The sequence below is a fragment of the Tiliqua scincoides genome, chromosome 1 (genome assembly GCF_035046505.1).
Source record: "Tiliqua scincoides isolate rTilSci1 chromosome 1, rTilSci1.hap2, whole genome shotgun sequence".
Classification (NCBI taxonomy): Eukaryota; Metazoa; Chordata; class Lepidosauria; order Squamata; family Scincidae; genus Tiliqua; species Tiliqua scincoides.
The window spans coordinates 297021812-297093900 of NC_089821.1; the positions used below are offsets into that span (position 1 = coordinate 297021812).

Genomic DNA, 72089 nt, shown 5'->3' on the forward strand with positions numbered 1-72089 from the left:
CCGCCACCAGACCATGTTACACACAATACCACAAACATTATTTTTCAACAGAGGCAACTCACTGGAGCTAATATGAAATGTTCCACATATTCAAATGGTTAGAAATTTAGAACTTAGATTTAAATTTTTGAATTCTGAATATTTTTTCCCCATTTCTGCTTTTGGAATTCAACTGTGAATAGTCCAACTAAACACCCACTATAAAATCAAACTTACTGCAAGCCTAGAGCTGATGCCACACAGTTCCTATTCGGATTTCCGGATTTCTTATTTGGAGCTCCTATTCAGATTTAATGGTGCACTTAAACCCACAACCCACACCGACCAACCCACAATATCCCAGAACCGATCCTGAGACGAGGCAACTGAGAGACCAACCCACTTGTCCTTGATTGCTCATCAAGTCCACTGACCCCTGCAGCCATAAAAGTCCCAGACCAGGGCAGAGGTGGCAGCCTTACTGAGAGGAGCTTCTTCACGGTTTATTCTCAGCTCCTGAAGGGACTGCCAGGCCATGGCACTGAAGAGATGGGCAAACTGCTGGGGAGACATGCTGGCCCAATCCCCAAGAGCCGCTTGGAGCCAACCTCGCCCAGGAGCTCCAGTTCGCCTTCCCTGGAAGCTCACCTGGGGAGATAGCCCTGCCAGTACTGCCTCCCCCCCACCCCCGTCGGAGCCATGCCTAGACTAAGCTGGACTGGCTAGGTGATGTTGATATTGGTGCCCTGCCAGTGAGGTCTCCAGAGCCCCCCACAACTTTATCAAGCCTGGGTGGCCTTAGCTGTTTTGTTCTGGGACTGCCATACCCAGTAACTTAACCAGGCAAAGGGTCCCTTTACATAACATAACATAAGAACATAAGAACAGCCCCACTGGATCAGGCCACAGGCCCATCTAGTCCAGCTTCCTGTATCTCACAGCGGCCCACCAAATGCCCCAGGGAGCACACCAGATAACAAGAGACCTCATCCTGGTGCCCTCCCCTGCATCTGGCATTCTGACATAACTCATTTCTAAAATCAGGAGGTTGCGCATACAATCATGGCTTGTACCCCATAATGGATTTTTCCTCCAGAAACTTGTCCAATCCCTTTTTAAAGGCGTCTAGGCTAGACGCCAGCACCACATCCTGTGGCAAGGAGTTCCACAGACCGACCATGCGCTGAGTAAAGAAATATTTTCTTTTGTCTGTTCTAACCCGCCCAACACTCAATTTTAGTGGATGTCCCCTGGTTCTGGTATTATGTGAGAGTGTAAAGAGCATCTCCCTATCCACTCTGTCCATTCCCTGCATAATTTTGTATGTCTCAATCATGTCCCCCCTCAAGCGTCTCTTTTCTAGGCTGAAGAGGCCCAAACGCCATAGCCTTTCCTCATAAGGAAGGTGCCCCAGTCCCGTAATCATCTTAGTCGCTCTCTTTTGCACCTTTTCCATTTCCACTATGTCTTTTTTGAGATGCGGCGACCAGAACTGGACACAATACTCCAGGTGTGGCCTTACCATCGATTTGTACAACGGCATTATAATATGTACATAGATTTGTACAAGGGCATTTCAGTCAATAAACCCCTTTTAACCCACTTTTGCCCAACCCACAGGGGTACATATTTGGTCCCTGTTGCTTATATGCAATGTTGGGCAGAAATGACTTAATGCACCACAATGTCCATGTTGTCTGTATGTTGAGTCTCCACCATGTCCTCAGGTAAACACTTTGACACCCCTTACCTGCTGCCCTAAGTCATCACTTTGGAAACCACTGCCTTAACCCAATGCTCCCTGATTAGGATGTTTGTTCGGACATGGGCATTGCTTTTTGGGCAAAATACTCCCCCAACATGATGGCTGCTGAGTGTTCGAATCCTCCCCAGGAGACTGTGAGGTCTGGCATCAGCAGTGGGCCCTGTTGAAGCACTTGCATGCTGACAGCTGTTTCAGTATGCAGCAGGGAGACAAGGGCCTGTCCTCTCCATTCATTCCTACAGTTCCTGGTGGGCGACAAATACAGGTGGTCTATCAAGCTGCCATGTGCCATGTACCCCAAGTTGTGCAGGTCTGATCTAAGGTGTAGAAATGCTTGCATGTCGGCCTTTCAGTGACTAAAACCACGTCTATTAGTAGCAAATGAGGATTAGAAAAATAAATACCTTCCGCCTCGCTGCATTGTGCCTGGTCTTCATTACCTCTAGAAATCACGCTTTGATCAGTAAAGCTTTATCACTAAAGGCCAAACTCACTTCATTCAAGAGCTCTACGTCCTCCCAGCTATAAAGAGTAGTAAATAATAAGTTTATAGATTCTGGGGTTCTTGTTTTTAAATAGCATGTATTAAGAACACCGCCAGCATTTAATACAGTGATGTTTAGAGGTATGCTAATGGCCACAAGAAAATTTCAAACCTCCATAATGTGCTTTAATCACCGGCTGGAGATCAAAAACCACCATGTGATTTTATACAGCATGGGCAGCTTCCAGGACTGCCTTACATGGAAACAGATCAATGGCAAAATTGGTAGATACAGCAAAGCTTTTGCAATAAAAGCTTTTTATGTATCTTGTTCAAAGCATGTAAGTGCCTTTTAGATCACTGATTGAACTGTAGACAGTATAAAGTGGAACCTTTTAATACTAAAATAAATTTCCAGAGTAAAAATTCCATTATAGGGAAAAGTGTTTTTGCTGCAGCGGGATAGATAATAATTCTTTCACACGTAATGGGATTCATGAAATGTTTGATGATAAACAGAAGTCCTTTGTACCACCGTAGCAAAACTGTACAGTTTTGTGTGGGCCTGTACAGAATACATGCTAGAGCGGTGTGTACTTTCTTAAGGAAGGTGGTTGAGGCTGCAATCCTATACATGCTTACCTGAGAGTAAGTCCCATTGAATACAGTGGAACTTACTTCTGAGTAGACTTGCCTAGGTGTGCGCTGCGAAAAGGGCCTTAAATATGGGACAGGTAAGAGGGTAGGAAGTATTGCCATTCACACGTATTTGAGTCAATAACTAAAGTGAGAGCAAACCTAAAAAGTTGAAAAATTATTTAATTTTGATAGATTTTGTTAACTTTGGCCATGTTCTAAGCCTGAAAATCTTAAAGGGACTTGAACTTGAAGAAGGGAATCATTTATCTGCCTGCTGATATTCATTTATTTATACAGGTATTTATATACCGCCTTTCTTTGGTCGTCAGATTTCTCCTCAGACTTTAATCCAAGAAAATATATCACAAGAAAATATATTTTGTGATATATCTTGTGATATATTTGATTGTGATATCACAAGAAAATATATTTTGGGCTAGTTCCAAAGTAACATTTTGCAACCATATGATAGCTTTTGCAGCTATTTCTTTCATGGATGCATATGTGTGAGAAGGTTGTTTTTTATTACTAACAAGTGAAAATACAGTATGTATGAAACGTGACGGAGCGGCAAACAACCCCATGCCAAACTAACAGGGTGGCCTCCCTTTTGTTTGGACAAAACACCTGAAAATTTGTTCCTGCTTTCCAGATCGTACATTATTACTCAGTTGTAAATCTGGACAATATTGGTTGCCTCTGTCTACCCACAACTCTTCTTAACCATCCATTTCCAGGTCTGTTGCACGTGGCATTGATTGACACTCTAAGCATGGATGTTTATGTCTTTGTTTCATGTGTACCTCTCAGTCTATTGATTAGCAATAATTTATATTACAGTCCATTATTTTAGATGCTGTTATGGCTGCCTATGAAAGGTTATAGTGCAGGGAACATGGCTTATAAGTGCTTCATTGCTGGCCAAAGTCATAGCATAAGTAGCTTTGTTTAAGGTGAAAGCATGTATTCCAGTGTTTCTCAAACTATGGGTTGAGACCCACTTGGTGGGTCCCGAGCCAATTTCAGGTGGGTTCCCATTTATTTCAATGTGTATTTTATTTTTAATATATTAGATTCGATGCTGCCATGATATGTGGCTGCATTTAAATATTTGTACTTTTAACACTCTACTATGTATATGCTTTTAACAATGGTAGTCAATGGTGTGGATAGGATTGTAGCCTTGGGATGTTTGGGGAATTTTTTTTTAAACATATCAGCAACTGCTTGGGAGAATTAGGAGGGTTCTTCTTTATTCTGAAAGATTTTTTAAACTTATTGTACATTTTTAATTTACTTAATTTGATTTGATTTTTCGTATGGGGATGTTAAAAATGGTCCTGCTTGATGATGTCACTCCCAGTCATGACATCACTTTCTAGGTTAGTGACATCACTCCCAGTGGGTTCCAACAGATTGTCATTCCAAAAAGTGTATCTGGTAATAAAAGGTTTGAGAGCAAGCGTGCTAGACAAACTTTGGAGTTACGGAGCATGGAGTGTGCAGAAGCTGCTCGTTATTCTTGAGGTTGTAACCATGCAAAAAAGTTCGAGAATGATACATGGATTGGTGTAACAACTGCCAATATGGTTCTTCCTTGGAACTGTCGTTTCTCTGGGAAAGAAGCTTCTTGTGGTGTAGCTTTCACAGGTGGGAAGTCACAGATGGTTCAAAGCATCTTAACAGTACTGTTCCCACCCGCAATATGGTTCAGGAGGAAGAGACAGGCGAGCTTACAAACGTGGAGCATTTTGGAAAGAAAAGCACCCAAGGACCTGGTTAATAGGCACACAGGTGATAACTTCCTGTTTCCCCATTTTTGTTGTTGGAGCACAACAATGAGACTGTTGAATCCAAAGAAAATCAGTAATGACTGACAGCCCAATCCTAATGGGACTATCTGTGCCACCTTACAGTGGCGCTGAAATGGACGCTGCTGTATCTGGTGTGGGTAAAAGGCAGCTAAAGGTCTCCTTGAGGCAAGAGAACATGTGTTCCCTTACCCCATGTCAAGCCCCAGCAGCTTCTATGGGTCTACTCTGATCCACACCAACTAAATTGCTGGTGCAAAACCAAGTAAATTCATGTAGGGCTTTCAGACCATGCGCAACCTCCTGATTTTAGAAATGGGTTATGTCAGAATGCCAGATGCAAGGTAGGGCACCAGGATGAGGTCTCTTGTTATCTGGTGTGCTCCTTGGGGCATTTGGTGGGCCGCTGTGAGATATAGGAAGCTGGACTAGATGGGCCTATGGCCTGATCCAGTGGGGCTGTTCTTATGTTCTTATGGGGATAGGATCCTGCAGCAGCCTCTCCCTGACCCTTTCCGAGCCTGTCCCACCACCCACCCAGTTTCGTCCCAAAGCGTAGTCTTGATTGCTCCACAACCTGCCCCCTCCCCACAGTACAACTCTAAGAGGTCCATGATATTGGAATGGGAATGAAGTGCTTTAAAAGGCTACGCAGAAGGGAGTGTACAAGGAGATGAGGAGGTAGAGACTGAAGTGGAAGGCAATGAGCTTCAGGAGAGAAATGTTGATCTCCGGGTTCAGGGATCGGAAACCCTGTCAAGTGTGGGAGTGCGGCGACAGGGGGTGGAACCAGTAGGTCACTCCAGTCTTAGATTTTTTGGTTCCTAGGGGACAGCCCAAGACCTTCTGATGCCTGAGCCAGCATGCCAAATGCTGCCCTCCATCGCTGGCATTCTGTGGGTGGGCAAACACTAAGTTTCTTCATGTGCCTGGCCACTGGTGTAAAGTGTCCCTTCCTCCTTGCCTTCAGAGCCAGTTGTGAGCTTTTGCAGTTGTGACTGGCTCTGAAGGCGAGGAGAAGGAGCTGCATTGTAGCATCCAGGCACCTGAAGAAACTTAGCGTTTTGCCCCCTCCAAGAGCTCCATACCTGATGTATGCCAGCCCCTGCTTCTCCCACTCTGCTCCCCTCTATTTTTCTTCTTCCTCTCTGTCCCTCTCATCCTTTTCCAATCCAGGGAGTGACAGGAGGAGGAACGGCAGTGGGGGCAAGTAGGTGGACAGAGTTGGGCATCCCCCACCAGCCTGCTGCCTGAGAAAACCACTTCAGCTGGCCTCATGGGCTCTTGCGGGAGAAAGAGCAGAGGACTCCAAACCATTTTATTATACCACATGGCAGCTTAACGCAGGGGGACACGGGACTGGTGGGTTGTGTAGGTAGCTTACTGCATCCCAAATGCTGTGGAAATCTGTCAGTTCTCCTTCACCTACCCTTTCCTCTTGTGGGGGAGTTAGTTCTTATGTGCTCAGTACATTTTTAATCAGAATCAGATAGAGGTATCACAGGGCAACGTTGGAGGTTTCATTTTGATTTTTTTTTTAACTTGTGTACAGCATCTCAAAGCATTGTAACAGCTCAACCTTATATGGAGTTAGATCCATTGAATCTAAGAGGCTTACGTGGGCCAAACTCTGCATGAGATCAGGCTGTTAAAGGCATCCATGCAAATAAAACTGGAAAACACCTTAAACAATGGTTTCCTGTAGCAACTACAGGGTGTCTCTGAGAACATACACACATTTTAATTCATACGTACTTCATTGTAGAAAACCTGCAACACTCGAATGTCTAATGTCAACCAGTGTGCCTCAGCAGGTCCACGGGTGTGCCATGGGAGTTTGGCTAATTTATTTATTTATTAAATCAATACCAATATTAGTAGGGCCCTTGAGGGATGTGAACCCCCCCACCAGCAGCATGGTGTGCCTTGTCAATTGTCAGAAGACTGAGGGTGTGCCTTGACATTTTAGTGCCTTGTCGGTGTGTCTTGAGATGAAAATGGTTGAAAACCGCTGGTCTAAGTGAAGCATTGAAGAGATGGAGGGCATCCCTTGCAGCCTAGTCCTATGCAGATCTACTCAGAAGTAAGTCCTGTTCTGTTCTATTGGGTCTACTCCAGGGCTTTTCAGACTGGGGCATCGCGACGCGCCAATCTGTGGGCCCTGGCCTGTTTCCCCTTAAGGGGCAGGGGCAGCCAGAAGGCAGGGAGGAGGCAGCAGTGCAATCCCCAGGATCACACTGCTCAGGGGGGGCTGCAGGGGCTTGGGTACACTTACCAGAGCCTCCTGCATCCTCCTGGGGATGTGGGGAGCCCTGCGCGACCATCTGTAGGGTTCCCCGAAGCTTCACAAGTGAAAGTGGAGCGGTTACTCTCCGCTTCTGCTAAACTGGAAGCTTAGCTCCACTTTCACTTGTGAAGCTTTGGGGAACCCTGCAGGCAGTCGCAAAGGGCTCCCCGCATCCCTGGGAGGCTGCAGGGACCTGCCTCCCTCCCTCCCCCTGGCACACCTCCTGCCTGCTCCCAGGCATGCCTCCCCCGGCTGGCCTCCCCCCTCCCCAGAAGACCAGGAGACCGCCGAGCTGCGGAAGCTGGGCGACTGCCCTACGTTAGCCCAGCACCGGCGCTGGGCTAACACGGGCGGGAGCCCTGCGGTGAGGCTCGCAAATGTGCCTTACAGCACATTTGCAACAGCGCTCAGCGGCATGGAGCCGTGCCTCCGAGCACAGGATTAGGCCTAATTAGAGTAATAGCAAACAATAGTTTGCCTGAACCAGAAATAGGGAGAGAACTGGAGAATGCAAGGGCAGATGGAGGGAACCTGTAAACATGAGTCTGGCCAATCATGCTTTGACATTTCACGCAGGGTGACCAGACATCCTCTTTTTCCAGGACATGTTCTCTTTTTCAGCCTCGTGTCCTGGAAAAGAACTTAAATGTCCTCTTTTTCCCTGTGAGTGGATCCTGGAGGCAGCACATTGCATTCTTGTAATTAATAAAAATAATGAAACATTGTTTTAAGTTTAATAATAAGTTATACAGTGTTTAAATTAACCCCATGAAATCAATATATGAGTGTTTTTTGCTTTTGTTTTGTCTTTGATGTCCTATGTTTTAGGGTCCTCTTTTGTGGATATGATATCTGGTCAACCTGATTACATGCGAATTGCCGCCCCCTCCCTTGCTCAAACTGATGTTTTACAGCTCAATCCTATGTGTGTTTTCTCAGAAGTAAGTCCCATTGAGTTCAATGGGGTTGAGTCGCAGGAAAGCATGCATAGGATTACAGCCTTACAGCCCAATCCTATGCATGTTTATTCAGCAGTAAGTCACACTATAGTCAATGGGGCTTACCCCCAGGTAATTGTGGATAGGATTGCAGCCTTAAACATCTTCCAGGTAAGGTTCTGACCTACCCTTTGACTCACCCATTCAGGAAATATTCACAGCCATTAAAGAACATAAAGGCTCTGCTCCATCCAATCCATGACTCTCATCTGGGGGAGCCACTTAAAGTCATCACCATAGTGACAGACAGCCTCCTTTATGGGATAACACAGGGATATCTTCCCATGAAGACATTTCATGGGATAAGATAGGGAACTCATGGACAACACAGGTACGCTGCAGCTGAAAAGCATATACATTTGAAATGGTTACAGAGAGTTGGGGTTGCAATCCTATGTATACTTTCCTGGGAACAAGACCTCTTGCTGTGTGGGTCGGGTCAAACTGTGGGTCGGGACCCACTAAGTGGGTTGCGAGCCAATTTCAGTTGAGTTCCTGTTCATTTCAATATTTTATTTTTAATATCTTTGACTTGATGCTCCCATGGTAAGTGACTGCATTTGGGGAAATGTTACATACCTGTACTTTAACAAGCTACGATGGTAAAGCAGCTACCACGTTTTCCAGACTCACAAAGAGAGTCTGGTCCAACAAGAAGCTGATGGAACATACCAAGATCCAGGTCTACAGAGCTTGCATCCTGAGTACACTTCTGTACTGCAGTGAGTCATGGACTCTTCGCTCACAACAGGAGAGGAAACCGAATGCTTTCCACAGGCGCTGCCTCCGACGCATCCTCTGCATCACCTGGCAGGACAAAGTTCCAAACAACACAGTCCTGGAATGAACTGGAATCCCTAGCATGTATGCACTGCTGAAACAGAGATGCTTGCGTTGGCTCGGTCATGTCGTGAGAGTGGATGATGGCCGGATCCCAAAGGATCTCCTCTATGGAGAACTTGTGCAGGGAAAGTGCCCTACAGGTAGAGCACAGCTACGATACAAGGACATCTGCAAGAGGGATCTGAAGGCCTTAGAAATGGACCTCAACAGGTGGGGAACCTTGGCCTCTGGGTGTCCCACTTGGAGGCAGGCTGTGCAGCATGGCCTCTCCCAGCTTGAAGAGACACTTGGCCAACAGACTGAGGCAAAGAGGCGAAGAAGGAAGGCCCACAGCCAGGGAGTCACACCAGGGACAGACTACATTTGCTCCCAGTGTGGAAAGGACTGTCACTCCTGAATCGGTCTTTTCAGCCACACTAGACGGTGTGCCAGAACCACCATTCAGAGCATGACACCATAGTCTTTCAAGACTGAAGGATGCCAATGATGATGTATATTATTTTAACTATGATAGTCAATGGGACTTACTCCTGGGTGTGAGTAGGATTGCAGCCTAAGATTGTGAAAAATTTTCCTGCTTGATGATGTCACTTTTGGTCATGACATCACTTCTGGTAGGTCCCAACAGATTCCCATTCTAAAAAGTGGGTCCCAGTGCTAAATGTGTGAGAACCACTGACCTATTGGACATAATGGGACTTACTTCTGAATAGACATGCATAGGATTGTGCCCTAACTTGGATTTTAGGGTGACAATCACTGGGACAGCCCAGTGATCATTTATGCATTTAATTTATTTAATTTTATTTAATTAATTAAATTAATTTATTAATGCATTAAAAGTAAATGCATCCATATATGTACCACTTATGCAATTATACATTGCAATGCAGTTATAAACTCTAATGCAGTTTGCACCTTTTGCATGGCCGGTGCTTTTAATGCGACCCTACACTCCGCTCAAAGTAGAAGAAAAAGTGGCGGGACAGGCAAAGAAACTACAATTCCCAGAATCCTCGGAAGGGAAAAATTAGTGCTTGAGACGGTAGCCGAGAAGTGACATAAAAGAAAAAAAAGCGTCCAGGCGTCTGGTTGCGCTCTCGCTCTGCAAGGAGGGGACCGCATTAGCCAATGAACGGCGGCGTTGGAAGGCGAAGGCGTGGCCTGTCAGCTTGGCGCGCGCGGGCCTCAGGCGGGAGCGGCGCCTGGGCGGCAGAGGAGCTGAGTGGTGGCATCTTCGGAGGGGGCGGAAGGGAGCGACCCTGAACCAGCCAGGAGGTATACACGGCTGGAGGGAGACGGGGCTCCTGCTCGGCCCCCGGGGTGGAGGGGCTGAGATCGCGGCCTCCCAGGGCCAGGCGCCTCACCCCGCCTTCCTGCCTTGACAGTGAGTGTCATTGGCCTGTGGAACTCCTCGCCACTGGATGCGGGGACGGCATCTGGCCTGGATGCCTTCAAAGGGGCTTGAGGAAGAAGAGCCCATCACAGGTGACAAGCCATCATTAGCATGTGTTAACCTGTGGAACTCCTTATCACTTGACGTGGGGGCGGCATCTGGCCTGGATGCCTTTCAAAGGAGATTGGACAAATTTCTGTAGGAAACCTACAGTAAAATCACAGGTTACAAGCCCTGGTGGGTATGTGGCACCTCCAGGTTTTAGTCTGTGGAACCCCTTGCCACAGGATGTGGGGACGGCATCTGGCCTGGATGCCTTCAAAGGGGCTTGAGGAATTCTTTTTGCATCTTTTTAGATTGTGAGCCCTTTTGGGACAGGGAGCCATTTAGTTATTTGATTTTTCTCTGTAAACCGCTTTGTGAACATTTAATTGAATAGCGATATATAAATACTGTTGTTATTATTATTATTATTATTATTATTATTATTATTATTATTATTATTATTATTATTGAGGAAGACGAGCCCATCACAGGTGACTGTGAAACTCCTTGTCACTTGACGTGGGGGCGGCATCTGGCTTGGATGCCTTTCAAAGGGCATTGGACAAATTTCTGTAGGAAAAGTCCATCACAGGTTACAAGCCCTGGTGGGTATGTGGAACCTCCAGGTTTTAGTCTGTGGAACTCCTTGCCACAGGATGTGGGGGTGGCATCTGACCTGGATGCATTCAAAAGGGAACCTGTCAGATTTCTGTAGGAAAAGTCCATCACAGGTTACAAGCCATTGTGGGCATGTGCAACCTCCAGGTTTTAGTCTGGGGAACCCCTTGCCACAGGATGTGGGGACGGCCTCTGACCTGGATGCCTTTCAAAGGGGATTGGACAAATTTCTCTAGGAAAAGTCATCGCAGGTTACAAGCCATGGTGGGTATATGCAGCCTCCTGATCTCAGAAGTAGGCTACCTCAGAATGCCAGATGCAGGGGAGAGCACCAGGACGCAGTTGTGGTGTTGTGTGCTCCCTGAGGCATCTGGTGAGCCACTATGAGATACAGGAGACTCAGATGAACTAGATGGGTCTTTGGCCTGATTGGGGGGGGGGGTGAGATTGTGACATCCTGCCATGAAAAAGGCTGCCCTGTGACAGCTGGGCTGGGGAAGGCGGTGAAGGGCCTCACCATGGTTGCCCCAGTGCCCTGGTTCATGTGAGGCAACTTCGTCTTTTATCCTCCCAGAATCATAAGGGGAGAGAGGAGTGCCTCTTGGTTTTGCAGTGGGAGCAAAACCTTGTTCAATATCAGAATTGGATTAAGAACATAAGAAGAGCCTTGCTGGATCAGGCCAAAGTCCCATCTAGTCCAGCTTCCTGTATCCCACAGTGGCCCACCAGATGCCACCGGGATCACACAAGACAACAAGAGACCAGCATCCCGGTGCCCTCCCTTGCACCTGGCATTCTAAGGTAACCTGCTTCTACAATTAGAAGGTTGCACATACCCATCACAGATTGTAACCTGTGATGGACTTTTCTTCTTCAGTCCACTTTGAAGGGCATCTAGGCCAGATGCCATAACCACATCTTGTGACAAGGAGTTCCACAGATTAATTTTAGAAGTAGGCTACCTCTGAACACCAAGTTCAAGGGAGTGCCAACAGGATGCAGGTATATTGGTCTTGAGTGCTCCCTGAGGCATCTGGTGGGCCACTGTGAGATACAGGAAGCTGGACTAGATGGGCCTTTGGACCTCTTCTTATGTTTAAAATTAGTGGCTGTAATCTTGTGGCAATGAGCCCTTCTAACGGCTTATGTAGTGTAGTGGCTACAGTGTTGGATTTTAGAAATTGAGGCTTACATTACTGACCATGAAGTGTGTTCAGTGACCTTGGGCAACAAGTTACTGTCTTTTAGCCTCACCTGCCTCACAGGCTTGCTTCGGTGCTAAAATGGCAGTGATCTAGATGCATAACAAATAAATTCAAACAAACTTGCTGAGTACTTTCCGATTCCTCCCTGCAAGTTGATGAAACCAAGGACTGATACGTGTGTGTGTGTGTGTGTGTGTGTGTGTGTGTGTGTTTGGCTGGCTTGCTTGACTATATTAGAAGACCCTGGATTAAACTGTTAGGCATTGACGTGTGTGATGCTTGATGAATTCTTTCCTTAAATCAGTTTGCAGCCCTACTGTTAAAGTAACACTGACCACAATGCACATTCCTATGAAACTGCCTTTACTGAGTCGTCCTGTCTAGCTTTCTCCTCTGTCCAGCCATGACTCTTCAAGGTCTCAAGCAAAGATCTTCCCCACCTGTGTCACCTGATATTCTTTTGACTTGGAAATGCCAGGGATTGATTTGGGCACCATTATGTGCCCATCTTGTCCCTTCTGTTCTGCAATAACAATCTCATGTCCAAACAAAAAGCATAAGAGAAGTTCTAAATCAGTTACATCACTGCACAAGGGTATAGATGTGCTGGTTCTTTGCTCTGTACCTTCACCTTCCCTGTATCAAAAGCAGAGAAATGACTACTGTGCCTTCTGCAGTGTAACTTGAGAACATGAGAGAGTTTCTGACAAGAAATATTAATAGGAATATTTATTTATTGCTTTTCAACAAAAAATAGTTGACGAAGCAATTCCCATAGTTAAATAAATGGTTCTCTGTTCTCAAAAGCTTCAAAACCTGCATATGGCAGAGGATCACTTCTTTAGGATCTCAGAACAAGGACTAAATAACAATAAAACAAACTTTGGAAAGAATAGCATTCCAGATTCACCTCTCAAACGGATTAAATTTGTCATCCTATAATTTGTAAATGGTGAGGAGTGCGGTCATAAATATGTCACTAATGTCTCAGGTAATTTCCAAAAGGCGTGTACCAAAATGATGAGAAAAGTGCTAATTGTTCCGGAAACAAACTGTTTTGATTCTATAAATGAATGAAATAGCCCATGCTGTGTTGAATAGCCCCTGTTGAATAACCAGTGTTCTCTGTAAAGGAGAGAATCTTAAGCATTTAATTAAATTTTTGGAATAAGAGAAAAGTGGTGTACAGTATTGCCCCTTTCTGTGGGTTGCCTTGGAAAATTTTAAGTATGATGAGCTTTTAGAGTATCTCGTTTAAACCTAACAGCACTGCCTACTTATCAAAAGGGAGCAACCTTGCTAAAATAATCCACAATTGGGGTGGTTTAGAGCACTACTAAATGAGGAAAGACTTTAGCAGTTGAGTCATTCTGTGTTCCCACACAGAAGAAACTTGGTATCCAAAATAAAATTAGATGCATGTTCATTTTAGGTCTTTACAGTGTGAAAGGACATGTATATTGGGAAATAGCTGTTAAGAGAGAGAGAGAGAGAGAGAGAGAGAGAGAGAGAAATGGTGAAAGCAGTGGCATTGCAGAAATGTGGTTCTTTGGCTCTTGTACTGAGCCTCCATATGGGCCTGTACAAACACTTTATTTTGAGAGATGACACTTCATTGTGGCTTAGTTGTAGATGATTCTTGTAGTGCTGCATTTCCACTTGCAGAGAATCTAGTAATCTCACTGCAAGTGAGAGGGTGCTGGAAATATGACTCCCCCCCCCCCCCGCCATCACTTTGGCTGTTTAGCTCTTCTGTGTATGACATGGCTCCTGTTGTGTTGTATCTGTGACATCACTGATGACAAGATACTCCCTCCCATGACAATGTTTGGTGTTTTTGAAAGTTTAAGTTGCTGGCTTTTTTGGGGGAGGGGGGAGTAGTTGTTTCAATTAGGAGCAATACTGGTTTCTGTGATGGCTCATGTAGACCTTTAGAAGGGATGGTGCAGAGCGTATGAAAATCTGGCTTTGCTTGAAAGACTGGTTTTAGGACAGGATGGATTGAGAAACTGGGCAACCCTATACAGATATACTCAGTAGTAAGTCACACTATATTCAATGGGGCTAACTCCCAGGTAAATATATATACCATTGCTCTGTGAATATCTGCCTTTACTCAGTATTTCCTAACAAATAATGCATTCCCCCTCCCCAAAGTGTTAAACTGCAACTAATGGAGAGTTTGTTATTTAAAATAGTATTGTTTTCCCCAGGATTTTGCTTTTGATTCCCCCCCCCCCCATTTTACATAGCTCTCTGTCCTTTCCCTAATCCTACCTACAGTGAACCCTTGATTTCATGGACTAATAGGGAGGACGGGGTTCCCATTAATCTCAAAAGTCGGTTAAATCCAAATGCATTGAAGTTCATGGAGACACACATGCGCTCAACGTATGCTCTTAATGGAGCAGAAAAGTCTGTGGTTTCTGAAGTCTGTTAACTCGAGGTCTGTTAAATTGAGGGTGCACTTTACTCAGAAGTACTAAGTAATGAACAGCCCAAAATTTCTGCCCATTGCAGCCCATGTGTCTTTGCATATGTTTCTTGTGTCTGCTTAGACATAAGCAGTTTAATTTCCTAAGATGAAAAGGAAAGGCCCTTGTTTGTTTATGGAGTAAATATTAATATTCTGAGAACTGAGGAAACTGCAGAGCTCAGGTAGTTTAAAAAGCATAAAAATAGGAATACGCAAGATCGGTCAAGAGGGGAGAGTAAGCAGTGCTCCTAATGGTGTGCATAGGATCCTACTACCTGTGCTGACATGCCGCTTTTGGATCTTAGTAGGAAGCCTGTAATCACAATATAATTTTTCTCTCCTTGTGTTGTATTTATAATGTCTTACCTCAAAAAGATATTTTTCTCATGTTTCTTTATTTATACAGAAAAAGCAGCCTTTGACTTACTGTGTTTTGTTAGGGACAAACAAAAAGGAACACATGTGTCTTACTAAATAAAATGTGTGAGTTGAAAATAAGACATGCAGAAAAAAGAATTTAAGGAGCATATGGCTATAAATATCAGGGTGAACGATAAAAGCTTATTTACTCAGAAGCAGGAAACCTGCTAGGGAGGTGGTTGGATGCGAGAGAGTGAAGGAGATGCTTAAGGAGGAGATTCTCGCCATAAGAAAAGTAAAAAGTAGATGCTTAGAAGTATATTGCCTCTTGAGCAGGCGGTATAATTGCAAATTGGAGATTGCAGACGCACTGAATGAGCTCTTTTTGTCCACCTTCCCAATATAGGATGTATGGCAGCTACTCCTGCCTGAAGAACTGACCTTTTCAGGAAGGGAGTCTGAAGAACTGTATCAAATACAGGTGACAAGAGATGATGTTCTAGGCCATATTGAAAAACGAAATATTAACAAAGTACTGGATCCACACAGCATTCATCTGAGAGGTCTTGAACAACTCAAATGTGAAATTGCTGTTTTTCTATAAAAAATATGTTACTTGTCCCTTAAATTGGTTGCTAAGTCATAGTTTGTCTTCTAAATACAGTCGTGCGCCACTTAACAGCAGGGATCGGAACCGCGATCCCTCTTGTCAAGCAGCACTAGACGCAGTCTGGATCCTCTGCGTGGGAGGGGATGCTCTGCTCCCCTTCCCTCCGAAGGGTCATCCAAGCTTTCCAGAAGCAGTGCACATCTGTTCGCTACCTCTGTGGAGCTCAGACTGAGGGAAATTGCGTCTTTTGCGTGACTTCTGGTTTCATGGAGGAAACCGGAAATTGGTCTGAGCCTTGCAGAGGCAGCACGTGGACGTGCGTGGCCTCTGGGAGGCTCAGTCAACTCACTGGAGGGGAGGGGAGCGGAGTGCTTTCAGCGCGTTGGGGTGTCACCCCCTACAACTGCATGACCACACAAGATCGTTGGTTATGCAATCCCAGTGTAAGCTGGAAGGTCGCAAAGTGGTTCATAACTGGTATAAGGCTTTCATGCATTTGGGATGTACGTAGATTACTTATAAACTATACAGGAAAGCAAAAGTAGCCCAAATGAAGAAGTGAACTCCCACTGCTAGTCTGGGACTGTCTTGTTCTGGCAAATATACCGCCTACCCAATAGGTAAATTTTTTTCTAAGCATCTATTTTTACTTAAAGCATTAAACAAGAATAGCTAATATAGACTATAATAGGGAGAATACCACACGCACACACGCTCACAAACAAAGGTAACATTAAGGAACTTATTCAGTGCTTACTCCTAGGGAAACTGTGCATAGAATTGCAGCCTTAGTAACTGGTTCTCACCAACACTTTTGGAAGCTGTCCTTAAAGTTGAGAATGAGGAATAGCAAGATGTAGAGATCTCTTCCCGTTTTATACCCGTTAATTCACCATTTGGGTTCACATTCCTTTTAGACTTTTAATTTCTCATGATCCTGCAAATTAACTCATTTTTGCCTAGCGCACAGGTGTACATAATTGATTCCTGTTGCATATGTGCAACGTTGGACAGAAATGGCTTAAGACAATTCCTCAACAGCATTCCAGAGTCTTATTAGCTCAAAAGTAATACTTGGATCCTTTGCTTTGATCTAAAAGATTCTTATATCAAGTTTCTAATGAACTCTTTTCATCTACATATATCCCACTCATTAACTTCAAACAAAACACATTTTTTTTCTGGAATTTCTCCACTAGTTAACTAGTAATCCTTCTTGCTTTGTTCCATCTAAGATGTGGGAAAATAAATAAACTTTTTTTTTCTTTCTGACAGAGACCTCAAACTTGTTATTCTGAGCAGGGGAAGATGTTGGTAGGTAGAAAGGTAAAAATTAAGCCTGGCAGAAGATTGAAAGGGTGAAATTGAATCTCAACTAAGAGGATATGATTGTTTGGGTAAAATTTACTTTGATATTGGTGACATCTGTGCTAGATGACTGGAAGGTAGTCAATGTAACATTGTCAATAGACATTGTATACTTGGACTTTTGACTGAGTCCCTCATCAAAGGCTCTGGCATAAGCTGATTAAAGAACATGAAGCAGGTAGTAAAATAAATGGGGAATTTTCACAGTGAAGGAAAGTAAGAAGTAGAAACTCCCAAGGATCTGTCTTGGGACTGGTGCTATTAAATTTCAGAAATGATCTGGAGTTAGGGTGAACAGTGACATGGCCAAGTTTGCGATGACACAAAATATTCAGAAGGAGAAAGCTAACAGATTGCCGCATATACTCGTGTATAAGTAAAAAAATTATTCCTTAAAATTGGCCCTGAAAACATGGGTCAACTTATACAAGGTCAATACAGTAAATAAAGCCTCCATGAGCAGCTGATTGGTGAGGTGGGGGAGGGACTGGGCGGAGAAGCAGGGCACGTGTCTGTGGTATGAAGTTCTCCAAACTGGAATGGGCAGCGAAATGGCAAGTGTGGTTCAGTGTCTGTTAGTGTAAATTGATGTAGGTTGGGACAATAAAAGTCTCAATTTCACATATACACTGATGGATCTGAGTTGTTTCAACCTGACTTGGAAAGAGACCTTCCGTTGCAGTAGCTCAGTGAAAATGTTGAGTTTGTGTATGGCAGCTGTGAAAAAGAAATTCTGTGCTATGGGTTATTAGAAAGGGGACTGAAAATAAAACTGTTAATATTATAATGCCTTTTCGCAAATCTATGGTGTAAGGATATCTGAAATTCTGTGTATGGTTTTGATCGCTCCAACTCAAAAAGGATATTGTAGAACTGGAAAAGGTGCAGAGAAGGCCACCAAAATGATCAGGAGGCTGGAGCATCTTCTGTATGAGGGAAACCTATTACATTGGAGACTAATTTTGAAAAAAAGGTGGTTAAGTGGGGTTCAGGCTTATAAAATTTTTCAGAGAGAGGGGGGGAGGAAGTGTTCTGGTATGTCTGTAGCTTCAAGCAATATGGATGCTGAAAGAAGTTCTGTTGTCTTATGTGTACCCTGAAGCATTTGGTGGGCCACTGTGAGATTCAGGAAGCTGGACTAGATGGGCCTTTGGCCTGGACTAGATGGGCCTTTGACCTGATCCAGCAGGGCTCTTCTTATGTTCTTATAAGTGTAATGGTGACCTGCAGGGTGTATACTGCTGTGTTTTCTACTGAAGGAAAATACAAATTATACCTGTTGCAAGTGCAAGCTAGTGTCCCTATTGGAAGAGAATGTGAATGGGCTTAAGGCATGCCTTTTTATCTTGCACTTTATTAGAGAGGACACAGAGTTCCTGGGCATGACAGAATAAATTTCCAGGAAGGTGGACCAAAGGAGCTGGTGTCTCCTGAGGAAATCCCATTGGATGGTGTGAATGCATGGATGGTGGCTGCAAGGAAGAATGTGACATGTGAGATGGAGGTGCAGGAGCATCTGGAGGCATTCCGTTCCTCTGGAGCTGAGCAATCAGTACCAGGATCTCACTGTGGAGGATGATTTACCCCCATTTGGTATTAAGCTGTGCAGGTCAAGGAGCAAAACTCTCAGTTATCAATGGAAGGGAGGAACCCAACCAACATCCCAAGGAGTAGACATGGGGGTGGTGGTGGACTCCCTACTGAAATGGACAGAAGCAGTGGAATGCAGACCATACAAGTCATTTTGGGAAGAGTGGTGTTCAGGGGCTTCCCTAGGGCTCAGAATGCTTATAAGGCATAAAAATGTCACTTCCAGTTTCTCTCTGGAAACTGGAGGTAGTGTTTTTTCAGCCTTTTCAGCCATTCTGAAACTCGCAGAGGCTGCAGGCAGCCACATGTGACCTCTGCGGGCTTCAGAAAAGCCCTCCACAGCTCTGGTTGCCGTCAGAGGGTTTAAAGGGGTCAAAACTGTGGATTTCATTATCCACGGTTTTAGGTATCTGTGGGTGGGGGGTTCAAGAACTGTGGATACCGAGGCCCCACCTGTATCTGTGCAAGCTTTGTATCAAGGCCTGTCAAGTGTAATTATTAGTAGGCGCATATATGATAAATACAAATGTTTTGCGTATCTTCTTAAGATATGGTTTTGGTTTTGGTATGTAACTCGTGCTGTATACACGTAATTACCTGGAAGTAAGTCTCATTGAGTTTGGTGGAGCTTCCTTCTGTGTAGGCATGCTTAGGATTGCACTATTAATCTATTTGCATTCACAAAGAGTCTTGGTTATACTGACTCAACTTCCATAATTCTTGGAAGGAAATAGTTTGCAGTCTATTTAAACATTGTTTTTCTGAGAAAGTGTAATGTCAAGGTACAGCTTCCAGGAAGGCTATATTTTTGGGTTGGCTGCAGTTTGAAAGTTTTGTGCCATGGCAATAACGGGTTAGGCAGAGGAAAGAGGTGACATTTAGCATTGGGAACATTATATTTCTGGAGCTAAACATTACCCTCTTCTGGCCCTTTTGAACACTGTATGAACTGGTGCAATGGAATTGAAGGAGATAAATGTGCAAGTGCCTGACCTATCACGATAAGGTCTGAATATACCACAGTATCTTTGTGTACAACTCTCAGTACTTGATTGGAACCCCTGAAAAAATGGAGGTCCTGATTGAATGGAGAGAACTATACACACATATAGCTGCAGTTGTAGAGATTCTTTTCAGATCTTATGATACGATCTTATGCATATACAATCCCGTCTCTTTGCCCTCCTGCATTCATGTGATATCTGAAAGAGGCTTCCAGCACCCTTGGATCCTCCAAGTTTAGGTAGCCAGAAGCAAAGCCCTACCTAAAAAAGGTAGGAAAAAGTGTTTTTTTTCCCTTTTTTAAAAAAATGCTAACATGTATGGTAAAGCATGTGTGTTAGGGAAGACTCCTATTTGTTCTCTGTATGCTCCTTGAAATCATCCATGCTGAACTCATCGATGTATTGTTTAGACTTCACAGCAGAGTTCAAGTCTTTCGAACATGGATGTCTAATCTTGTCTTTTCCATAGGATCACTAAATGGAAAGGTGGAGATCACAGTTTGCATCATAATTCTGTTCTTAACTTCGTATGGCCTCAGTGCTGCAATACCATAAGATATAAGTAACCTATTCACCTTTCCCAAAGGCTTGGGGAAGTTTGTAGAACATTATTTATTTATTTATTTATTTATTTATTTATTTATTTGCCATTTTAGGTTTGTTAATGAGTGGAATTGTGGAAGGTTTTAGCATATCCACGCAGAGCAGGTTGACTGGAAATGAATGAACACTGAGGGATGTGCCTGCTGCCCATATAAACTCAATGCTCCAGTAATACTTTGACCACCCTGCAAGTAGGCACAGTGCCATCCTAAACAGATGGATTCGGGGTAGTAAGCCAGGGAACGGGGTTGCGTAGCTAGTAAAATGGTAAGGGCAAGATTCCTGTGGAGGGTTCTGTCTAAGATTCTGCTTTTGTCACAGTTGACAGTGGAGGTTGCCTTCAGGTTTGAGTTTGAAGTGAGCATTTCTGAGAATGTAATATTTTTTTGCTGTCGCTCTGAAAAAAGTTGAATGGGAATGTTCTGCCATGCCCCATTTGTTGGGAAACAAAGTAATATATTGTTTCGTCCTGCGTGGACTTTTCACCAAGCCTGCCATGATGTCCGTGAGGTTATTTTCACTCTCATTTATATGAAATAAGAGACTAGCACTACAGTTTTCAAGCGGTGTGCTACAAATGGCCCGCAGGTGTGCCACAGGAGTTTGAGGGAGGGTCATTTATTAGTAGGTGAATGTGAGCCCCGCACCAGCAGTATAGTGTGTCAGTTCTAGCACCTTGTCAGTATGCATTGAGATGCTCACAGCAACTGTGCTGTGAAAATTACTAGACTCGAGTGTGGGATGTGTGGGCCAAATTTTAGCAGTGGTCTAATCTACAGCTTTTACTCCACAACTCCAGTGTTGTGTAGCTACCCTTATTTCCATCACTGGATAATTAGCCTGATTATGATAGGAATTTGTATTTTTGAGGACAAGGATTGTGCTTTCCTTTAGAAGTTGTCGTTGCCTGTGTTGTGAGTTTTAACTACATAAAGAGTTTTAACCACATAAAGATGGAATGGGAAAAAGTTGTTCCACTGTCCATAAGTGTTTATGAATGATTTTGTTGGGAAAAAGCGTGTGTTGTGGTTTCTGGGTGGAGTTGACAGAAATGCTTTTAATAAATACATTTAAAAATGTGTACAGTTGTATGCACAGGGATATTTTCAGACTTTTTCCTGACTGAACATGTAGGTCCAGGTATGTGTGATTCTACTGTATTACCTCTTTGTGCAGTTGATTATTTTCCGAAAGGGTCATGCCACTTTGCAGTTGGCGGAGTGGGTTTGTTCTGACCTTTGACTTAACAGTATATATGATACAAAATTGTCTGCAAAGTTTTTTTTGTTTTGTTTTCTACTGTGGTAGGCTACTCCACTACGATCAAGGTGTAAATGTCAAGGAAAAGAACTTGCTAAACAAAGATACAGATTCCATTTCTTAGCAGGCTAGGAAGGTAAGCCTGCCTCAATTTTGGGGAAATTTTAGGGGCTTTGTCTCAAGGCTAAAGAGTTTAACATATTTCTTAAATCTGTGTTTCTCAAACTGTGGGTCAGGGGCCCACTAGGTGGATCACAAACCAATTTCAGATGGGTCCCCATTCATTCCAGTGTGTATTTTAATATATTTGATTGAATGCTACCATGGTATGTGACTGCATTTGGGGAAATGTTGCAAAACAGTACTTTTAACTGGTACAGGTTCAACCTTGTTATACACAGATTTTTTTATACACGAATTTGACTCAACACGAATGGCTACTGCAAATGAGAAGGAATGTACTGATCCCTGGAGAAAGGGAAAAAAATCCATTCCTTTAAAATCACAGTTTTAAAAAAACTGCTTTTCTTACTGTTGTAGAGAGACAGTCATGCAAGTGATTATTCCAGTCTTTAGCTGAGCCAGGAAAAGGCAAGGGATCCTTTGCATTTCTAATTGCTTACTACCTCTATACAACTAAGAAAAACCATTTTTAAACCACAATTGTAAAGGGACACTTTTTTATTTTTTTTTTAAATTGCTTTTATTTAACACATTTTATGGTATCAGCAGGGAGTCCAGGAATCAAACCCTTGTGAATGTTGAGACACAACATTATTAGGAGCAATGAGGGGCAAGAAACCTGGAAGTGGGTCTTTAAATCTATTTTTTCCTTTTTTTTATCCACTGATTTTTTTTTAATCTACTAGTGGTTCTGGAACGGAACCCTAGTGGATAACAAGACATGCCCTGTATATGCTTTTAACAGTGATAGACAATGGTGCTTACTCCTGGGCAAGTGTGGATAGGATTGCAGCCTTTGAAATGTTTGGGGAATTTTTTTTTTATACATATCAGCAACTAACTGCTTGGAGGCCGAATCCTATCTAACTTTACAGCACCGATGCAACCTCAATGCAGCCCCAAGGTAATTGAACAAATGTTCCCTTACCTTGAGGAGACCTCCATGACTATCCCTCTACAGCAGGATGCAATGCCTGCCCCCTTGGCACAGCTACATTGGTGCTGAAAATTTGGATAGGATATGGTCCCGGGAGGGTTAGGAGGGTTCTTCTTTATTTTCAGTAAATTTTAAAACTTATATTTATTGTAAACTTTTAACTTACTGAATTAAAGGCACAGTCCTGACTGTGCCTTGAGCTAGTGCAAGTCCCTTGCACTATCCCAAGAGGATTGCAAACATACCGTAAAACACATTTGCACCTCCTCTAGAGTCGGGACGCGTACAGAGGCTGAATCCAGCCTCTGCACCAACTCTGATTGGAAGGTTGCATTGGCCGAGCTCAGCCGACAAAAGGGTCTTGTGTGGGCTGGGAGGAGGTGGGAGGGAGGATCCCAACCCCATTCCCTGAGCAGCACTGAGCGACTGCAAGCTGCTCCACTCTCCCTGGATTTATGCCACTTCCTGAGGAGACCCATTGGGGCTGCGGTGGCTTTCCTGGGAAGAGTTTCCTCTTACCTCCGGCTGAGTCACTTTGTGCCCCATCTTGAGCTGGATATAGCGCAGGCCTCCTGGCCAGCCTGGTCCAGTGCAAGATAGGATTGCACTGCACTTTGATTTGGTTTTGTCATATAGGGGTGTTAATTTTCCCTGCTTGATGATGTCTCTGATGGCCGTATCATCACTTCCAGATTGATAGCATCACTTCTCAACAGATTCAACAGTATTTATATACCGCTTTTCAACTAAAAGTTCACAAAGCGGTTTACAGAGAAAAAAACAAATAACTAAATGGCTCCCTGTCCCAAAAGGGCTCACAATCTAAAAAGATGCAAATGAATACCAGCAGAAGCCACTAGAACAGACAGTGCTGGGGTGAGGTGGGCCAGTTACTCTCCCTCTGCTAAAAAGAGGAGCACCCACTTGAAAAAGTGCCTCTTACCCAATTAGCAGGGGTTAAATTAATTAGCAGATTGTCATTCTAAAAAGTGGGTCCCAATGCTAAAAAGTTTGAGAACCACTGTCTTAGACTATGAAAGAACAGGCATGAGCAGATCTATTATAAAAAGGCCTAGTTAGATGGTGGTGTGTATCTGGATTAACATGAGCGGTAATGATTGTATGTCATGTCAGTTGATGTACAGCTAAGGACTAGGTTCTGACAATTCAAATGAGGAGAAGGCAAACTTGATCAGGGAGAAATATTCACAACCCGAAGCATCAAGGTTGTGGAATCAGGATATGATGCTCATTTTAGTCCTTGGTTTTTTGAAGGGTCGGGTTATGCTGAAGAATGGGAAGTAACAAGAAGCATGTTAAAAATAATGAAAAAATAAAATGAGCAAAAAGTACAATGATGTATGGAATCATACTGATCTTTTTACTGTTGGTGTGTTATGTTTTTGTTTTTTAGTGAATATGCCTAAAGCAAAGAAGGCAGCTGGGAAAAGAGGTCCTCCAAAGCGGAAACTTGCAGAAGAATTTTTGCCTGGAGAAGTTTTTACTGATCTAGCCAAGAAAACTTGGAAACTTGGCCCAGTTATAGGCAAAGGTGGTTTTGGGTGCCTATATCTTGGTAAGATTGCTTTAAAAAAAACTGATGGGTGGATTGAAGGATGGATTTTTTTTTATTTATTTGAAGAATTTTAATACCGCTTTTCTAATAACCCAAAGCGGTGTACAACAAAAATGAATGCATTGAAATAAAAACGTCAGAGTAAAATATTAAAATAAAAACAATCTAAAAAATAACAATAAAAGAGCAGATAAAATAATGTGTAGCAGTGTCAAAGTTATGGGGCCCTAGAGAGTACTCTCTCCCCAAAGGCCGGCTAAACAGTTAGCAAGACTGTTCTGGAATCCTGTTTTATAGGGAAGCCTGTCTATTGCTTATAAACCTTTTTTACTACAGGTTACTCATCTGCATCTCAGTTGAGTTGTCATAGTTCAAAACATAGCCATGGCTCTCCTTATGTGTTTTACTTTTTCCCTCTTTTTTTTTAATAATAATAATAATAATAATACAGGTATTTATATACCGCCTTTCTTGGTCTTTATTCAAGACTTATTCAATGTGGTTTACATAGGCAGGCTTATTAAATCCCCGTAGGGATTTTTACAATTTGAAAGAATGTTCTATCTTTCAAGAAACCACAACATTCAGGTGTTACTTTCTTGATCTGGTTTCACATTCTGGCCTCCATCCTCCCACGCTCAGAGCAGATGGAATAACTCGGCTCAGCTTGTCAGCTGCTTCAAGGTCGCACGGTGCCAGTGGCCTCGAACTGGCGACCTTCGGATGTTATCTTCAGGCAAATGGAGGCTCTACCCTCTAGACCAGACCTCCTGCCCTATTTTTGTCGCATAGTTTGAAAAAACCACAATTGCCCAGGGCTGGATATACAGTGGGCCCTCAGTATCCACAGCAGATCTGTTCCAGGACCCCCTGCAGCTACCGAATTTGGCGGATAATGAAATCCACGGGGGGGGGAGGGATGTGGTGCCGCAATTACGTACTAGGGGGCTGTGCCTGGCCCTCCAGAGGTTGTGTGTTGCCTTCTGGCCTCCTTGAAATACCTCTGGATGCAACTGGAAGACAATTTTGATTCACCCTGGTAAATTGGAAGTGCCTTCCTTCCCATCGCAACTGGGAGGCCTTCTGAGGTGTGGATGAGTTTCCTGCGCCTCAGAATACTTTCTAGGTGTGACCAGAAGCAACAGCTAGTCACATCTAGGGGGTCTTCTGAGCCCTTCCAGCCATGGGCTCAGCATTTGTGGCTGTTCAAATCAGAAGATGCCGCGCCCATGGATAAGGAGGGCCCACTGTAATGGGGAACTGCGGTTAGATCAGAAGTGAAAGCAGAAGCTTCACTCTCCTCCCCCCATGTGCAAAGGAGGAGGTGGAGTGCAACAAGAAGGCTATTCTCATAAACACAAACCATGGTTTGTTTGTTGTTGCACTGGGCCCAGTTTTATTCCATCTTGTCATCTCCAAAGACTGTTACCTTCTATTTCTAAGCTGCTGCTGCTGATCCCAGTCATGTGATTCCTTTTTGGAAAATGCTTAATGAGCTGAAAAATAAATAAATGAATTTTGTGGTATTCAGCCTCTTAATATTAAAAAGTAAATGGTAGACTTTCTGGAATTGAGAGCTCTTCTGTGGGTTGGTGACCAGCCTACCAATGCAAGATATGCCATAGGAGGTATGTCGAACTTTCTAGGATGAGTTTGGTTTGGCTGTTTGATGCCACTGTTAGAATGCTGCCTGTGCAAAATCCTGCTCTGTTCAGATTAGCAGTCATTGAAGCAGGGTGCAGCGCAGTCCCTCTCTGGTTTACAGAAGTCATTCAGGTAGATGCCATGATGTTGGTGACTCATAAAAGTGCTGGAAGCAGCAGCCATCTGGACATTCCTTGAGTCACTTCACATTATACTTTTAACATGTGCATGCAAAATGGTTTGTGTGTGCAAGTAAAAACAAAACATGAAGTGGAACAGATTTGTTTATCAACATGTCTTGTACAGGTATACGGATTAGGGAGGCAAGATTGACCAAGGAACCTTGCCATGTAGATATGCCTAGTGTGCAACATAAGAACATAAGAAGAGCCCCACTGGATCAGGCCACAGGCCCATCTAGTCCAGCTTCCTGTATCTCACAGCGGCCCACCAAATGCCCCAGGGAGCACACCAGATAACAAGAGACCTCATCCTGGTGCCCTCCCTTGCATCTGGCATTCTGACATAACCCATTTCTAAAATCAGGAGGTTGCGCATACACATCATGGCTTGTACCCCATAATGGATTTTTCCTCCAGAAACTTGTCCAATCCCCTTTTAAAGGCGTCCAGGCTAGACGCCATCACCACATCCTGTGGCAAGGATTTCCACAGACCGACCACACGCTGAGTAAAGAAATATTTTCTTTTGTCCTAACTCTCCCAACACTCAATTTTAGTGGATGTCCCCTGGTTCCATTGGTGCTAAACTTCAGATTTTGTTACTATGAATGCCTCTGGCATGCTTGATTTTTTTTCCTCTGCGTATATAGCAGCTTACCAAAGGGGGCATCTTTCCCTTGGGCAATTAGTAACTAAGGGGAGGCTTGACCTGGTCTGGGATCATGGCAGAAACAAAAGCCTTCCATCTTACTCAGTGCAGGGTCTCCATGGCTATTGTCTAGGTAGGGAAAAACTTTAGGATTGCTATCGATATATTAAGAAGATAGTTTTTTTTCATAAGCAACCCTTTATATTTTGACAGCTGATGTTAATTCTTCAAAATCAGTCACCAGTGATGCACCATATGTTATAAAAGTGGTAAGTTTTTTATTTTGAACTAGTCCATATCTGAACAGTGCAATACTAAAGCTAGAGTTTGCTTGTTGATTTAGAATGTTATGGGAAAGGCAGAAGGAATCTTCAGCTTGTCCATTTGCAGCAGGTCTTTGAAAGTTTATAAAGAGATAATTCTTCAGCACCTTCTTATTCTTCCCTTCTTTCCCCCTGCCTCCATTTCTCTCCTTATCCTCTGTTGTTTCCCTTTTGTCGACATTTAGATGGTGAGCCCCCTCATGTCAAGGATTAGTCCTCTCGGAAAAGCCTCCTATACATGGATGGTTTTATATATAAAAATAAAAAATTATTTAGTTCCATGAATTGTGAGCGCATTAAGATACATTTAGTTAATTTGAAAACTTGCTTTGAATTCTGCCGACTTACAAGCACTTCTTGTTTTTCTAAATTGTTCTCTTGTTGAAATGACTAAACAGTTATCCCTAAAATGTATGCTTACCCTTATTGCCTATAGTGTGGTTCCCAAAATTCTAGAGGGAATTTGGGAGCCTTTTAAGTATTTGCAGCGGTGCCATGACCAAAGCATTTCATGATGTGTCTGGGGGATAATGCTGGCCATCCAGAGGGTGTGGGGGGCTCGCACCCCCTCTGTGAATCTCCTGCTACTCAGAAAGACTCCTCAATCTAAGCACAAACCACTTGCGGTTTGCGACTACAAACTGGCGAGCAATTAACTTTTAACTGGAGCTATATTTTCAGCCAAACTAGGGCCTGTAGCATTTGCCCTGCTCACTGACTTGCTTTTTTATGTGCCAAGTCACAGGCAAAGGGCTGTTGAAGCCCTCTCCTGGTGTGAACGGCCACAAAGCCTTCTACAGAGCCTTTCCTTTTGAATGAAAACACTCAGCATATGTGCCACCTTTTGAAAAAGGCAGTTTTCATGCTAGGAATCACTAGAAAAGGGACTGATGATACAGCTGTCAGTATTACAATGCCTGTATACAAATCTGTGGTGCAGTCATATTTGGAAAACCTTGTACAGTTGGCTCAAAAAAGATACTGTAGATCTGGAAAAGGTGGAAAAAAGACAACCCAAACAATCAAGGGGAAAGGACCTAGAGGAGAGGCTAAAGCCTTAGGATATTTTTAGTTTCGAAAACGTACTACTACTCACGGCAGGAGCAGGGTGGGGAGGGTTAAGCATTGTAAAAGGTGTTCAGATAGTGGATAAAGAAGGTTCCCCCCCTTTTGTGGTTCAAGGATCTGGGGTCATACCATTAAATTGTTTGTGCCAGCGTGTTTAGGACAGATAAGAGAAAATACTTCATATAGTTAATTTATGGAATTCAGTAACACAAGAGATGATGGCTACTAGCTTAAGTGGCTTTAGAAGGGGATTAAGACCACTTTTCATCCTCCATGATTTAGTTTCTTTTAGTGGCTATTAGCTGTGATGGTTATGCAGAACCTCTAGATTTAGAGGTAACATACCACTATATTTCATTTGTGGGATAGCAAATGAAGAGGAGGAGAGCAAAAGTAGCAGGAGAGGGCTGTTGCCTTCAAGCTCTGCCTGTGGTCTTCCCCAAGGCATCTACTGTCAGGTAGAAGAAGGACGCTGATCTTGATGAATCTTCTGGCTTGATCCAAAAAGGGTTGGCCTCTCTTGCTGTTTGCAATATTAGAAAAGGGTCAATGAGCCTCAGAAGCAGCTTCCAAGAAACTGACTAAGGTGTATTGTCGAGCAGCGGTCTACAAATCGTGGCCAGCGGTCTATCTGCAAAAATTATCTCTGGCACAGTGTGGAGGCGGCAAAGCCTTACTGGTCCATACTGCAGCCTCCGTTCTTTGTTCCCAAGCTTTGCATAGAGTCTTGCTGGGCAGCTGCTTCTGCAGTACATTGCTCCAGAAGACTCTGTGCATGGATTCCGGGGGGGGGGGGGTGACCAGCATGACTCTGTGCAAAGATTGGGCTCAAAGTACGGAGGCTTCAGTGTAGAATAGTACGTCTTCGCCAGTGCCACTCTGTGTGCAAGATAGTTTTGCAGGCACTTTGGATCTGGCCCACGGGGCATGGTTTGGTAACCCCTGTTTGAGAGGGAGGGGGAGTGAACACATGCGTGGGGTTGTAACTTGAGATTAAGAGCTATTTTAGGAAGCTGGATTTGTCTGCTATACCTCTATTTGCCCATCTCTAAACTATAATATATAACACATTTTGACAATATTGGAGAAACCTGTTGTTCAGACATGCCAAATTATTAGGTGCTGTTTAGTGTGGTAACTTGGTGTCATGTGAATTTGCCTCTATCTGGCTGCCATTTATTTATACAGTTATAGACACTTTGAATCGATTAAGTTTACGTTTGCAAAAAGTCTATACATCATGTCTGACTAGTAAGTGTACTGAAAAGCATTAATGCATAGTTCATATCGGTGATGTATGTGTGGTTTTAAAAGGATGCTGATATAAACATTTTATTTATATAGCACATCAGTACTTTGTGGCCTCCTTTTAGTATATAGCCCTAATGGAGATAAATTGTGTTAATAAATGAACGTCTCTGACTACATAGAATAGACAACTTGAAAATATAAATGTCTCTTAGAGATGGGGACCCCAGATGTAGCCATGCTCAATACTTGTTTACTTTTGAATATACCTGTGTCAGGATTGAGTTGCTGTAGGTTAAATCAAGTTCATCTGTGCAAAATAATCTGGGCACTCGTGTGTGTGTGTGTGTTTGTGTGTGTGTGTGTGTGTGTGTGTGTGTGTGTGTGTGTGTGTGTGTAGGATATACTAGAAGTTGTGTTTGAACTGCTTTGAACAGCAGAAAGGATTCCCATTAAAACAGAACAAAATCAAAAATTGTGGTGATAGCTTATTTTCTTTTAAAACAATTTTTCAAGGAGCCCAGTGACAATGGACCCCTCTTTACTGAATTAAAGTTCTACACCCGAGCTGCGAAACCGGAGCTAAGTAAGTAGTTATTGGCAGTTTTGATTCAACATAACTTTCCTTAATTATTTTCAAAATGAATAATAATGTAAATGTGGGGAGAAGTATAAGTGATGTATTGCTTGACGCTTGATGGCCAACTAGAACATAGTGAACTCTTAGTGGTTACTTTAAGGGAATTCTTAATTGTAACTGGAAGTTTTGTTTTGTTTTTTTGTAACAATGCTTTGTTGAGTTGTTATTAAAGCTAATTGTTTATAAGAGAGGACCTACTGAACTGGAACACTTGTCTTTTTTTATGCTATAAGGTCACAGCCCACTGAGGTTGCAAGCGCTATTTTCCAAAATGGAAAATGGAATTTTAATGGTAAAAGGTGACTGTTGAAAAGGAGGGGGGAAGCCAATTGTAATTAAATAACATTCTGCATTTGCTCAGAGGTGAGGTGTCTTTGTTGTTACTTTCTTATGAAGTCTGTTGTAGCAGGCAAGAGTTCTTGCTAAAAACATAGAAGGAAATGCATATATGAAATACATAAGCAATCAAGGGCACAATGCAGCCAAAATTAAGCATATCCCTTTCATTTCAACGGAGAGAGGTGTGAACAAATGCCTGACTCTCTGTTGAATCTCAAAAGTGTCTAATGTTGACTAGATCAGTGCTTTTCTGGTGAGGGGGGGGAGCGAGGAGGGCACAAAGCAGATCAGCATAGCTTTTATAGGACTGCTTTCCCACTTCCCTTTCTTGCTGTCTCATAGCCTCATGTGAGGCTTGGCTCACAGCCAAGTTCTACGGCATGATTTGGGAGAAGCAGGAAATCAGAGGGTTTATGCCACGGACTGGCATACAGACTACGTACGGACTACGAGCTGATGGCTCGTTGACTAGCACCAGTTCATAGACTACAGTTTAAGTAGCACTGGGCTAGAAGATCATCCTTTTTGTGCCTTAGTTGCAACTGTTTAATAACAACTAATAAGAAATGTTTTAACTACTGTTTTAACTATTATACTGTGTATAGTAACCCTATTTTCTGTCTTCTTATAATCTTCTGGTAAAAATCACTTTGCAGAAAACAATAATGTTGCATAACTGAAAACTTTTTCTGTTTTTCAGTTAAGAAATGGGTTTCTTCTCATAAACTGAAATACTTAGGTGTACCAAGGTACTGGGGTTCTGGCTTGCATCAAAGGAATGGTAAAAGGTACAAACATCTTCTTTTAGAATGTGCAGAACTTATCATATCCACAGGTCCTGACAATGACTGTTACAAACTCCCTTCATTCTGTAAAACGAGTATTAGCCTTTATTGAGCTACCTTTGGCATCATGTTGGGAAATTTCTTACTCAGAACATTATCACTATGAAAGTACTGTGTAGGAGAATTAAATATTGCCATCTGAAAATATGTACATGAACATATCTTTTCTATCTTTAAGTAAATGCTTTAAGTAAAAATCTTTAGGGCGCAATCCTAACCCCTTTTGTCAGTGCTTTCTAGCACAGGCATAGCGGTGCCAATGGGACATGTGCTGCATCCTGTAGTTGCGTGTCACTCATGGAGGCTTCCTCAAAGTAAGGGAATGTTTGTTCCCTTATCTCGGAGCTGCATTGCCCTTATGTCAGTGCTGGAAAGCACTGACATAAGAGGTTAGGATTGCGCCCTTAATGATCTAAGTAAATAAAGTATCTTTAAGTAAATGCTATTGATTAAATATTAGAGGTACGTTCTATGTGCTTGAATTATGATACTGCCATTTGTTAGATGAATCCTGGTGATTTTAGCATAGTTTGTTCCATCTTTGGTGAAACTGATTTTAAAAATTGATTAAAAAATTATGGACTTCAGGAGATACATGTCAAGTTACATATGTATGAATTTGAGAGGAGTTTTTCGTGTTCAACTAATGCAGGTTGAACTCTTAAGCTATGATTCAAAGATGCTTGTAGGACATTCAAAACCTGGGTACACTCTAGACTTTCCTGATATTCCTTGCTAACTACACCATCTTATGTTAAAATTCTCTCCTGAACATTTGTCAAAGTTGAGGAGCAATTTGTCAGAATTGTTGGGCTGTGGATGGAAAGATGTAAACAGATGGACTCTGTAGTGGCATCAGAATATTTAATCACATTTTAAAATATTTTATTCATTCAACAGAAAGTGATTAAGAGCCCAATTCTGAGCTCTGTGCTCCGGCTTACTGGTGCTGGGCTAGCTCCAGCACTGGACTGGCACTAAATCTTGAAAACGTGCCACTGGTGGAAAGCCAGTGCTCCACTGCTCAGTGGTCGCCTGAACCACCAGGTGGTGGAGAGGTAGATGGGGGTGTGGAGGGAAGTGGGGAGGAGGCGTTCCAGGGTGGGGGAAGATGGGGGAGGGTGGGGAGAGGGCGGAGAGGAGGCGTTCCAGGGGAGGGAGTAGGGTGGGACCAGTGGAGCTCAGCTGTGTCGAGCTGCACAACCCAACATGGAACTCTTTCACTCTGTGGCAGCTCCAAACTGCCGTAGAATCCAGTAGCCTCATCGCGGGGCAACTTTCTTTACTCAGGGGAAGGGGATGCAAGTCTCCTTCTCCCGAGGAGGTGACGGTGACTGCCTGGGGCGTGCGGGATGCCTCCATAGCCATTGTTGGCACCGCAGCAGCCCTGCACTCTCGGCAGCTGAAGATTGGGCGGTAAATCTGTAAAAGAGCAGTGATATATAATTCTTGTTTTCAATGGAAGCAGTTGGGAAAAAACCACAAGGTAAACCCACAAGCATTGTAGCTTTTTCTTCTTTAGTTCCCCCCCCCCTTTTTTTTTTTTTTGGAAAAGCAGGCAGATTCCATTACAAACTGCTTTTTAAACTCCAGTTTTAAAAAGCAACTGTCAGGACAGCAAGAGATGGAAAGGACGGAGATAACCGCTGTTCCAGAGAAAATAGAAAAAGGATTTAATATATATAACTCCTTAAAGTTAGGGGGAAAAAGAGCTTGTTGGATTGTGGGCAAAATTACCTTGTTGTGCGAATTATGTTTTTGTGTGCGCGCATGAATTTTCTTAAAGGCCATGTCCATTTCTTTTGAAATCAGCTATAGATTTATGGTAATGGACAGATTTGGAAAAGATCTCCAGAAGATTTTTGAAGAGAGTGGAAAGCGTTTTCCGCGCAAAACAGTTTTACAGTTGGGCTTGAGAATAGTAAGTTAATTCTGTATTTTTAAAACTCTCTTTGTTTTAAAGTAAGTTTATAAAGAGTAGAGGCCCTCTACTGGTTGGAGTTGAGCATTTTTTCCCCCCTAACATTGTGTTGTGTAATGCTTTTGTTTAGCTTGATGTTTTGGAATATGTTCATGAACATGAATATGTACATGGAGACATCAAGGCCTCAAATCTTCTCCTGAGCTACAAGGTTCCACATCAGGTAATTTCCAGCCTTTCTTTTCTTCAGTGTTTAATCTATTGTTTTAAAGAAAATGGAACTACAGTGAACCTCAGCAGAAAGCTTGCCTTTATGAATGTGTACAGCATTAATATTTCTGCTTGACATTTATATCTAGTTAATGTTGTACATTTTTTATTCACTTTGCTGGCAGTTGATCAAATTGGCTATTCTGCCCTGAATAATATTCAAGAGAATGCTTGCAATACAAAACGAATTTCAAATAGCTATTTGGGGGTGGAAGTTTAAAATTATATAGTACACCGGTGAATTACGTTTGCCTGTCTGCTTTGTCAATTTTTTATTTCCTTTGTTTGAAGAATCCATCAAGCATAAGTGTTCTGTTACTTGGAAAACCTGATTTTTAACATGTTGATTATTCAAATCAATTGGTTTACAGAAATATCTGTAGCTGTCTAATTTTGTTATTATTATTATTTTACATCTTTAGCGTTTTGGCAAATGCTTATATGAAGTCCGTAATTTTTCTGTGTTTGAGTGCTTTATATCAGAGTGACTAAGTGAATTCTAATACTTTGAAGTAGCCCAGGAGATTAACCGGTCTTGCAGCAAGCCCACAAAATGTAGTAGTCCAGAAAAAGTGTTACAAGTCTGACTGCTTACCTGTCTATGAACAATATAGTATATATTGCAGAAGTCATTGGAAAGGCACTTTGACCTCTGTAACTGGCCAAAGTGTCTCTGGGTAACTGCAACATTTCTATCCAAGCAAGGGAGGATCAGCTTTGCTGGGTATTAAATACCTGTTTACATTTCACCATTTTGTCCAGGAAGGAATTGATCTCCTTCTTCTACTTTCCCCTTCATTTCTCTTATCAATTGTAGCTTATGAATCTGAGGGCAGGGCCTTTGTCTCATTTTCAGTTATGTATAGAATCTGCCACCAGCTCTGATTTTTAACTGAGATGAGCTGCTTTAGAAAACCATATTTATCTGAAAAATATAATACAATAATTAAAAATTAATGACGATTCCTATGTGTCTCTTATACTATGATTCTGGTTTTTAAAGAGACAGTATGTATTTTTCATGCAACTTGGTTTCTTAATGCAAGTGATTTAAGGGATTGTCAAGCATAATTTTGACTTGTATGCAGTTTTTTCTTTATTCACTGACTTTAAAATCTATCCCTCTGCATGAGATGTGCAGTGAAGTTCTTTGAAGGCTAGGCTTGCTCTAGATAAAAATATAGTGTAGACTTGCTATAACCTGGTTTATTCCTTTATAAGAAGTGTTTTACTTTGATGTAGTGTTAAATCCAAGTAATGTTGTTCCTATATGTCAGAGACCCTGAAAGGAATGACTAGTTTTACTAGAGTCTAGATATTGGAAGCTATGTTTAACTCGTCTTTGAAGACAGATGGCTGATTTCTGAGAATGATGATGATATTCTGAGAGTCTGTATAAATATTAAAAATGTTATCTTAATATGGCTCCTTTTAATCTTGTTGGTGCGTTTGAAATTTCAATAGGTGTACCTGGTAGATTATGGCCTTGCGTATCGATACTGCCCAGATGGCACTCACAAGTTGTACAAAGAAGATCCCAAACGATGTCATGATGGAACTCTTGAATATACTAGTATTGATGCACACAAGGGGGTGGGTAAGTAATTCATTGTGTTTCTTATAGCTAGTTATGGTGAATATTAATGGATCATGAACACTTGACCATGTTGAAATCCTAGTCTGAGGTAACTTGTTTGCATGGTGTAGGCTTCCTCATGAGGAAGCCGCTTGAACCATTCACTAAAGACGGTATGCCATGTCTCCAAAACTGGACGTGATAGGGCAAAATGGATGCCATTTCAGGAATCAGCACCCCAAATATACCCAGGAATCGGTGTAACGTTTAAGGAAGCAAAATGTGTGTTGGCCTGTGTTATGGGGTAAAGGGTGCTGGAACATCTTGTCTTACTTCCAGGAAGAGAAAGTCGTTAAAATGTAGTGTCAGGTGGAGACTTGTCAGTGCAGTGTACATAATAATAATTTGGAAATCTCAGAAGACTAATAATGGCAATGAAGTTAGAAAAGTGTCTACTCGGAGAGCATGTTAACACTGTCCCTCAAACTTTATGTAAGCTCCTACTTACCTTACCTATTTACCTGAGCTCCTAAACTTAGTGAGGCCAGGATTTGTAGATCTACTTTAGGGAACCCAAGGATGTCTTGGAACTTTGGTTACTCAAAACAGCGATATTGCCCTCCTACCCCCTCCACTGCCACTGAGGACAGTCTCAAAAGCAATTTGTGATGTGGCATGGGATTTGTTGTTCTGGAAAAAAAGTCAAGAATCCCACTGGGCATGTGCAAGCCCCTGAAGGTTCCTAAAGTAGCTGTTTGGATTCCAGCCACAGTCATCTCTGACCCCACTTAGAAACCTCATTAATTACACACCTCTCTTCCCAGCATCGCTTAATCTCTCACCAGGCGAAACAGCGGCAGAGGACGCTCCAGTCTTCTCTTTTCAGTGATGACAATAGAGTTGTGCCCCATGCCTGGGACGTGCCGAGCCTTGACCGTTTATAGGCTTATGACCAATAATACCATGTAAAATTCTTTGGACGTTCTGTGCTGATGTTCTACATCGCCTCAGGACAGCATCGGTTTTGAAAAAAATACTGTAGTGTTTTCTTATTAGCTTTCTTTTTCTTTTTTCCTCAATGGATACAGTTTTTAGCTATAAGGTCTGATCTTTGAATCTGCTATGTTGTGAGTTTTAATGCTCTGTTTGTAGCTCCATCAAGGCGTGGTGATTTGGAAATTCTGGGTTACTGCATGATCAGTTGGCTCTGCGGCAACTTGCCTTGGGAGGACAACCTGAAAGACCCCAATTATGTCAAGGAGTCAAAAATTAGGTAAATCATGAGTACTTTAAAAAAAAAAAAAGTTTGGCATATTTTAAAATAGCCATCTTTTGTTTCTGTGTAAGTGTTTAAGTGAGCTTTGGTCTGAGGTGTTTCTAATTCAAATCCAAAATCTTGGTCAGATCTAATTTTAAGATTTCACAGGCCCCATGGAAGTGAGATTACCATATTTTTGATGACCGGCTTTGGTTGAAAAATCCTTATTTCAAAGTGTTTGATGCAGTTGGGTATTAATACAATGAACCTTCAATTTAACCGATTAATGAGGGGAAGCGGTGTCCATTAATGTTGAAACTCCATTCAATCTGGACACTCTTTATTATGCCTGCCCTAGAAAGCATCCTCTGTGGTGCCACCTCTGCTCCATTCTCCACCATGGCACTCTGGCAATGAAGACAGTTCTCTCTAAAGTAGGTAAAGTGGGGGCAGTGGCGATCCTGGAGCCTGTGTCATTCAGGGTCAGGATTGCAAAATGCCCACCCCACTCCATTGGTCACATCCAGAGTCCTTCTGAGGGCTGGAGAGGCAGCAGGAGATAGTGGGTGTGGGTGCCCCCATGCCACCTGGGAGTATTAGCACCCTTGGACCTCCGCTACATAAGCCACTGGGTTGTGGAGGGTGGGGGGTTTGAAGGTTGGTGCTGATGCTGTCCTTTCTGCACTTTGAGCAGGAGAGTTCCTCAGGAAGTGGAACTCACTTTTTGAGAAACTCTCCATTCCTGAAGAGGCCATAGGAGTGGAGAAAAGTCTCCATTCGTAGGGTGCCCTGCTCAAGGGCAAAAAGGAGAGCATCAGTACCAAGAGTGTCCTGGAAAGTAGGTAAGATTGCCCTTCTAACACTTGAGTACCTTACAAAGCTCCCTTGACGTTCCCTGGGCAGCTCTTTAAGGTAGGGTTTAACAGACCTTTGTGGACATTGGAAATGTCTATTTTTTCTGAAGACTGTTGAACTAAGGCCTGTAAAACCGAAGAATCGTATTGCGCTTGCCAATATGTTATAAGAAAGGATGAGTGTTTCACATTTTGCGGGAAAGTGCGCAGAACCAATTGTACATGCAGTATTGTACACTGTTCATCTTCCCCAGTATCCACTCCAGACTGGCAAGGGAGGGAAGGTGTGTTCAGTAGGTTTAATGCATTAAAAATTCGTCACTTGTTTGTTAAGCTAAACCCAAGTGCAGTCTGGTGTCTTAATTGGAGGGTGCGGGGGTAAATAGAATGCCAGATGCAGGGGAGTGGCAGTGAGATGCAAGTATCTTGTGGTCTTATGTGCTCCCGGAGGCACCTGATGGGCCGCTGTGAGATACAGGAAGCTGGACTGGATGGGCCTTTGGCCTGATCCAGCAGGGCTCTTCTTATGCTCTTAAATATAAGACCTGCATTTATACCTACCCCTGCATATCTTGACTCCAGTCTGAATTAAACCAGAAACCAGAGACAAGAATACAACATAGTTGAACATTCTCGGATCATAATGGCATGTGTCTTCTAACACAATGGCATGTGTCTTCTAACAGAATCCTAATCTGACCTAAACGATAATACCTTCTGAAACCTAGGCTCAGATCTGTTGTCAGGGGTGCTGTGCTAAAGCAACCCAGACACCAAACTATTGGTATTGTGTTTCTCTGACCAGTTGTGTTTCTCTGACCAATATTAATGAACTATTGTAATTACTTAACAAGAACTGTTGTAATTCTTGAACTACTGTAGAATCTAACTACTGGGTAGATCTATTCTCATTTCTCCTACCATTTCTACTTTGAAAGTTCTCATTTTACTTTCCCAACACAAGTTTGTTCAATGAAAAGTATTGATTTTTTTTAGTTGATATATGTATATGTTTGCAGCATTGCTTGCTTGCTAGTGAGACAGATTCAAGTATATATCACAATAGAGAAACATATCCATCAAAAATATATTAATCACTAACATTTCCATTTATTCAGGGTTTTCATTATCTGAATATTTTGGGTTTGTATTACTAAATGAGAATTTACTGCATTAATAAAGAACAAAAGATTTTATTAGACATTGAAGGCAACTCAAAAATGGAAGAGAGAATTCCCCGATTTTTGCTCTCATCAGTATGGAGCAAAATCTAGCAAATTAGTTGATCAGTTAAATATGATGTACTTTTTGTTTTCTGTCAGTTACACAGATAATGTTGCAGAACTGATGAGCAAGTGTTTCTCTGAAAAAGATAAACCAGGTAGGAAGATCCAGATCAAATGTTAACCTTTGATAAAACGTTATTTATTAATTTAAATAATTAAAGAAGAAATGTAAAAAAAAATTTTTTAATGCATTTACGTGTTCAGGGATTTTGTCAAACCAAAATTGGTTTATTTATTTTTTTGAGGGTTTGAATAAATTATAGAAAGAAGGCCTGTTAAAGCTAAAATGACAGTCTGAATAACTGTTAAATATTTGGTTTTTAAGAAAAATTGTACGGATTGTAATCACAGTTGAGGTTCTCATGAAACTTGAGGAAGCTTACAAGAAAATCCATTCTTTAGTACTGAGGGCAAAATCCATAGTATTCAAGATAAGTGAAAGTTCTTTTATCAACTTCAGTGGAGTCTGAATTGTATCTAGATTCTCCAGTCCTCAGACTTTTAGGCTGCAATCGTAACCATAGTTTCCTAAGGCTAAGCCACATTGAACAAAACAGAACTTACGACTTCTAGATCATGAAATGTTTTGGTTGTTTGAGAGATTCCCAATGAGTATATAGGTTGAGCCTCATTATTTGCGTGGGTTCTGTTCCAAGTACTCATGTGGATGGCAAAAAGCACACATAGCAAATCAATTTAAAAAACAAAGTTTCTTTGCTCCGGTGATTTAAAAACAGCCTTGCTGACCTTAGAAAGGAGCTTCACTCAGCCCCTCCCTTCACCAATGCAGTGATCACCTTTCTTTCACTTGCTCAGGGGGAAGGGAGGAGTCGCCTGAAGAGAGAAGGATTGATGGTTTGTCAGCCAGCTGCCCTTTCTCTCTCTCTCTCTCTCTCTCTCTCTCTCTCTCTGTCTGTCTCTGTCTCTGTCTCTCTCATTAAGGAGGCTGTTGTTAAAGGACTGTTCAGTTTTTTAAACTGATTTTAAAGGGATGCATTTTTCCCCTTCTCCAGGGATCAGCACATTCCTTCTCATTTGCAGTGGTCATTCGTGTTGAGTCAAATCCGTGTATAAAAAATCCGTGTATAAATAGGCTGGACCTGTATTGTGTCTTTTAAAGTATGTGTTTTATGTCTAAAATACTAGAAAATTTAGCATAATTTTTGTTAATCAGTCCTGAATAAATTGAGTCAGAAATCATAAATGGCTAGCTCAGGTCTATATTTCCTTGTTTGTAATACTTCCTTAATTACATGTTGGGATGATTTTCTCATGTCTATATTCTACACAACAACTGTGTAATACAATAATAATGCAAGTTCTCTAGCTGTTTCTAGATTTGATACTACAGGTATAGGCTTTATAATGTATTTGAGTTATAATTCAGTCTGCTTAGATAGATTTTAATTGTTTTCTTCAGATGAAATTGCTCAGTACATGGAAAGAGTGATGTCTCTGAACTATACTGAAAAACCTCCATACCAGCAATTCCGAGAAATACTTCTTAAAGGTCTTGAGCACATTGGCCTAAAAGATGATGGCATATTGGACTTTGGAGTTTCAGAGAATGGAGAAGTTCCAGCAAAGCCTGCACTTAAGGTCTTTTATTTCTTAATTCAGAGCTATATTTAATGCCTCCTGTTTCCAGATGAAGTGTGAGTGCTGTTGGAAATGAGTGTCACATAGGTGAAATCAAGACTGGAACAGGAAAGAGAACAAATGTACACTTGAGACTTAGCCATATTTCATGAGCAAGCAGCTTGCTCAATCATTTTGTCACTGGCCTGAATCCAAAGAGCTACTTTAGGTGCACCCATGAGCTTGTGCATACCCCGCGGGAGGTTTTACTGTGATGGAGACCTCCATGCCGTATCTCAGACTGCTTTTGAAATGCCACTCCATGCGGCATAGGGGACTGATGTGGGTGAAACGCAAGCTCAGAATCTCTTTGGGCGCATATAGCCACTACTTACATAGAGTTATTTGGGTTCTGGCCAGAATCTGCTCTGAAATAGGGTGTGTGTGTTGGTTTTTTCTCCCCCCAGTACATCTCAATATGGCAGATGCCATGTGCATGCACTGCACAATTGTGTAGGTAACAATGACTGTATTCTGTAGCATTGATGACAGTGAAGAGAACTAGCTTCACCATCATTGCACCAGTACAGTGTTTTCTAGTGGGGCTTTTCCATGCAAGAGAAGAGATTCCAATTGGACATCAGGATAAAGTTCCTGGTGGTAAGGGCAGTTCAGCAATGGGACAGATTGCCAAGGGAGGTGGTTGACTCTCCCTCACTGGAGATCTTCAAGCAGAGGCTTGATAAGCACCTGTTGGAGATGCTCTAGGAGGATTCCCTGTTACAGGCAGGGGGTTGGACTAGATGACCTATTAGGTCCCTTCCAACTCTACGATTCTGTGATTCATGTGGTGTGGGGCTTGTTATATCTAAACCAACAGCACAGTATTGTTGAACTACTGGTAGCTCACACTGTGATTGATTTGTGAGATATTTTGCTGATAAAGTAGCCTTGCTCTGATTGGACTTCACATTGGGATTAGTGTCTGGTGTTCTTGGCCCATCTGCTTGCTCTGTTTTGATGGATAGGTTCCAATTTAATTCAGCCGGAGAACATGGACAGGATACTTGGTGATACAAAGATATACACTGACTGAATCCTTGCTTGGTTGCTTAAGGTTATCATGGGACGTCTGGCTATGGGAGTGTGGAAGTAGTTAATGCTTCTATAAGAACGGGTGAGATGCCGTTTGTATTGAAGGAGGTGGTTGTAAGACCTCTTTTTAAGAAGTCCTACCTAAATTCCATTATAACTACCAGGCAGAATCAAACTTGCCGTTTCTGGCAAGGTGATTGAATAAGGTAGTGGTAGCCCTACTCCCAGGTTTTCCTGGCTGATATTATGTTGATCCTTTCTAATCTCATAGACTACCTTTATTATAAGAAGCAATAAGGTGATTTGGGGTATTATCAATGCAATATTATTAATATGCTGATAGCACCCGACTCTGCCTCTCATTTCCATCTGGTACCAGGGAGCCTGTAGAGATCCTGTTCCACTGCTTGCTTGCAAACTGGGAAAGATTGAATGTGGGCAAATAACACAGGCCTACAAAACTGAGGGTCAGAAAAGTTTTTCCCAAACTTTGTGGTAGTTTGATATGAATTTGGGGTGCTGATTCCAAAAATGGCATCCATTTTGTCCTGTCACGTCTAGTTTTGGAGATATAGTATAGCCTCATTAGTGAATGGTTCAAGCAGCTTCCTCATGAGGAAGCCATGGTATAGGCTTCCTCATGAGGAAGCTGCTTGAACCATTCACTAAAGGCTATGCCGTGTCTCAAAAACTATAGGGCAAAATGGATGCCATTTTTGAAATCGGCACCCCAAATATACCCAGGAATTGGTGTAACGTTTAAGGAAGCAAAATGTGTGTTGGCCTAATTGAAATTTAATCAAAGCAAGACAGAGATGCTGCTGATCAGTAGGAAAAGTGATTTAGAGATGAGTTTACATCCTATTATAAATAGGGTTGCACTTGCTCTGAAGGATCAAATTGGCAGTCTAGATGTGTTCCTGGATCCAGCCTTGCTCCTAGATTTGCAGATAGACTTGTGGCCAGATGTGCCTTTGCCTAGCTTTGGCTGGTGTGCCATCCGATGGCCTGCCGTGCAGAAAGTATTATGGCCCAATCCTGTTCATTCATTACGCAGCTGGACTCCCCTTGAGGAATGGCTCATTTCCGGTTCCCCTGGTGGGTCACGACCCACTAGTTTGGGAACAGCTGGAATAGATTATTCTGGAAGCATCAAGAGACTATTGCTAAGGACAGGCTACCAACTGGTTACTTTTGGTTCAGCCGAGCAATGGGGAACATACGTATTTGCACATCTCTACAAAACATATTGAAAGGTTGAAAGCAAAAAAGGAATATGCTGGTGCATGGTCTTCAGTTGATTTATTGGTGCAACATCCTAAGTGTTTTGTTGTGTTGGTGCAGCCCTGTGACTTCACTGGTACCGATCCTTTTCACCGGATCCTATCATTTTTCTAAATAGCTAACTGTCTGGGGCCCATGACTTTGCGTCTCAACAGATGTGATTGTTGCATTGAATTTCAAAGTTTGATTTTTCCAGATGCCCAACAAATATTTGTCTTCACTGGTAACTATTTTTGTTTTCTCTCAAGTTTCTTTCATTGTTTTTATGATTCAGGCTGTTAGGCGGTTAATGTCTCCTTAATCAAGACTACAGTCTTAAATGCACTCACTTAGAAGTTGCATTGAATTAATGGAACTTGCTTCCATATAAATATGGTAGGGAACCGAGTTTTGGTTTTTCCTTCTTGCTAGCTTAAAACACAAGTATTGGTCAGATCATATTTGAAAGGTATTTTTTTTCTTGGTTGAACAGAGAAATTGGTTATCCTGCAAAATCATCGTAAATGCCTTGCCTGAATCAAAAGAGTTACATAGATTTAAACTGTGTTCTCAGCTCTGAGCATCTTTTAAGAGAAGTACTCTGATTTATAACCCAGTTAAAAATCCACACTTTAGTTAATTGAACCAATTAATCTATTAATGCACTCAGCTCTGCTCTCTCTAAAATTGGACACTTGGTGAATCTTGGCATTTAACTTAGTGGGAATCCTGAATCCAATCAGCATTCACTTGTTTGCTATGATAACTGTAATGGGAAAAAAATGCATATAATGCATTTGAAACCATTTTGAAATACTCTCTTCCGGGCTCTTCTCAGGATAAATGCCCTCTACTTCACTGGAACAGGTAAAGAATTCCGATGGGATTAGATCACTTAAAATGAGATCTCCTGACGAGATGATGTAGCAACTTAGGCTAAAAATACTCTTCACGTATGCATCGCAGGATAGGCAACATAATCGTAAAATTGAAATTTGAAACTAGCTTGCATTTTAAGTTGATCATTGACATAGTTTGCATAATTGTTTTTGTGGATAACATGAACACCAAGCCTGCAGCTGCTGGATGTATTTATTATCTGAGGTTTTATAGGGGCTTCCAAATCAGAAATCTTAAAATGATGCAACCATTTTTCTTTTTCTGCTCTTCCTCTTGTTCATCTTTTTGGATTTATGACATTCACATTTTAAAAATGCAGTCCTATCCTCATAAGAACTAGAATCTTTTTTTTTTCTTTCTTCAAATGAAAATTTAAAATCTAAAAACAGTCTGCTGGTCACATAAATGACCTCCCATGGAGCTTATAGAGGGTATGCTGAGCACTTTCTCCTTTACATTCTTGAATTCTTGGCTCATTAGTTTAGTTTTGACTTGGCAGGTGAAGTGAACATGATGCCTGCTAAAGGACACTGGATGAAGGGGACCTTCAGTACTTAGTGGGTTGTCTTGACTGGGTTCCAGAGTCCAGCTTGGTAGACGGAAGGTGGGATTTTGTGTTTAGCTCAGCACTGATATTTTCACCGACTACTCTGTCAGTTTAATTGTGCTGACCTCTGCTTAGTTGGAAAGTTAAGCTTCCTAGAAGATCATTTCTAGTGGAGAAACATTTTTGTCCCTTTTCTGACTGGTAAAACAAACTTCAATTAATATGACAAAACAATTATAAAAGTTGAAAGAATAAATTCCTTCTTGTAAAACTTGTCATTATCAATTGTAACATAGATGGAAAAACCACATTTTGTTAATGCTTTTTTAAAGAATAGATGGAGTGTTATAAGAGTTTCAAGATGAAGGGTCTGATAACCATAACACCGTATTTTAAAATGAGCATTGGCTTTGATGGATACGTCTCGTCATTGCAGTAGAAAAGAAACTGTTGAAGCACGTACAGTGGTGATCCTGGTGCCGCCCGGGGCCACAACTGCAAGCTACTACCCTCCAGTGACCAGGCTACCACTCCCCTTCTGGTTCCCCATCTGCCTTCCATCCGGAGGCCTGGGAAGGCCACACACAGGCCTTGCAAAGCCCTTGGAAGGCTGAAAAAAATCACTTCCATTTTTACGGAGGAAACCAGAAGTGATGTTTTGATACCCTCAGAACACCTCTGAGGAAAAGGCCCTCAGGGAGCAGCCCTCAGATCAGCATGCCAGCTGACTGACTGCCACAGGGGTGGTGGTGCGTCATGGTGGTGGACAGTGGCACTACGCCACTGTCCCCCCAAACCTGGTGCCTAGAACATTTGTCCCCCCTTCCTTCCCCAAGTACACCACAGAACAGTTAGCATTGCATAATGTTTATACTCCAAAGGCCTAATGTTGACTATGCCCAGGCCCCATGAAGACTTAACTCTATCCTGTGGGCTCAAGTACTCATCCTCTTGATCCTCTGGCTTGCTTACATAGATCTTTCCTCGAATTTCCAGTCAATTTTGTATTTGGGCCATGATGCAGCATTATATCTGCACCAACACTTTTGGTATCCATGATTAGTGCCAAACGACCGCATGCAACCAAGGCTAGAAGTAGGTTTGCAAACTAGTTTGGAATTAATCATGAACAGCTAAAATGCTGGTGTAACACATTGATTAGTTTGAAACGGGAAAAGAGGAGGTAGTTGATGTACAAGAGGAGGAGGAATGTGCAAACTATTGAACACTCCTGATATCCTAACCATGGTAAAGAGATTAGAGTCTTGCATCTGCATTGAATCTCAAGTCAATTTTGAGTTGATTCACCTTCCCCCCTCAAAATAGATCCATTTAGTAAGTTATTTCTTGGAATCAATACCCCCCTTTTGCTATTTTATCATTTGCACATTCTCATCTGAAATTTAAATTATAAAGGCAAAATTCTTCTCCAGTCCAGATTATTATTGGGCCTTGTGCAGGGGGATATGTGGCATATCAGAATGGCCAGTGTGGTCAAATTGCGGCAACAGCTGCTGCCCAGCTTAATTGAAATTCTCTCGCACTAGGAGATCTAAGTCTTCTGCACCATAAATTTAAAATGATTCTAGTTCTGAGATTTATTAATGAGACATTGTTCCCAACTTGGCTTGAATCTAATTCACTTTCATATGTAATGGATGGTGTTACTCTAATATTTGCATGGGCTCTGTTAGCGCCTGCCGAAAGAGAACTTATCCTCATTGCGTCGCAGAGAAAGCATTTGTTATTGTTGCTGTAAACTACTCAAGCCACGGGACATTTCTTATGCTTCGTGATGAGCCCATTGATGGCACTCGATAACTGCTAGGAAATATTTGGAGTGAAATAAATATGAATTAGTGATTCATAGTTTGCCAGGCACTCTGCATCAAACATAGGTGTTGTCTCTGTCAGAGAATGATGCCTGACTTCTCTTGCCATGTAACTCACCTGCATCAAGATTAAGGAAGCGCATTTTATTGAATAAGCTTAGAAACAAGATAAATGTCCTCTTGCTTTTTCTGCGGAAAGTATTGGAGATCTGCTTTCGCAATGAGCCTTTTAAAAACCTCTCCTCGGCACAACCAGGAGGAATGTATTTATATCTTGTACATAAAAGTAATACAGTGGTGAAATATTCCTCCTTAATTTTGGTCAGAATGAACAAAAGTGTCTGTGTTTATTCCTGCCTAATGCATCACAAATCTGCTGACATGCTAACCTTGGAGTCTTGGTTGGCGTTAATCAGGCCTGTGCACCGGCAGGAAAGATGTACCTAATGCACTCCATCAGTGGATTTTGCATATGGAAGTTCTCACAGGGGAACTGCCCTGTGCCAGCTGAGGGTTACCTGCCCACTGCAGTTATTGTATGTAATTATCGAACCAATCTGTTCAGCCCAGCAGGGTTTAGATGGTAATCATGAAGCAACACTTTGGAAAGATGTAATGCACTCTCCTCTTCTCCCGTCAGCTATGTGAGGTTGTAACCACTTTGGCAGCTATTTCAGGAAAAGCTACACGTTTCTCCAACTTCCCAAGGAAGCAAGCTAAACTTTAGCAGTTATTTTTATGCTTATGGGCTTAAGATGTGTGGTTGGTAGGATGTATCTGTGTTTTGCAAAATGTACCAGCTTGTTAACATTCATTGAAAATAAGGGAAAAACCCCATCTTCAGTTTATTTTAAAATATTTTTGGCTGTTCTGTGGCTTTTAGAATATGTATAGCCTGATCAATCTTTGGAACCAGTTATGACCACCAGGGGAAAAAAAAAATGAAACAAAACATGCTGTTCTAAATGAACAAGACAAGACTCTTGAATAAAATTGTCGATTCAGAGTTTCCCTGAAGAAATGTAACCTTCTAAACTAAAACAGATTCCAGTAACAATCAGTCCATTATTAATTTATCTTTCTTTCTGATTGGAATTGGCTGTGCTTTGCACTGAAAACTTTTGAATGGTACCCTCTTTATTAATCTTTGAATCAATTATGTATATTCTTTAGACATGAATAATTTAGCTTGCAATAATTGGGTCCTTGGTAAATTGAGAATAACTTAGCAAAGGCTGGAGTGGTTGAGGTGGGTGGGTTGGGATTGAGGCTGGGACTGCTGGAGAATTCAAGGCAGCTTTTCAGGACCCAGATGCGACGGTCTTCTTAACTTCTGATCCTGCAGTGGATATAAGTTCACATATTATAAAAGTTTGTCTGCAGTTATGAAGACTAGAAATGTTAAAGGGTCCGGCTGAGATTGTCAAGCATCTCAGAAACCACATTTTGTTAGCTTGTGCATGTTGAGGAATATTTCCTGTGATGGACAGAGATCAAAATCTGCATCTACTTTTAAAGGTACGGTTAGATTATATCTGATGATGATAAATGATAAACATGTTGCTGAACAGATTGAAAATGGGCTGCAGAGGAAACTCAATTTTAAAAGAAAACCTTTCAAAATAAGAAAATGAAAAGTGTATTGATTAGAATAAAAATAATTTTCCGTTCAAGGCTTTTTGAGTTGATTGCCTTCTCAGAGTAAAGATGGGGGAATTTTGATAGCCAAGGATGCTAGGCAATTTACAACAGTGCATTGTCGTTTTGTAGTTTAAGTTGTCTGAAGGCCCTTTTCTGCTTAGTGTAAAATCTGTTTTTTGGTTTTGTTTTGGGGGAGGTAGAAGAGAAGAAAATTAGCTGCCGCTGCAGTGTCAGCCACTACCGATGAAGATGACGCTGAAATAGTTATAGATGATGAGAAAAACGTCAAAAAAAGAAAACGTGCTTCACCTAGTAAGTCAAACGTTCCTGTTAGTATTTGTCATAGACCTATCATTTTGTAAAAAATCAAGAAATGCTTGAATTCGACAATAAATGAGACTATTTTTGGGGGGGGGGGTAAATTGAAGAAAATAAGATTGTCAGCTATCTATCAGCGGTGAATGTGAGATACATTTGCTGGCCACATATAAAACTGGTGACAGTTAGTAGATGGGAGTTACTGTGGCTGGTATTCCCTGCCCCCTTTCCCACCATTTATTTTCCCCTCCGTTCTCATTTTTATCCTCTCCTATCTTGTCCAATTCACTGTCAGGAAGCACTGACTCCCCAGGACCAATTCATCACAGCAGGTTTCAGCCAGAAGCTGGCAGCAGCAGCAGCAACAGCAACCATTTACAACAGTGAGTGGAGCTACTTTAAGAAAAGGGAGTAATCCAGATAGACTGTAAAGTAATCCTGGCATTGTTTTGGCATCATTGCCAGTTTATAACTAGCCACATACTTGGGCAGTGTTGTTGAAAGCCAGACTTAACAGCCCTGTTACTCTGATGGGGTGGCAAACATATGCCCCGCAGGTCAGATGCAGCCCCTGGAAGCTCTTTATCTGGCTCTCTTTATAATTGGGCTCTCCCAAAGCCACCTTTCAGCAATGGCACTTCTGCCGAGGTTCTAGGAGCAGGACCCCAGAAGGAACACCATGGAGAAAGGGTGTGTGAGAGGAGATGCTGATGAGGCACTAGGAGAACCCAGTAATCATGCAGCCTGCCCATTCAGTAGTGCTGCTTCTGCCGAAACATCACTTCACAGAGCCCTTCTCAGTTACTGAGCTGCAAAGTGACACCTCAGCAGAAGCGGCACTACTGAAAAACAGGCCACTGCCTCCCTTGAAAATACTGTATGATCAAGATTTGCGTATTTTCTCTTACGTCATCTGCAGGTGATGCGTTCCTACTTGAGAACAAAGTGCTTATTCCTGGTCATTACCTGCTCAATGACGTCACATCCTGCTTAATGACGTCACTTCCAGCCCTTAGCAGGTTCCATGAACTCTACTTGTCCTGCTATACAAAATGAGTTTGACACCCCTGTGCTGTAGAAAGAAAGCAGAATACAGAAGCAGGCCAAATAAGAGAATTCAGGATGAAAAAGACACGGATAGGGGGGAACAGAGAGAATATAGAGTGCATGGTGGGGTACAGAGAGAAAAAGAGGGACCATTAGCAGAGAACTGTAAGCAGTACAGCGAGGAAAAAAATAGACCTTGTGGAGAAAAGGGATTAACAAGTGGAAAATGAAAACTTTCTGTTTAAATTGAAAGAAAAATGCTTTTCCATTGTCAGTGTAACGATATGGCCTCCTTGAGTTAGTAAAATGTAAAAGTGGCCTTCAGAATGATTTGAATTGTGCAGTCCTGAGCTGTTGCCTTTTCAGCTTTCTACAACCAAGCAGGTAGGAAAGTATTATTTCATGACTTTTGCCCAAATTTATGTTTCAAAGAATGGTTTCTATAAGATGTGAGCAGTTTAATCCTTAAAAGTATTGAAATCTTCCATTTTCAAATGTGTGAACTGTTTGAGATTGCAAAGTGTGTGTGTTCATTTCCCATTACAGGTGTGCACCACTTAGCAACTGTTTGCTTAACAACGAACTGCATATATGACAGTGGTCAAAGCACAGTAAAGATGCACTTAATGGGGCAATTGCATCTTGCATAGTCTGCAGCAGAGTGTCTGTTTACACAACAGAGAGGATCTAAATGCAAAGAAGAGGCAATCTATCTCCAGTAGCCTGTGCAGCCAGCCAGTGTCTGGCAGGGAGTGTCTGTTTACACAACAAAGGCAGTAGATTGGACTGAATGTTCACTTAAAGACCTAATTGCATAACAACAGGGATCAGGTATCCCCATTCTTAAGTGGCACACACCAGTATTTGTTCTTGGTCCCCAAAAGGTCCCCAAAAGTTTAGAACTTCCCTTCCTCTGTGAATCTTAGGTAAGAGAACTTGTACTGTGGGTTTGTCCCAGGTTGTAGCTTTTATTTTGGAGGGCAGCAGAGGTGTAGTTTGCCGATAAGGAGGGAAGATTTTGTAGTCAGGGAGAGATTGCCCTTTGGTGTTTTTTTTGTTTTGTTTTGTTTTGTTTTTTTGCACTTTTTTGATTTCTTCTGCACAATGAGCTGACAGTTAAAGGAACTAGCTACAGTGACTTGTAAGTTTGCTCTTGATCAGAAATGGCTAATCAAGAACTTGGTAATCTGGGGACCATGTCTCCAATATGCTGCTTCTAATATTTTTTTCCAGTATGTAGCACTCAAATTTAATTGTGTTAAAAAGTTGGTGATATTTTGTTTGTCTTCATTATTGAGAGATTTTCCTGTGCTTGTTCACACTTTGATTTATATCCAACGATAAGTTGTAAACTTAACCTCTTGATTTTCCAGTCGTAAATGAATCTAGTGAAAAAGCCGTATTTTTCCTACATTTTTGAAAAGTAGAGGAAGAAGGAGCCCCTGTGAGAAATTTCTCAACTTGGCTACTCTTCTCCGTGTAATGTCTAGTGTTCATGCCTCACAAATCTCGTTTTATTCTCCTGGGCAAAACCAGTGCTGTCATTTTGCTAACATGTCATGTTCTCCACATAGTTCTTAGCTGGCCTTTTCTTAGCTTGAACCCACTTTGCCCAGCACTGAAGTCAGGCTCGCAGGTGTGCAAATTTCAGGTCATTGAGCACACCTTCTCTTTGTGTTCTACAAGTCTGAATTGAGTCCTCAATGTCCACGGCCTCTAGTTCATACTGAGCAGATGCTTAGAGCCCATATAGACTGCCTCAGGTGTTCGCTTCTGTTAAATTGTTGGCTAATGGGTCAGTGCAAGGTTTCATGTCAAGGGCTATGATGTGTACCTTTCATGGTGTTTCTTAGCAGAGCACGCTTGCTGTTTCCTTCTAGTAGCCCTATGATCTTTGTGCCTCCTGCCTCTTCTGCACTGTGTTAAACTTAGAAATTATCTCAGAGTTCCATATAATTTCCTGTCATCCCCCCACGTACTCTGAAATATGAAAACCTATGTAGTTGGTTGCTGGAACTCTGAAAGAATGCTACTTGGAGTTGGGAAATGTAAGTATATGGAGTAGAGGCATGGCTGAGGCAGGCCTCCTGTGGAGGTGTAGGCAGTTGCTAGCGGGAGGTGGAAGCTCTTGATTTAATAGTCCATATTGTGTGCATCTTGGTAGTCAAAGTTCTAGAGATGTTCGCCCACCACTTCCCATTCAATGCAGCATGAGTGGTTATGCTTCCTCTGCCGATCACCCTTTGTACTGAGAGACAACGAAAGTGTTGTTTCACAGACCTCTCCCTTCCATGTGACCCTTGAAAACTGAAGAATCCTGACTCATTTTGTTTTGCTTTCTGTGTTTGATGTGACACCAGTTGACCCATTTTAGGGCACATTTCAGTGTTATGGTGGCAGGAGGATTAGCAGCAGCTGAGAATTGCCTGCACTTTCTCTACATCTGCTGCTGCTTGTGCTCATGAATCTCACTTGCATTAGACTGGTCTTCTGAAACCTCTTGGATCGCATAGATCTGTCAGCAGACAAGGTGAAAAGACCTATGTGCTTAAAGCGATTTAAATGCTGAGATATGAGTAGAAACAACAGACATGCTAGTCACTCCTGCTTGCCTGCTAATGTACTATCTGGCCTTTATTTTGACCCAAACATTTTTCTGGATTTGCACATTACAATCTACACATGTTGCTTGTTTGAACAGCACCTCTTTTCTCCCACCACCAGTAGTCTGGAGTAGTTCAGACATTGGGTGGATGGGTAGAAGGGTATGGACACTGCAACAGCAACAGATATAAAGGGGGGGGGGTCCCCTATGTGTGTCCATATCCCAGATCTACTGTAAGAGACATCATTAAATATTTCATAAACCAGGGATAACCAACTTCCTGGACTTGTGAACTTTAATGTCATTGCCAAGGTCAGAGGTGTTGCTCATGCATGCATCCGTTCCATTCATCTCAGGGTAGAGGTTTGGCTGATGCATATAGCCGAGGCTTTCACTCTTGCTTGAAGTAGGAGTGTGCTAGATTTCAGTGCCTCATCCTTTCTCCAAGCCTTGGAGTTCAGGGAGATGCTCACAGCACTTCTGCCATTGTGACTGTAGCAGGACAGCTATTCCCCACACATCCATTCCAAGCCATCTGACGTAGCCACTGGGAAATGTTTAACATTGTGCATATCAGTTGCAAGAGTACCAAGTGTCTCAGCTACTGCTGTTGTTTTCACATTGTTCTCCTTTGGTGGTACCTGTCTCCACTGGGGAACGTTCTCTGCATGAGGGCCAGATATAAATCCATAGAGGCTGCCTGCAACCTTCTAGTTGACTGGACCTCCCAAAATGTCTTTTATATAGCTTGAATTATTATAAACTATTTCTGTGAGTTTTACTACTTTAAATTAATTTTATGGTACTCAAGAGTGTCCTAAAGCTGGTGAGAGAGAGAGAGAGAGAGAGAGAGAGAGAGTGTTTTAATGTGAACTATATAAATCCAGTCATTAGTAAATTGAGCTGGATTGTCCTTTGTAATGTCTCAATATTGAATGTTTTGATGTCTTTCTGTGGTCACTATTTTAAATTTATTTTTATTCTCATCAATTGTAGAGAAAGGAACCACCAAACCCAAATTACAGAAGGTGTCTCCCGAAGCCAAGAGAAGCACAAAACCGAGGAAGAGAGTTCCAAAGTAGAAGGGCCATAATAAAGAGTGTATGCTCCTTTTGTAGGTTCCCCCCCCCAAAGTAGTATTCTTTTTCTTTTTCACATACACCAGTGTTCAACCTACAGACTCTCATAAGACTGTATTTGAGATTTGTGTAGTTAAGATTTGAAGAACAAATATTTTAAGTCCCTGTGTACAGAATGTACAGTTTAATACAAATACAGATGTTTTCAAATGTCTTAAATGACGGTGTTTGCACTTCATTTGCTATCAAGCTTGAATAAAAATAAAATTTTAATTTGGGTATCTTGCTTAAATAGAGTCATCTGAGGCTGACATTTTCAAGCAGGTTTACATGCTAGTTCTCTTGGAATTCATATGATTTACTTCCGAGTTAAACGTATTTATGATTGGGATGTAAATTCAGGTGCTAGCAAAACAAGGCTGGCTCCATTGAGCAACTGTATTAACAGAAGAACTTTATAGCTCAACGCACTTTCAGAAATCTCTATGCATTGGAACATAGATGAGTTTATTTGCATTGTGTACTTTGTGCTTCTAGAATTTTTCATTTCTAAATCGGTTGTAGAGCAGTGGTTCCCAAGCTGGTGGGTCATGACCCACCAGCGTAGGAAGCACTGACCAATGTCCCTTGGGGTGGGGAGAGGCAGAAGGCAGCAACACAATTCCCTGGATTGTTCTGCTGCTGCGGGGGGGGGGGTGTTTACACTTAGGTGCATCCAGAGCTGCAGTCTTGGGGAGGTCTGGGGGTTACAGGGAGTCCTCTGCAGGGCTTCCCATGCCTGCAAAACTGTGTAAATAAAAGAAAAGGACAAAAGGGTGCTTCCAGTTTTGTTGCAAAAACCAGAAGTGCTCTTCTTTCCTTTTTTGTCAGTTCTGCACCCCACCACCCCATATCCTCCAGGACTGCAGCACTAACTGCAGGTAAGTAGAAAACTGTCCCTGGCAGCAGCGCGATCCTAGGATCATGTTACTGCCTTCGCGCCTTCCCTGCAACAACTTGCAGAGCTCCCAAGTTCAGTAAGGTCCTCCTTAAAGCAAGGGTGGTCAAGTGATCAACCCAGAGGACCACAGTGGTAGTTTGTCAAGAGCCAGTAGGCTGAAGTTTGAGTGCAGACTTCGCTAAGTGATTCAGGTTAATTTTCATTCACACTTTTTAGAACTGTAGCCTGTTAAGCTGGGAAATCTTTCAACTGGAACCTAATGTTGTCTGTTCTGAGTCCTGTTGCTATAATTTCTACCTCTTTGCTTTTCATACCTACGCTCCGATGTGACACTCCATTGTTTTCATATGGGGTAAATGTACGTAAGAACAGCTCCACTGGATCAGGCCAGAGGCCCATCTAGTCCAGCTTCCTATATCTCACAGCGGCCCACCAAATGCCCCAGGGAGCACACCAGATAACAAGAGACCTCATCCTGGTGCCCTCCCTTGCATCTTGCATTCTGACATAGCCCATTTCTAAAATCAGGAGGTTGCACATACACATCATGTCTTGTAACCCGTAATGGAGTTTTCCTCCAGAAATTTTTTAAAGGCATCTAGGCCTTTTAAAGGCATCTAGGCCAGATGCCATCACCACATCCTGTGGCAAGGAGTTCCGCAGACCGATCACACGCTGAGTAAAGAAATATTTTCTTTTGTCTGTCCTAACTCTCCCAACACTCAATTTTAGTGGATGTCCCTTGGTTCTGGTGTTACGTGAGATTGTAAAGATCATCTCTATTCACTTTATCCTTCCCATGCATAATTTTGTATGTCTCAATCATGTTCCCCCTCAGGCGCCTCTTTTCTAGGCTGAATAGGGCCAAACGCCATAGCCTTTCCTCATAAGGAAGGTGCCCCAGCCCAATAATTATCTTAGTTGCTCTCTTTTTCACCTTTTCCATTTTCACTATGTCCTTTTTGAGATGTGGTGACCAAAACGGGACATTAATACTCCAGGTGTGGCCTTACCATCCATTTGTACAACAGCATTATAATATTAGCTGTTTTGTTCTCAATACCTTTTCTAATGATCCCAAGCATAGAATTGGCCTTCTTCACTGGCACTGCACGTTAGGTCAACACTTTCATTGAGCTGTCCACCACCACCCCAAGATCTCTCTCCTGATCTGTCACAGACAGCTCAGAACCCATTAGCCTATATGCGAAGTTTTGATTTTTTGCCCCAATGTGCATGACTTTACACTTACTGACATTGAAACGCATCTGCCATTTTGCTGCCCATTCTGCCAGTTTGGAGAGATCCTCACAATCACTTCTGGTCTTCACCACTCAGAAAAGTTTGGTGTCGTCCGCAAACTTAGCCACCTCACTGCTTAACCCTGTCTCCAGGTCATTTATGAAGAGGTTGAAAAGCAGCGTTCCCAGGACAGATCCTTGGGGCACACCGCTTTTCACCTCTCTCCGTTGTGAAAATTGCCCATTGACACCCACTCTCTGTTTCCTGGTCTTGAATGAGATCTCAATCCATGAGGGGACCTGCCCTCTAATTCCCTGACTGTGGAGTTTTTTCAGCAGCCTTTGGTGAGGGACCGTGTCTAACGCCTTCTGAAAGTCCACATAATTTCCAACAGTTCACCTATGCAGCTGAAACCGCAGTGGTGCACCGCATCCATGAGTATTGCAACAAGTGAAAATGCATGCATGAATTTGTTTTATGCATACGAATTGCCCTCCAAACATTCATTTAGTCCCACATTCTGTGTCCAACAGTGGTTGTTCAAATGCCACCAGAACCTCATTCTGCTGTTGTCATCTGTCCCCACCATCTTGATAATACAGATCAAGCTTCTTCTGAATGTGGGGTTTCTATTTGGCTGTCAGGGTTTATAAGCATCAATATACCCATTTTCCATTACTGTGACCAATCCAGTGTTCCCCAGCTAAGAATATCTCAGCATTTAAAATATCGTAAGTAACTTCACTGCAACCAGAATCAAGGAACTTTGTAAGTCAAATTGCATGTTGTATGAAGAAATAAGTTATTGCCAGGCCATTTTGGGGAGGGGGAGGGGAATGACAGAGTTCCATTGAATGGAACATTCTTCTCTTGACTTTGACCATGCTGTTCATACTTTCTCTAGCTCCCTATTCACTGTCTAGTTTTACTGGAGGACCATTCTTAAGAGAGGATAGAGAATGCTAGACCAGCTAGCTGCTACCCATCTTTTCCATTAAAATTCCCTCTGTCACAGCTACCACTGCTCATCAGACCATCTCACAAATGAGGTGGCTTGCTGGTGGTGGCCTGAGCCTACTTGAGGTCTATTCTGGACTTCTTGGATGACAGCTTATGCAGATAGGGAGCCTATCACAAGGACTTCCTGACACATGGCCTCTGATCAACTTATGAGTCAGAGAAAAGTATCAACTTCCTTAAACTCGGGGCAGTTTTTCTGGCTCTCAAGGCCTTCCAACCACAAGTAAAACTCCAGGATGTCCCAATGTAGATGGACAATACCTCAGGCATGGCGTATGTCAAAAAGCAGCGAGGCTCCACCTGCTGTCTCTTCACGTGGAAGTGTGCAGGCTGTTTTGCTGGGTGTAGAGATGTCTCTGCTCCGTCAGGGTGCACCACATTATAGGACAAACCAACACTAAATGGGACTGGTTCAGCAGACAAATCCTTGATGAGTCAGAATGGAGCCTGGATCTAGCAATATTCCATCAGATCTTTATTCACTTTCATCCATTGGAGGTGCACTTGTTCGGGTCTCCCTCCAATCGAAAGTTGTTACGGTTCTACTCCAGGACAAGAGCATATCAGATGGCATAGATGTCCTTCACCAACCAAGGCCCAAGGGAATACTGTCTTCCGCTCTCTCATCTGATAGTGCAAGTCATACAAAAATTACAAGAGGAGGAGACAGACCTGGACATCCGTGGTTTACAGATCTGATCAAAATGTCATCACAGATTCTACAGTGCCCCCCCCCCCCCCAGCAGAGAGATCTCTTGTAGAGGAACATTTGACACCCTGTTCTGTATTTTCATCTATCACTTGAAGCTAAGCAGGTGGTCAGGACAGATATATCCTTTTCAGTCATGGCACTGGTGCTTTGAAATATCTATTTCTGGAAGGCCTCCCTTTTCCCATCACTGTTTTCTATGGCTTAGTGAAAAAGTGGTCCATTCAGGAAGCTTCTTGTGGTGGTTTATGATTGACCTCTCCTGCTGCTGCTATTTCTGTTTTGCAGTTGGGCTCGTTGATGTTGTGATATGGCTTTTTCATGTGTTCAGACTGTTTTCTAATTGCTTGCAGTTGTTAAATACTTTGAGTTTCTTAGAGAAGAAAAGCAGGCATTTTAAATAAATTAATTAGCACATTATATACTATACCATTATTCATGATTTGCAAAAGAAAGTATCAAATCGCCGTGAACAAATAAGAGCAAGTAACACACCTGAAATGGGATCAGTCTCTACATCTAAGGGAAAAATTATTTAGAATTGGGTGCTTTTTAAAACTTTCAGTGGGGCTAGTCAACTGAACACAGGAGGCCAGTTTACTTTTAGAAGCAAAAGCAAGAAATGTTGGTAAACCTTGCATTTCAATTCTGTAAATGCAAATTTACCATCCAGCTCACGGCATCCCTGTGCCACTGTGACTCTGCGAGCACAGCTCTCCATTCCCTGTTCGGCATGTGCAGGGCTTTGCTTCTCAAGCTGGGCTCTGCATGGCCTCATTCCAGAGTTCAGCAACCCAGAAGCTTGATGATGACGTGATGATGTCATAGCTAAACATTCAGCCCCTCTGCTCGAAATGGTTGTCTATCCCTGCTCGAAATGATACAAGAGATGCCTGCTAGGTAAGCAACTTGCGCTCCCAGCCTGGCATGTGGAGGGAGTAAGTGGTGCTGGGAAGAATCCCAAACGGTGTGCATGTGGACGGTGGCCCTCTAACCCCCCAACAGGCCGATTCACATTGCCAAAGGACAACCTCCAAGGTCAAGCCGAGGAGTTTCTTAGGAACGGCTTGATGCCTTTCAAGAAGCGGGGAGAGGATGAAATGCCTTATGGTGACATCGTTAAGAAGTATTGCGGTATACCATGTCTTCGGGGTGGGAGGGAAAAGAAGGGGGTGGCAGCCCTTAGAGTGCTGATTTGAATGTAAAGTCCCTTACACAAAGGAAGCAGGCTTCCTTATAGACCGCATTTACTGCTCTTGATGACTCCAGTTGTGTGTAAATATTAGAAAACAGCAGGGTCCTGCATTCCAAGAATCACTTGAGCAGTGCCATGAAGACGAGAGTCCTTACCGGTATTGTAGTCATACTCCCTAGCTCTCCTGCTGTTTCTAATCTGTGCGCACAGCCGTGAAAAAACTGGACTGACATTTACAGGCACAGCGGGGAGACACTTGAGTAGGGAATGTTAAAGACTCCACTACCTACGTTTCTCCCCCCCCCCTTTTCAAAGTGGCCACCATACATGATAAATCTTCACAGGAGAACTCATCTGCACTTCAACTGATGTTGTAATGAGGGTATTGATAATGAATCAGACAACACTTCTTTCAGTGGCAAACACACAGCAGACAGATTCTTGTTTACCCCCCCCCCCCCAAACTGAAATATCTGGAGGGAGAATCCAATTTAATTATAGACATAAGGAGTTTGGTGTCTCTTTTTTTTTAAAGCCACTGCCTTGATGGTTTTATTTCCTCCTCTCCCTGTTATAATTTTCGCTGATTTTTTTCCCTCCCATTAAAAGCCTGCTAGCCCAGAGTTGGAATAACTTTCCCAGTCCCCTCCAATGGATATGAGCATAGCTTGTCCCAGTGAGCTGCCACGTTTGGGATGCCACACCACCAATAATACAAGTGGGGTGGGCGATGTGTGCACTGTCTGGTTGACTTCTCAGTTAAGAGTTTCATTCCCTTTGGGAACAAGACTAGACAGACTGTCATTTGCTATTACTAATTCTGTTTAGCATTATCTCTGGAGCTCTCTTCCTCCACCCTCCCTCTCTCTCTTTCTCTTATTTTTTGTAATTAGCTATCTTAGTTGGCTCTTAAATTTTAATAGCCAATTGAAGCTACGTTTTAGCCAAGTTCCATATCTAAATTGTATTCAGTCCATTAAGAAAGTTGGTTAAAAGGCTATTAAAGCAAAAAACCAATACGTGGCGGTTAGCACTTATATGTGCAGCCCAGCAATGCCAGCCTTTGGTGGAGCTTTTTGAAGGCGCGCACGCCACGTTGCTGGCTGAGAACTGCACAAAGAATGGCGCAACTTAATTGGGGAACCCAAAGGCTTTGGAAAAAAAAGGATATTACTGGCTGGGGTTGGGGTAAGGCGCAGGCATTTGTAGTTCCATCTCCCAGGCTTAAAAAAAAAAAGCCCAATAATGATGGGTTTGTATTTGATTAAAAAAAATAGCAAAGGAAAAAATAACCACAAAACACGTCTAAAGCATCTTCTGGTGGAATTGTAATCTTTCGGAGATTGGTATGTAAAACACCCCGCTGTACGTTATTTGAAAGGAGGAAGGAGGGGGTGCACATGCCAAGCACATCAACAGTGAATGCCATGTCTCTAATTAAAAGCACTGGATTAGAGCCAAGCAACTTCCACTGTGCAAAGAACTGGTGTGAGTGGTTGGCAACCTTCCGTCTCGAAAGACTATGGTACAAGCCTACAGCAGCCGGTATTCCCAGGCAGTCTCCCATCCAAGTACTAACCAGGCCTGACCCTGCTTAGCTTCCAAGATCAGACAAGATCAGGCATCTGCAGGGTGAGTCCAGCCAGTTCAATGGAGCCTGGATCAGCATCCCAAGGTGATATTTTCTTTGGTTGCCTGTGGAAACCTTCTGCACATGGACCTCCCTTGCTAGACAGGGGCATTTTGTGTCTTGTCCTGACCATTCCTTTAGAACAGGAGTGGCTAACCCGCAGCATGCCATGTGCTGTTTTTAATGTACAGAATATTGAATGTGCCACTCTACCAACCTCTGGTGGCATCTCTCCTGGGTGCAGCTCGGCCACGATGCCTTGCACTGTTGAGAAGGGGTGCGGCCTGGTGCCACTTGCTTCCAGCAGCGGCCAGATCAGTCACATGTTGCCCTACCCCACTGTGTCAAATGCTGAGCCAAGAAAGTAGTGCCCCAGCATGCCTTGCACCTGGATGACCAGTGACTGATCGGCCTGCACTAGCCCCGGCCCAATAGCAGCTTTTGCACTGAACCGGTCTGCACAGTTAGGTGCAGAGGATTTGCCCAGTTTAATGGGGAGGATAGACTCTGCTGTGTGTGCCATTTTGAAAGTCTGCATGCCACTAGTGGTACCCATGTCGAGGGTTGGCCACCCCTGTTTTACAAGCTGTCTCCCGCTCTCCACCCACTGCTAGTGAGGCAGAAGGGCTGTAGGTTAGAAGTAAATGCACTGTAAATCAACAGCATTTAACCAAGTCTGTAACAGTACAAACAGAAGCCTGAGAGAATAAGACAGCCTTCAGTGAAGCATTTTCAGGGAGCTTGCTTTCCACCTACCCCTGGCCAGAAAGAACACTATGCTCCAATTTTCAGTGCCTTAAGACTGCGGAAGTTAGAGAAGATCCAGGCTGGTACAAATGCTTATTTTTAACTTGACACTTAGTTCTGGGATTGTCAAACCAATCTCCTTCCTCCAGGGCCTCTGAGAGGAATTTTATCAGGGGGTACAAAGTTTCTTTGCAAGCCATTTGGGGGGGGGGTACAAAGTTTCTTTGGGGCCCTTTCACTTCTTCATTGGATCACAACTTTAATGATTTACAATATGTTAAACTATGTAGGCTTACATGAAGTATGAATGCTAGTTTTCACGCAATATATGCAAATATTTCTGAGATCCCAGGAAATTTCCAGCTCCCCTCCTTTGGCTTCCAGACCCCTTTTTTTCCAGGCCTGGGTACAATTCACCCCCTGCACCCCTCCCTCTCATGTGCCCTGTCCTCCCTTTTCCCTCTGCTTCCTTTCCTCTCTCTGTTTGTGTGTGAGTGTGTGTGTGTGACAGAGAGAGACTTTCTAAGCCTTAAGGCAGGACCTATGTCTCATTTTGTGCAAGTGAAAAGCACTGAATTTTTTGATTGATGAGAGCCCTTGTTTGCACTGGATCCTAAGTGGCTCTTGTGTGAATGGAAGCCACATCCATTTGGACAAGATGGGGAGGAGTTTTAGTTTTGGCCAACAAAACCTCTTTTCCCTTGCAGCCCTTCCCATCCTGGAGGTCCCCTAACATCTCAGGAACGGATTCCTTCTGCTCCTGTTCCATAGGGTCCAACCCATTACAGTATTTCTTTGACAAGCGGAATAAAAATATAGCAAATGTGTTTATTCGATTGCATGACAGTAAACCAATTCTCCTCAATGACTGTGGCCATAATGAGATAGGGATGAGAGAAAAGGAAGGAGCTGGCATCTTCCTTTGCCTCTTTTCCTAAGTGCTCAGCTTTCATTAAAGAAAAAAAAAATTCCAGCTCTGTTGCTTGCAGACATATAAAATGTACAGTTAAAACTTCTACCTAACTGGTTTAAAAAAAAAAAAAAAGTACTTTTCAGCACCCAACCAGAAGACAGAAGCACCAAAAATCCAGATTAAATAACTTTGACCATTTTAGGTGGTTTTTAAATGTATTTATTTGATTGATTGATTTGCAGGATTTGTACTGGTTCTTGCTGCTTCATACTGTTTCATACAGACTTACCACCTAGATACTTTGTGATATGTAAATCCAGTCCTGCTTTTCCTGATGCATGTAACATGTTCCCTAATATCTCTGCTGGGAATCTCTTCCTCACCGTGTACGTGAGCAAACAGCGTTGTGCGTTCCCCAGCTTCGAGAATCCCACCTGCAAAACATGCCCCTGTAAGTAGCACACGCAAGTCATTTACTGGAATGAAGGGGACTGGCAAATGGCAAAAAGCTGCAATTAGTGAGGTTTCTGTTCACAGTGGCTGTTTGCTGCTATGGGGAGGCCGGAGTGTCACCGTGAGCAGTCAGCTCCTGGTCTGATGCTCATACAGTGCTTTGTTACTCCTGGTGTCACCAACTGTAAAGTGGCCAGGAATCGCTTGGGACTGCCTATTCCAAATTGCTTTAAACATAGCAATCAAGCTTTAGAGTCTTGAAATGGGCTTGGGGTGTGATGCACTGATATAGGATAATTCCCTGGGCTGCCGATAGGCTGCATTTGAAAACTCCAGGGCTGTCTCATTTGAATTAAGGCTTCCACATGCGAGATGGGAGAAGACCCAGCAGAAATGAGGTCATCCAGCACAGGAAGAACCAGGTGAAAGGGTTGGTAACTCTTGCTTTCAAGCGGCTCAACTGAACTTTTGAAGAGCTAGGTTGTTTGCTTTGTCCCACATGACCCTATTTCTCCCGCCCCTGTTGGCCCATGAACCAGGCCACACGTTGACCATAAACCCCATATTTTCAAAAGGGCTTTTTTTTTTTTTTTTAATGAGTTATTCTATAAGAGAAACTCATAGAATCTTCCATTTCTTCTGATGTTGCTCTTTGTTGTCCTGGCTGCCCAGCTCTTGAGCTTTCCACGTTTCCACAGGCAGCTGCAAAACACACCGAAAGCTGTTAACTATTTCTTGCCAGTCCTTATTCCTTCATCTCTAGCCAGCGGGTTCTGGTCTCCCATCTAAGGCGAAACCCCAACAGATCTTGTTTAGCTTTTTCAGACACAGCTGCAGCTCAGCCTCCAAACCACTCCTTCTGCCTTGTGGGCAGGTGATCTTGACTTTTGTCAGCAAAGTTCAGAGGGGACTTGTGGACAGGTCACAAGAATGTTAGCATTTTTAAGAAGATTTCTATCAATAGGAAGATTTTCACTATTGAGCCTGCTTTTCTGTTTCTATAAATACCATGCCCCCAGATCTATGTCATGATGAGGTCTTTGTAATGAGGTAGGAGCCTCTCAGGAAACCCAGTTGCAGCTAGGGGTGAGCAGGAGAAAGCAGAGTCACCTCAAGTCGTGCATCCAAACACAGCTACTTTCTAGCTGCTGGGAGGCTTCAATCAATCAATCAATCAACAGTATTTATATACAGCTTTTCAACTAAAAGTTCACAAAGCGGTTTACAGAGAAAAATCAAATAACTAAATGGCTCCCTGTCCCAAAAGGGCTCACAATCTAAAAAGATGCAAATGAATACCAGCAGACAGCCACTAGAACAGACAGTGCTGGGGTGAGATGGGCCAGTTACTCTCCCCCTGCTAAAAAAAGGAGCACCCACTTGGAAAAGTGCCTCTTACCCAATTAGCAGGGGTAATTCAGCTTCTGGGTCCCTGGGTGGTTGTGGACACTTGGCTAGTGCCTGACCTGGATGTCTCTTGAAGCCGTTCACCAATAGTGGACAAAGTGGGTAGCCAGGGGTCCGGGCCCAGATGCCAGACCGCAAGGGGGTGTTGGAGGGGCCAGTGGCATGCGAGGGGGTGACTGGGACGACACCCCTCTGCAGTGTTCTGGGTGTTTCCTGGGTTCATTGAGGGAGGGGGGTGCGGCTCATGTTACTGGAATTGGTGAGTGCTGCAAATTGGGCCCACTTGCCCTCCTTGGGCTCTGAAATTGAGCCGATCTGGAAGCGGGGACGTGTCTGGCGCAGGCACAGGGGTGACACAATGACACAGGGCTGCTGTTTCTGCATATTGCCCGGCTCTGGGTGTCAGGAGGTTCCGGGACGCCACTGCCACCCACAGTGCTAACTCTCAGCGATATGCACACAGCATTGCAGTCTTCGATTGAGAGCTCCTTTGAGACCATGACTCAGCTCATTTGGGGAAATTTGCTAGAATTTTCCCTGAGCCCATGATGTGGAGTACACTAGAAATACCAGGAATGGATATTTTAAATGGATTCATAAGTTATGAATGTATGGTTAAGTGATCTAAAGAGGGGGTGCTTTATTTTTTCTCTCCCCCCCTTCATGTATTCACTTATTGTTGTAGCTGCAAGAAACTCATTTGCTGGAGGAAAAGAGAAAATAAAAATATCGGCAAGCCACTCAATACATTACTAAAAATAAAGCGAAGCATAACCAACAATGTCGAGCATAATAGCATATAAATGCGCAATGGTTTTTGACTGTTGATACAAGTTAGGTTTCAAATGGAATGTGCTTTGTTTGTGGTGCTAATAAAATACCTGTGCTTCACATCTCTTTCTTACTATTTTTTTTTTCAGAGAGAGAGAGAGAGAGGAAACAAAAATAAATATTGTGCTACATTTCCTCAAATTGCAGGGAAAAAATTAGATTGCTGGCAAATAGCTTCCAATAGACGTAGCCGCATTGTTAGGCAAGGAAACGGCGATATCCAGCATTTCTAGATCTATCAACATTAAACGTAACCTCTGTGAGTGTACATTCCGTGCTGGTGGGCAGGAGGTAATCAAGCCGAATAATTGCTATGCATGGTAAAGTGTTCCATCTTTACCTTTCCTTTGCTTTCCATAGCCGAGGATAATAAAGTCGACCTTGTTGTCATTGGCCTGTGTTTTATTATTGTGATTTTTTTCTTAATCTTAAATATTGTTTTATATAAGAAAAACGTTCTGCTGTCGATTGCCGAAGCCGGCGATGCGCCGCTGGGCAGAAAGCGGCTCGACGGACGTGGTTCAAGAGAGGCTGGGACAAAAAACTACAGGAGCGGGGGGCAGGAATTCCTTTGTTGATTTGGCCTCTTTGCAGCCATGTGGCCCATTCTAGCACAGGGGTTGACTTAGCATCTGCTAGGATAGGGTTTTCCAAACTCCGACCTGTGGGCTGGACCTGGGATTTGGGGAAAGTCCTCTGCTCCGTGAGTGGAGCTTACTGTTCCACCTCTGTGCCGCATGTATTCCAGGTAGATTTGGGCACAGGGATGTTCTGGGCAGTCAAGTCAAGTCTGCCCAGATATCCTGTTGCACAGCCTCTTGAGACGCCAGGCAATGGACGTAACTGCCTGGAGAGCATCCCTGTGCCCAGATCTAGAGGAAATACACTCAGAGCAGAGGCGAAATGGTAAGCTCCAGTCCAGACTGGTTTTTCAGCAGACAGTGGTCATGAGTTTGGTGATCACTGTACTAAGAAATGGATCTTTTCAGTGATGAGCCCCATGTGGAATGCCCTTCACTAAAAGGCTTCTTTGCCTGGCCACTCAGAGAGTGGTAGAAACTTTTTTTAAAAGAACTTAAGAAGAGCCCTGCTGGATCAGGCCAAAAATCCATCTAGTCCACCTTTTTGTACCTCACAGTGGCCCACCAGATGCCTCAGGGAACCCACAATATAGCAAGATACTGGTATGCCACACCCTTGCACTGGCATGTCAGAGACAGTCTACTTCTAAAACCAGGAGGTTGCATATACCCATCACAGCTTGTAACCTGTGAGGGACTTTTCTTCTAGAAACCTGTCCAATCCCCTTTGAAAGGCATCTAGGCCACTTGCCTTCACCACATCTTGTGGCAAGGAGTTTCACAGACTATTACACACTGGGTAAAGAAATATTTTTGTTCTGCCAGCTCTCTAAAAATGAAGCTTTTTCTTACTGTCTGATTGTACAGTGCTGAGGTTTGATCAGGCCTGGTTAGTACTTGGATTGGAGACTGCCTGGGAATACCGGGTGCTGTAGGCTTATACCATAGTCCTTTGAGACTGAAGTTTGCCAACCATTGAGATTTGATCATCTGTGGCTTGTGAAATTATTTCCGATCAAACTGGTTTTATGACTTGCATTGGACTGTACTTTGTGCTTTTTTTAACAGGTAAAAAACTTTGTCAGTCTGATAACTGACAAGTGATAGAAAGAGAGAGATTTTTTTTTTTTTTAAAATACAGCAGGGTACAGAAGCCAGCATCTCATGGTGCATTCCCTCACTGAATGCAAACAGAGTTCCTCTCTTGATCCAGTCGCTTGTTTGTATATTTTATTGGTGTAAGTCACCTTGAGCTTTCCCACTGGGTTAGGAAAGGTGGGGGAGAGACGCTTTTAAACATGTAAATATGTGCACATACCCTGAGACTGGACTGAGTATATTAGCCAAGTGACTGAGCTATGAAGCGGGGAGTCTCTGGTTTGAATTTCATCTTTGCCATGAACTCACCAGGCAAGCCACACCCACTCAGCCTCACCTCTTTCTGCATCTGTAATACGGAGATAGTGATTTTGTCCTACCTTCCAAGAGTTGTTGTAAGGGTTATGATAAGACAATGTATATGTGATGCTTTGAAAACACTGTACAAGTGCTAAGTAAGTTTGATGCACTTTATATGATTACATATCTATTAAACACTCAGAGAAGATCCATAGCTCAGTGACAGAGCACAAGCCATAGTGATATCTCTTTATGTTTGGAATTTTCCCCCACTATGTGTTTTTTTCTGTTTGCTTATGTTCTGCAGCGAAGGTTGATCCATGAAACAAGAAACTGACACTGACTTCGCATACATTTGTGCATGCGAAAACAAATGGGTCTTGCCCATGGTGAAGAATACTTGTGGGTACACATTAAATAGTGAGACATGCCTGCTATTCTGAATGTGCGAGAAAGCCTTACATCCTTTTGCCCTGTGGAGCCTGCAGTCCACTTGGGGAACATGTGCCTGTCGGAGATGTTCTTATGTGCAATTTTGAACACATTTTAATGTGTATAAGAATCTCTGCACAGTTGCCCACAAAACAGACACCTGGTTCAGGAGAAGGACCTAAGAAGAGACCTGCTAGATCAGCCTAAGGATCCATACCTTGCCTAATAATCCAGTCCCCCACTGTGTGGATACCTAGACAGATACTTCTGGGTATCCCAAAATAGGGTATGAAGGCATTAGTCCTCTACCATTGCCCCAAGGCTGTCCCATCCATGAGGCCAACTGAGGCAGGAGATGGGCAGTAGGCACCCATCTCTGCCAGCTCACTTTTCTCCATTGCTCCCACTCCTCCCACACTCTGATTTGGAGAAGAAATTGGGAACAGAGCAGAAAAAGGTGTGACAAAGAGTAGAGTGGTGGGCTAGAGTGTCAGTGAAGCTCTAGCCCACCATGTTTGTCTTCTCCAAGCCTATTCCTTCATTCTATCTTCCTCTTTCTTTTGCAAACTAAGGAGTATGAGGAGCAAAGTCCGGTGCATCTCCTGGTAAAGGGGGAGCAGCATTTGAGGCACTGCCTCAGGTGCCAGGAGGTATTTGAATGGCCCTGGTTGTTGCCACCCCTGTACATGGAAATTCTAGGTAGCTATTAATAATAGTAATAAATAATGCCACTGTTGTTGAGATTATTTCTCTACCACTTTTTGAGTCTGTAAACAATGTTTGCAAAGCGGTTTACATAGCTAAATAAATAAATGGTTCTCTGATCCAAAAGGCCTATGAATAATCTATGAGAAGGTGCAGAAGAGACACCAACCTCATGTTTAACAGCTGTTCATATGTGTGAAACGGTGGTAAAAATGACCAGTGAGAAAATGTGCTATGATTTGTATAAACTTATAAAACAAGCTTATAATAAATCCATTGGTCTACCTAGCTTAGAATTGTCTGCGCTTACTGCCATTTACTTTCCAGGGTTTACTTTCCCAGTCTTACCTGGAGACACCAGGGGTTGAATTTAAGGAGTAAAAATTGTGATATACTTGTATTGTTAAAATGATTTTCAAGGCACCCTGGTGAGATGTCATTGAATTTCACTGCTGTTATCCCAAGAGTTCATATTGATGTCTTCTTGCTTGGGGCTGCGTTGGGTGTCCTTACTTTGTCAAGACCCAGCACAGGCCTCAATCTCTTTGGCATTCCTCTTCTAGCTCTCTGGACTTGACCAGACCTCTGAGGTAGCCTCACCTTCCACTTTCTATTACATCTAAGGCATCCAGATGGGGCGGCAGAATGGAATGAGACCCCGGCTCTCCATCTGTTGATGGGAAACCAAATACAGGGTTTTATTGTTCGGTAAGAAGAGCAGATACAGCCTCTACATCAAGGCTAAGCTATAGGCTATTAAATCTACTCTTTGAAGTCTTCCATCGGGCTGACCAAGGACAGATGGCAAACTGTTATCACTTGATACTGGCTTAGGTCAAGTCGAAGTTCAAGATTAAGGGTAACAAGAGCCTCCATTCAGCTGTCAAATGAATCATTCTATATACTGAATGCCATCAAGTCACAGGTTAAGAAGAAATTAGGTGGGTTTCATTTCTTTCTTTTTTTGAACTTGTCCGAATGAGGTGATAGCCTACAGTCTTGGGAACCCCATATCTGAACATGAATGAAACACTGTTCTTTTTTTTTTTTTATGTATCCCCAATAGCCAGAATATAGAAATTAATTCAGTTTTGCTACCATCTCCTGTTTTCAGATAAAACAGAAGCTGCCTGTCTGATTCCTCCTTGCTTATAATTTTAGCCCCAAACCTTCAGTTGATTTGTTTTAATGTTATTTTTGCTCTCACATGATCTTACTGTACTGAAAAATAATATTGTTCGAATTGAGTCCGACAGTCAAAATGGCTGAAGTCTGCCATATGACACATAGAATACTCAAAATCTGCCTTTCCAGAAGGAAGTAGTGGAGGTGGTATGGGACATTCCCTTAACCCATTTTTGCCCAACCCGCAGGTGTACACATTTGGTCCCTGTTGCGTATATGCAGCGTTGAGCAGAAATGGGTTAATGTTTAATGGAAATCTTCCATTGCACAAATGATATGAATATATGGCTTGTTTTTGAACTTCATCCAGAGAACCTCCAACGTTGGCGGTTCCGACAACAGAAATATTGAAGATATACTGAAGAATACTCTTGTTTGCAGATAGTGGGTGAACAATAACAAACTTGATTTTGCACCAAATGAAATGATGCAAATAGCACCTGGAAATTTAGAATGTTGCTGAGATAGATTTTCATGACTACTTACTACCCATGAAGGAAAAAGGGATAAAACTGCAGGTGTACACCCTCAGTGAAGACGTTAGAAAAGGAGTCCATGGCAAAGCACTTGAACTTCAAGTGAACTTGAACCCTTAGGCAGCATGAAACCCCTATGGATAAGACTCTGATTGTAGCACTGCCTTAGAAATGTTTTAACAATGCTCCCTGAACTGTGTAACTAAGCTCTTTGAAATGACCTGTGTTGTTTGGGTGTTATGTTTCTTGCTCTGTGTCACCTGTATATGTACCTATTCATTAACTATAGTTACTCTAAGTCAGTGTTTCTCAGCTGTGGGTTGGGACCCACTAGGTGGGTTGCGAACCAATTTCAGGTGGATCGCCATTCATTTCAATATTTTATTTTTAATATAGTAGACTTGCTGCTACCCTGGTATGTGACTGCATTTGGGGAAATGTCACAGACCTGTACTTTGAACAAATGACTTTTTGTTTGTTTGTTTGTTTGTTGGCATCCTTCAGTCTTGGAAGACTATGGTGTCATGCTCTGAATGGTGGCTCTAGAACAGAGTGTCCTCTCCAGTGCGCGAAGCCTGGGTAAAGTAGGTATGGAGGATAGGCTGTTACCCATGCAGCAAATCCCCCCTCTCTACGTCGCTGAAATGGTTCAATGGAAAGGCAGAGGCCAATACGATTGGTTCCAGTGGCGTCGCAGGAGTTGCCAGAACATGACTGTGTTCAGCCATGAACTGCCTCAGGGACTCCGGCTCCAGATTTTGCCTCGAGGTTGACTCCTGAAGCCTTTTCCATAACTGGATGTAGCCACAAGGCAGTGGAGGTTTGGGATCAGAGTTTTCCTTCTCTCAGATGAGCTGCCTTCCCAGGCTGACGAGTCCCATCTACCCGGTGGCTGTTGAGTCGCCTCTTATGACAAGTACAGCCAAACTGAGGGCCTATTCTTATCCCCAGCCCCCAGGAACAAGGGAACAAACGACTATGTATACTCTTTTAACAATGATAGTAGATGGGACTTACTCCTGGTTAAGTGTGGGTAGGATTGCAGCCTAGGATTGTTAAAAAGTTTCCTGCTTAATGATGTCACTTCCGATCATGACATCACTTCTGGTGGGTCCTGACAGATTCTCATTCTAAAAAGTGGGTCCTGATGCTAAATGTGTGAGAACCACTGATCTAAGTAACTTTTTTTTTTTTTAATAGCTAGGAGTGTAAAGCTAGTTGTTTAGTGGAACTTTTGTTTCTTGACTTCTTGGTGCAAATTGATTGTCATTCTACACCTCAGACCTGAACCCAGGGGAGCAAGGAGAGGTATGTATCCCTTGTAGTGAACAACACAGCTGAAGGGGCAAAGCAAGGACATCACAACCACTATTGTGAATTCACAGTGATGTTCTGGTGCATTTGAGATGGGGGGACTCTGTGGACTGCCCAACGTCTGTTGGATGATATCAGGAATGGCTACCCCTTGTTGGGGGTATTGTGAGTGTCTCCACTGTGCTGTGCTGACCTATCCTGAGGGAAAGACACCCAGGGAGTCTTCCCTCTGGGCATTGCAATATTATGGACTTAAACCAACGGTCATTTGCTGTCTGAAGTTAGTGGTTCTGCAAGGATCTCCAAAAGAGCATTCTCAGCACTGTAATGAGGTACAAATCCCAGAATTCTTTGGGGGAAGCTATCACAATCAAAGGGCCCAATCCCATCCAACCTTCCAGCACTGGTTCAGTTGTTCTAATGGAATGTGCGCTGCCTCCTACAGTGTGTGTGTGGGGGGGGAGCGAAGTCATGGAGGCCTCCTCAAGGTAAGTGAATGTTTGTTCCCTTACCTCAGGGCTGCCTTGTGGCTTCATTGGTGCTGGAAAGTTGGATAGGATTGGGCCCAGAGTGGTTTACAACCAATAGAGGTTTATCAGGTAGATTTGCACATGCTGGGAACACACTGTCCTTTATTAGGACTTCAAGTTCATGCATTTGGGGAATGAGCTGTGACATTACAACCAGGTTCCAGGGCTGAACCCCTAATCTTTTTAAGCTCTGGAAATGCTATCATGCCTCATAACATCCTTAAAGAAACCCGGTAGCTCTAATTACCCATTTTAATTCTGACCTAGCCCCGAGGAGAGGAATACATTCCCTTGTTTCCTTGGTGACTGATTCTCAAAACTGTTTTGTTTTTGAAACGCGGAGCATTAGCTTGATCTGCTGCAGGGGTCAGTGTTACCTGCCCTCTGAGTTGCCCAAGGATTGACAAGCATTTGTTCAAAGTTGAGTGAAAATGTTTGCAAAATGTGCTGTGAGCATGACAGGGTGTTCTCCATGATCCCCAAGAGTCGTGCGGTGAGGACAAATATGAAAATGCTTTTCTTACAAAGCAAAAAAAACAAAGACATCTATTTATAGGGATGGGAGAGGGTGGGGGGGGGAACTGAACATGCGGAGTAGAGTTGACAGAGACATTCGCCCATTCCTGATGTTTAAGATGTACATTAGAGAGCTAGGGTTGTATGGTGGCTAGGATCAAAACCTCCCTGATTCGAAGCCCATCTCTGCCTTGAACTAATGGAGCCAAAATGCTTCCCTGTCCCACTCTTGCGCCTCCATTTGCAGGGGGTGAAAATGGGAGGTGCGTTTTGGCCATTTGTTGGGGAGGGGATGAAGTGGGAAATCTTGCTGGTGGCACTTATTGTCCTGGCTGGCAATAGCTGTTCCCCACAATTCCCCTTGAAATTATATTAATCACAAAGATATGATTGAAAGAGACTGAGGAGACTGTTAGCAAGACTGTTAGGGTGCATTCCTAACCCACTTTCCAGCCCCGACATCAGGGCAATGTGGCTCCGGGGTAAGGGAACAAACATTCCCTTACTTTGAGGAGGCCTCTCTGAGTGCCACCCAACTGCAGGATGCAGCACACGTCCCACTGCCACAGTTATGTCTGTGCTGGAAAGTTGGTTAGGATTTGGGCCTTAGACATATAGAAGGACTGTTAGGGTGCAATACTGAGAAAGCCCTGGACTGGCGCAAGTCCCTTGGCATTTCAGGGCTGGGGGAAGGTGGCCAGTGGGCGTTCCTAGGAGTGGGTAGGCAGGGAGTGGGAGGTGGAACCAGGATCCACACTTATGCCAGATTCTAACCCTGTTCCCGGGCGACCCAGGGCAGCCCTGGGCTGCATGGATTTGTTCCACTGATTTCAGTGGCACAGATCCAAGTAGCCCCATTGGGGCTGCTGTGGCTCTCCCAGGTGTAAGGGGAAAAGTTTCTCCTTGCCTTGGGCCGAGCCTCAGGCAGCCCCAAACTTGTGCTGCTACAGCGCAGGTCTGCCAGCCTGCCTGTTAGAACATAAGAACAGCCCCACTGGATCAGGCCAGAGGCCCATCTAGTCCAGCTTCCTGTATCTCACAGCGGCCCACCAGATGCCCCAGGGACCACACCAGATAACAAGAGACCTGCATCTCTTGATGTGTTGAAAATGTGTTGAAAAGCGGTATATAAATACTGTTGTTGTTGTTGTTGTTGTTGCATCCTGGTGCCCTCCCTTGCGTCTGGCATTCTGACATAGCCCATTTCTAAAATCAGGAGGTTGCGCATACACATCATGGCTTGTAACCCATAATGGATTTTTCCTCCAGAAACTTGTCCAATCCCCTTTTAAAGGCATCCAGGCCAGATGCCATCACTGCATCCTGTGGTAAGGAGTTCCACAGACCAACCACACGCTGAGTAAAGAAATATTTTCTTTTGTCAGTCCTAACCCTCCCAACACTCAATTTTAGTGGATGTCCCCTGGTTCTGGTGTTATGTGAGAGTGTAAAGAGCATCTCTCTGTCCACTTTATCCTTCCCATGCATAATTTTGTATGTCTCAATCATGTCCCCCCTCAGGCGTCTCTTTTCTAGGCTGAAGAGGCCCAAACGCCGTAGCCTTTCCTCATAAGGAAGGTGCCCCAGCCCAATAATCATCTTAGTCACTCTCTTTTGCACCTTTTCTATTTCCACTATGTCCTTTTTGAGATGCGGTGAAAAGAACTGGACACAATACTCCAGGTGTGGCCTTACCATCGATTTGTACAATGGCATTATAATATTAGCTGTTTTGTTCTCAATACCTTTTCTAATGATCCTAAGTATAGAATTGGCCTTCTTTACTGCCTCCGCACATTGGGTCGACACTTTCATCGACC

General features: G+C 43.0%; 1 protein-coding gene across 2 annotated transcripts; it reads left to right on the forward strand.

The window, feature by feature from the left end:
* The first annotated feature begins 9981 nt into the window (after positions 1–9981).
* On the forward strand, positions 9982–52303 carry VRK1 (VRK serine/threonine kinase 1). Of its 2 annotated transcripts, XM_066612229.1 has the most exons (14): positions 9995–10084; positions 21390–21477; positions 23876–24037; positions 26726–26781; positions 29668–29737; positions 30831–30918; positions 32788–32896; positions 33027–33119; positions 34631–34763; positions 35895–36015; positions 38177–38235; positions 39561–39739; positions 47197–47308; positions 51963–52303. In XM_066612229.1, exons 3-14 carry the CDS (start codon positions 23881–23883, stop codon positions 52046–52048), a joined length of 1263 nt encoding a protein of 420 aa, XP_066468326.1. In that variant the 5' UTR covers positions 9995–10084; positions 21390–21477; positions 23876–23880; the 3' UTR covers positions 52049–52303. The 2 variants fall into 2 exon arrangements, with proteins under 2 accessions (XP_066468327.1, XP_066468326.1); XM_066612230.1 differs by lacking the exon at positions 21390–21477 and having other exon boundaries at positions 9982–10084.
* Positions 52304–72089: the final 19786 nt, after the last annotated feature.

Bases quoted from the DNA above. Each gene is read 5' to 3' on its own strand.
- VRK1 (XM_066612230.1), top strand. From the start codon at position 23,881: ATGCCTAAAGCAAAGAAGGCAGCTGGGAAAAGAGGTCCTCCAAAGCGG. The intron at 24,038-26,725 runs GTAAGATTGCTT...ATATTTTGACAG, and splicing joins TTTTGGGTGCCTATATCTTG to CTGATGTTAATTCTTCAAAA. The intron at 34,764-35,894 runs GTAAGTAATTCA...CTCTGTTTGTAG, and splicing joins TGATGCACACAAGGGGGTGG to CTCCATCAAGGCGTGGTGAT.